The sequence below is a fragment of the Bufo gargarizans genome, chromosome 3 (assembly GCF_014858855.1).
Source record: "Bufo gargarizans isolate SCDJY-AF-19 chromosome 3, ASM1485885v1, whole genome shotgun sequence".
Taxonomy (NCBI): Eukaryota; Metazoa; Chordata; class Amphibia; order Anura; family Bufonidae; genus Bufo; species Bufo gargarizans.
Window position 1 is genome coordinate 589164304 of NC_058082.1, and position 72089 is coordinate 589236392.

The 72089-nt window shown below is 43.5% G+C and overlaps 1 protein-coding gene across 1 annotated transcript; it reads left to right on the forward strand.

Moving 5' to 3' along the window:
• The first annotated feature begins 14888 nt into the window (after positions 1-14888).
• On the forward strand, positions 14889-57193 carry KCNJ6 (potassium inwardly rectifying channel subfamily J member 6). Its single transcript, XM_044287650.1, has 2 exons — positions 14889-15780; positions 56868-57193. Exons 1-2 carry the CDS (start codon positions 14895-14897, stop codon positions 57191-57193), a joined length of 1212 nt encoding a protein of 403 aa, XP_044143585.1. The 5' UTR covers positions 14889-14894.
• Positions 57194-72089: the final 14896 nt, after the last annotated feature.

Consider the following 72089-nt stretch of genomic DNA (forward strand, 5'->3'; position numbering starts at 1 on the left):
ATCAATTTAATCTGAAATCATACTTACCTAATCCACTTGCTCGCGACGGGCCGAACGCCGCCATCTTGATTGAAGATCTTAGCCAAAATCCCGTGCGCGGCGACATATGACATCACAACTCTGGCCGGCATGAATATTTCATCGCGGCCTGCACAAGATTTTGCGTCAGACCTTTAATCAAGATGGCGGTGGGCAACCCGTCGTGAGCAAATAGATCCAGGTAAGTATCTTTTTTTTTTGCACAGAATTTTTACTATCAGATGCCGCGATCATGTATGAACGCAGCCTCTGAGGGGTACAATGACGGGTGCGGCGCTCCCCGTCATTGCACCCACTAATTACAAAGAAATGCGCTTTGTGACAACGTAATTCGCCACAGAGCGTTTTTTTGGGGGGGTAAAATTCGGCGAAGCTCCCTTTATACACCTAATTTGGAAATTCAGAGATATTCATTTGGCCAAAATAGAGGGGGGTTATGCAGAGCACCTCTGGATCTGGAGGACCTGCCCTGTCCAGTATTACACAGACAACCCATTGACTCAAATGGGAAACGTGTAATCCCCATTTTTTCCTGTGGGGGCACTGCAGGTAAACTGAAGACTTACTGCCAAGGTTTTGCCTCAGATGATATCTGTTGTCAAGGAACCCTTCGAATGACGAGGGATAAAAGTCTGGCTGCAGTTCCTCTTTCCACTTTTTTCGATCATATGGTGATGGTGTGACTGCCCCCTGGAGGTCAAAGGGATTGATTTTGGTTCCAGTCCATCCATCTCCTGGAGATAAGTAAGACTGCATGTCTGGCATCCACCCATCTCCCTCTTTCTATTTAAATAGCAGGTAATTCTGGCAAAGCCAAATATGCCTGAGAATGGGGGAGTCTTTCCTGACTGTGGTGGGCCAAACAATCATTTATCCAACAAATACCTGTATTCTCAGAAATAAGCCTATGACTTGAGAATGTAAGTATCCTGGGGGACTGGCCAGCCATCTAACGTGTATGGGGGCCTGCAGACCCTCCCCCGACAGCAGATGTTGGAGGAGTGTGGGGATTTGCTCTGGTAGACAGGTTAGCGGACGCAGTAAAGAGGCAAGGACCCAGGACGTAAATCAAACTTCAGTGTTTTATTCACACTCAACAAAAACATAACAGTCTTGTTGCTTGTTCACACACAGCAAAATAACACCGTGTTTACCTGGAATCCTAGGTGTCAGTTCACACCCGGCTGAATGCTCAGCCACAGAAAAGGTCACCGGCCTCTTTCAAGGCGGCCTACACGCCTGTTTGCAGCCTTCAGCACAGAGGCTCCACAGCTTCACTGTCAGATGGAGGCTTTTTATATCCCAGCCAAAACCCGGCCTGGATCGTGGGGAGAAGCCACCCATCCCTGCACTTTGGTTCCTCCCAGTAAGAGCCGGCCTGGATTGGCTTTACAGCCATACTAAATAACAAATAGTAGGGATCAACCGATTATTGGTTTTACCAATATTATCGGCTGATATTAAGGATTTTGAATGTTATAGGTATCGGCATCTATTTTGCCTATATACCGATAACGTATGGGGAACAAGGATCACGTTGCTGACATCGCTCTCCGTGTTCCCTCAGCAGCACAGGGGAGAAGGAAGCAGTGTCTCCCTCCCCCCTGTGCCGCTGCCACCAATGAGAGGAGGGAGGACAAGAGGAGGGGCTGTGGCCACTGCGCCACCAATGAAGATAACTCTCTCATTAAGATAACTCTCTCATTAAGATAACTCTCTCATTAATTCATATACAGGAGGCGGGAGCGGGCTGCAGAATCAAATAGCCGGCTCCCGACCTCTATGACAAGTAGCTGCGATCCGCGGCAGTTAACCCCTCAGGTGCCGCACCTGAGGGGTTAACTGCCGCGGATCGCAGCTAACGCTCATAGAGGTCGGGAGCCGGCTATGTGATTCTGCAGCCTCCTGTATATGAATTAATGAGAGAGTTATCTTCATTGGTGGCGCAGTGCGCCCCCCCCGAAACCCCAGTATTAAAACATTGGTGGTGCAGTGCGCCCCCCACCCAACCCCAGTATTAATCATTGGTGGTGCAGTGCGCCCCCCCAGTATTAATCATTGGTGGCAGTGGCCACAGGGTCCCCTCTCCCCCTCCTCCTCAGTGGAAGTTCCGATTGGAGCCCCAGCAGTGTAAGCCTGGGTCTCCGATCGGTTACCATGGCAGCCAGGACACTATTGAAGCCCTGGCTGCCATGGTAAGCTCCATGCTGCTGTGTGCACAAAGCACAGAGCAGCAGGGACAGTGTGAGGTCCTATTCAACCTGATAGATCTCTATTAGGGTGCATAGGACAAGGGTTCTAGTCCCTAAGGGGGCTACGAGTTAGTAAAAAAAAAAAAACACCAAAATATTAATTATAAATGAAAAAGATTTACAAAAAAAAATGCACATTAACAATAAACATATACATTTTCAGCAGATTCGTGTAGGATTTTTATATTTTTTTTCAAAAATGAAAATTCACAGAATATCGGTATAAATTATCGGCTATCGGCCTGAAAGTTCATAGATTATCGGTCGATCCCTAACAAATAGTGTCAGTCAGCACTGACACTTAAAATTACCGGTTCTTACCTCACGGAGGCCAGGAATCTTGGTGACACGTACCTTCCGTCAATGACGGCCCCCTGCGCCTTCCTACAGGAGATAAAGATCTATCAGTTGGATTTCAACACGCCTAATCCTTTTTTTTCTCTGAGATGTAAGCTTCTTCTGGTAGCAGTTTTCTGCTCTCTACACAGGACATTTGCAAGCTTAGCCAAGCCCAGCATGCATGTGTATAGGGAGGTCGGGAAGAGATAGCTGTTGGCCAAACAAGTTATGTTTTTGAAAAAAAATTGTAGTATGAAGCCACCCTAAGGGTACTTTCACATTAGCGACAGGGGAGTCCGGCAGACTGTTCCGGCGGGTGAACAGCCTGTCGGATCCGTCCTGCCGCTAGTTCACGTGTGCCCCCGGACTGGTGCTCCGTCCCCATGGACTATAATGTAGTTCACCCGCTGGACTATAATGTAGTTTTAGTCCGTCTGCCTCTCGTCGTGCGCTGCTGTGCTGCCGCCGGAACTCCGCCCCTGCACCCATTATAGTCAATGGGGACGGAGCGGCAGTCCAGGGGCACACGTGAACTAGCGGCAGGACGGATCCGACAGGATGTTCACCCGCTGGAACAGCCTGCTGGTCTCCCCTGCCACTAGTATGAAACTAGCCTTACCTAAGGCCCCTTTCACACGGGCGAGTATTCTGCGCGAGAGCAATGCGTGAGGTGAACGGCTCATTCATTTCTATGGGGCTGTGTACATGAGCGATGTTTTTCACGCATCACTTGTGAGTTGCGTGAAAATCACAGCATGTTCTATATTCTGCATTTTTCACGCAAGGCAGGCCCCATAGAAATAAATGGGGCTGCGTGAAAATCGCAAGCATCCGCAAACAAGTGCGGATGCGATCCGATTTTCACAGATAGTTGCTAAGAAGACGAGGGATGAGCGACCCGGGACCCCATTTACTTTATTAACATGGTTATAATGGAAAATAATAGCTTTCTTTAATACAGAGCCAAATGTCAATTGAGGGTTAAAAAATGATAAAAACATAGCTCACCTCATCCACTTGATCGCACAGTCGAGATCCTCTTCTTTGTTCTTCTTGAAGGACCTGCAAAAGGACCTTCGCTGACGTCATCACGCTCACCACGTGGTGAGCACGGTGACGTCAGTGCAGGTCCTTCTATCGTCATTCAGCAGGACCTGCGCTGATGTCACCGTGCTCATCACAGCATTCTGTATTAAAGAATGCTATTATTTTCCATTATAACCATGTTATAATAGAAAATAATAAAGTCTACAGAACACCAAACTCAAACCCGAACTTCAGTGAAGGAGTCTAGGTTCGGGTCTTGATACCAAACATTCCGTTTTTTATCACGCGCGTGCAAAGCGCACTGCACTCGCGCGGAAAAAAACTGAAGTACGCAACGATTTTCTCTGAACGCACCCGCATCCTATATGGCCTTCACCCTCGACATCCGTGTGAAAGAAGCCTATGGCTGGAAACAGGGCTAAAAGCCAAATTCAGCAGTTGGATTACCAGGGCATGACTTGTGACAAATAGTTACAGTTACTATAAAATCTGAGTTTTTAAAGATGAGCCGTCACCTCTTCTGTAATAATTTTAGAGTGCTGCTACTATAATACTGCTCCTATGTACAAGAATACAACTACTATAATACTGCCTGCTATATATAAGAATATAACTACGATAATACTACCTCCTATGTACAAGAATATAACTACTATAATACTACCTCCCATGTACAAGAATATAACTACTATAATACTGCTCCTATGTACAAGAATATAACTACTATAATACTACCTCCCATGTACAAGAATATAATTACTATAATACTGCTCCTATGTACAAGAATATAACTACTATAATACTGCTCCTATGTACAAGAATATAACTACTATAATACTGCCTCCTATGTACAAGAATATAACTACTATAATACTGCTCCTATGTACAAGAATATAACTACTATAATACTGCTCCTATGTACAAGAATCGAACTACTATAATACTGCCTTCTATGTACAAGAATATTACTACTATAATACTGCTCCTATGTACAAGGATATAACTACTATAATACTGCTCCTATGTACAAGAATATAACTACTATAATACTGCTCCTATGTACAAGAATATAACTACTATAATACTGCTCCTATGTACAAGAATCGAACTACTATAATACTGCCTTCTATGTACAAGAATATTACTACTATAATACTGCTCCTATGTACAAGAATATAACTACTATAATACTGCCTCCTATATATAAGAATATAACTACTATAATACTGCTCCTATGTACAAGAATATAACTACTATAATACTGCTCCTATGTACAAGAATATAATTACTATAATACTACTCCTATGTACAAGAATATAACTACTTATGCACTTTTCCAGCTGCGTCTGGTCACAAGTTGTATGACTCTCTACATGGCTATGTATCTTTCTCAAATAAAAAGAAATTTGATAAAGAATATAACTACTATAATACTGCCTCGTATGTACAAGAGTATGGCTACTATAATACTTCTGAATCCAAATGGAAGAAATTAATGTTGATTTGAGGTCTGATTTTGTAGGTAGATGACGGTGACCTACCGTCAGACCTTCTGTGCTTACTAAACAGAGCAAATTAGCGTAGCTCATCTCTTAAAGGAGCAGTGACCTGTTTTACCATGCACAGTTCTTTTAGATTTCATTTCTCGCCCTCGGCAGCTATTTTAGACAACCATTTCCAGCGAGTAACTAGTTTAGATTTCTCGTCTACCCCAGCCGTTTCCTCCTTTCCATTTCTCCGCAAGCAATAAGCCCCCGGCCCCCATCATGATTAACACCGCGTGTAGTGTGTGTGTCCAATCCTTTTACAGTTATTCTTATCTCTGTGCATGAAATTGACTATTGCTGGTTGCTGGGTTATGACACATTGTGCAGGTTCTGCAGAATACAAGGGATTATACGGATGCCGGTCACTTTTGTCCCCAGATACATATAGTGACAATGGAAATCTTATTGTAAACTGTTCCAGGTCTCCAGAAAATGAGTACGGTTACCTTGAATTTTTTTTAAAGGTGTTTTCCATTATTTAAATATTGTTGATGTATCCTCAGAATAGGTCATCAGGTTGATGGGGGGCTGAGTCCCGGCACCCCCGCCGATCAGCTGGTTGAAGGGGTGGAGAAACATCGGACCTTCTTCATTATAAACCAAGTAGAGCGCCGTACATTGTATAGTGGCTGTGCTTGGTATTGCAGCTCAATCTCATTCACTTGAATTGGACTGAGCTGCCGAACAGGCATGTGACCTGATGAATATGACATCACTGGTTTCAGCACTCGCCTGTGGCCCCCTTTCAACAGGTGATCGGCAAGGGTGCTGGGAGTCGGACCCTCACCAATCAGATATTGATGACCTATCTTGAGAAATGATCCAGCCATGTATAGGGCGTATAATGATCAAGGTCTTGCACTGAACTGCAACCCCTGCTTTCCCTCACAATGCATTTGCCTGCAGCCACCACTAGGTGATAGCATTGCATAGAGATTTTACACCTCCCATTGAGTTCAATCCGAGCAATATAAATCCATTTGCAGAGGGCTCCCCCTAGTGGAGGCTGTGGTGGCCTGCATTTTATCATCTGACAGTGTGAAGGCTAGTGGGGGATTTGGAGATCTGTATATCAAAAAGCATTTCTGACCCCTATTAAGATACAGTATATTTAGAAACCCCCTGTAGAGTCAGCATAACTCACCCCGTATGATTACACCGTGCCTGTTTTTCCACTGAGATCGGAATAATGCAGGATTTTAGCAGGAAAAGTGAGGAGATTCAAATTATTTGCACTTTCTGTTGCACGTGTCCCTAAGGACGCAGACGACGCACAAGACTTAGAAACTGCAATATCTGAGCTGAGAGAAATCATTTAGCACATTTAGGCATAACATTAGAGAGAGCGTGTCCCGGCAGAACGGCACAGGGGAGACTGATAGTATGATGGCGGTGTGAAATAGGCTGCGTGTACAAGCACTTATCCCGCTGTCAGATAGGAATAGCAGGGTCATCAAATGAAAAATCACAGTAAGGCCTCCTGCACACGAACGTAGGTGTCCCGTTGCCGTATTGCTGGACCGCATATGCGGATCCGAAATACACGGGCACCGTTCCGTTTGCATTCCGCATCTCTGATGCGGAACCCATTGACTTGAATGGGTCGCAAATCCAGAGATTTAGAACGGAAGCATGGAACACTACAAAAGCACTACACAGTGCTTCTGTGGGGTTCCGTTCCGTACTTCCGTTCCGCAAAAGATAGACTAGATCTTTTTTGCGGAACGGACGGATGCCGACCCATTCAAGTTGAATGGGTCTGGATCCGTCTCGGCGGCCGCAGGAGGTTGCCCGTGTATTGGGGACTGCAAATTGTGGTCCCCAATGCACGGAACAAATGCGTTTGTGTGCAGGAGGCCTAACAATCACAGAGCATCAGTATTAGGAGGATAGATAGATATGAGATAGATAGATAGATATGAGATAGATAGATATGAGATAGATAGATATGAGATAGATAGATAGAGAGATAGATAGATATGAGATAGATAGATAGATATGAGATAGATAGATAGATAGATAGATATGAGATAGATAGATAGATATGAGATAGATAGATAGATAGATAGATAGATATGAGATAGATAGATAGATAGATATGAGATAGATAGATAGAAAGAATAGTAGAAGAATGAGGCAGCACTCGAAAATTGGTGAAAGGGTGGTGGACCCGCTTTATTCACCCCAAACTGAATGTTTCAGCCCAACACAATGAGACCTTTTTCAAGCCTAGGCCACCAACCCACAGAGGGATTACTGTGTCTTATGGATAGATAGCAGGGGCGTAACTACTATAGCGGCAGACCATGCGACTGCTATGGGGCCCAGGGCAATAGGGGGCCCAGTCTTAGTTGGGATTATTTCCTCTTCTACTGGAGGTAAAAACTTGGTCAGGACTCTACCCTCTAAAGGAACAACTTTTAGCAAATGAGGCAGTGGAAAAATGTCCCAAGGGTCATTGAAAAAGGTTTAGGCAGAAACCCTTCTGTCCTATGTGGGGTGCCCGGTTTGATCCTTGCTATGGGGCCCTTACTTCTCTATGTCTGCCACTGATAGAATGGAACATCCAGAGAAACTGGTTGATTACTTGATTATTTCTGCTGTAACTGAAGCTGACATATTAGCCCCAGTTACATGGAGCATACAGCCCCCTGAGACATTTTAGCAAGGCTGTTCAAACTCACCACAGAGCTGATCTGGGTGTGCTGGGACCCAGCAGCTCACTGCCGGCGATCAGTTGATCACCAGGACTGGTGCAGGAAACAGCACTGCTGCTTCCTGATCTCTGTACACAGCTCTCATTGTACACAGCGATGGATATGGCAGTCTCTGCCTCTTCTATGGGGAGCCTGGCTGTGACAGCTGTCTCCCCGCTCCTGCCGCTGCACGATCTCTGCGCAGCTGCTAACTTGCAAGGACGTTCAGAAATGTTGGTGCAGAGTTAAATGCAGTCCATCTGCTCCTGTAATCTCTTCTAATAATGCAACATCATAAACGACCCTTGATATCTAACTGAATGCGCCATCATTTTCTCAGCACCTCCGTCTGTATATCATCAATTTGTCTTGTACGTCACGTTACGCCAATACTTGAGATCCGTAACTACCTCATAAGTCAAAGTTCACAATGAGTTGACAGCAGAAGGCGCAGTTTGTGTTGTATATTATAAATTGGCTGCAGGCGACAGCTTAGGCGGTTATCTGCCCCTTGTTGATGGAAGGACCTGGAGGTTTAGAGCTTTGCACTCAGTGTCGTTCAGCAGAGTCAATTACAATATCGGATTATTACCAGGTTATTAATCACCTGCCAGATGCTGATTACAGAGGCCTCACACGCTGTAATGTCATCAGGTGTAACCGCCTGCCCTGGGCTTCTGTAACATGGAAATATTAATGCCGCCAAATGGTGCTGGTCATACCTTACAAGGATGCACTAATGTGCGGTTATACAGTAGGGGTAAAGGGGTAGCGGCCTTGTGGTCACCACCACTCAATCTAAACTCTTCTGGGTGCCAGTTTACAAAATGGTGCCAAGTGTGTTATTATATAGGCACTGTTTGGCAGTATTGGGTACTGTGTAGTACTGTCTATAGTGTGATCTATAGCACTATTATATAGTCACTTTATGGCAGCATTATTATTTGGTTAGTATAGAGCATTTTATTTGCTCACATGTGGCAGTGTTATGTGTTTAGTGTATGTCGTATAGATTTAGACAGCACTCCGACAGCAGTTATGATGCTTAGTGAATTCTATTTCATATTATTTCAGCCGGGCACAGTGGTACACCAGAAGCAACGTTTCGGGCTAATATAAGCCCTTCATCAGTCAGAATCGTGACCACATGAAGGATGGCGCCGGCTGCATCCTTCATATGGTCACGATTCTGCCTGATCCGTCCGCACCGCAAAAAGTTCTATTTTTTTGCGGTGCGGAGGCACGGACAGAAACACCACAGAAGCACTCCGTAGTGGTTCCGTGGGGTTCCGATCCGTGCTTCCGTTCCGCATCTCCGTGATTGTGGACTAATTCAAGTGAATGGATCCGCATCCGTGATGCGGAGTGCAAATGGGCCGGTGCCCATGTATTGCGGACCTGCCGTGTGCGGGCCGCAATACGGCCACGGGCACACAACGTTCGTGTGCAAGAGGCCTAACACTGTTACGTACAGTCTGTGTTGCAGCACTGTATGGTACAGGTACAGTTATATGGTTTCTACGTATGTAGCGCTGTTATTTGATGACTTGTTATGCATTCACCGTATGGCAGTATTTTGCATGAACTGTTTAAGTTATCTGGCACTGTATACTGGCATTATTTATATGTGGTGTGTTACTATTATTTGGATAATACTATAGCCACTTTACTCTCTGTTTACAAGTGCAAAAGAATTTTAAAAAAATGGACTCACACCTACTTGGTCCTCTAGAGATCTTATTCTGGCCCTGATGTGCTGCATCATGTTGCATTATAGTCTACAACATTTTACATTTATTCCGAGGGATTCGGCTGCTGGGAATACACATTGTAGCCAATCAAAAGGGATTCTAATTCGATACAAAATCGCAGTTGAACTGTTTGTTAGTTTGTTACATAACAGGTGTTATCAGAACATCTTCCATCCGGCATCTAAATCTTCTGATAATCCAGCACAAAGCACAACATTGCATAATAATCTGTTACAATATTGCATATTGGACCAATGAAGAGACTCAGTGAGTGCAGCTCTGGAGTATAATAGAGGATGTAACTCAGGATCAGTACAGGATAAGTAATGTAATGTATGTACACAGTGACTGCACCAGCAGAATAGTGAGTGCAGCTCTGGAGTATAATACAGGATGTAACTCAGGATCAGTACAGGATAAGTAATGTATGTACACAGTGACTGCACCAGCAGAATAGTGAGTGCAGCTCTGGAGTATAATACAGGATGCAACTAGGGATCAGTACAGGATAAGTAATGTAACGTATGTACACAGTGACTGCACCAGCAGAATAGTGAGTGCAGCTCTGGAGTATAATACAGGATGTAACTAGGGATCAGTACAGAATAGTAATGTAATGTATGTATACAGTGACTGCACCAGCAGAATAGTGAGTGCAGCTCTGGAGTATAATACAGGATGTAACTCGGGATCAGTACAGGATAAGTAATGTAATGTATGTACACGGTGACTGCACCAGCAGAATAGTGAGCGCAGCTCTGGAGTATAATACAGGATGTAACTCAGGATCAGTACAGGATAAGTAATGTAATGTATGTACACGGTGACTGCACCAGCAGAATAGTGAGTGCAGCTCTGGAGTATAATAAAGGATGTAACTCAGGATCAGTACAGGATAAGTAATGTAATGTATGTACACAGTGTCTGCACCAGCAGAATAATGAGTGCAGCTCTGGAGTATAATAAAGGATGTAACTCAGGATCAGTACAGGATAAGTAATGTAATGTATGTACACAGTGACTCCACCAGCAGAATAGTGAGTGCAGCTCTGGAGTATAATGCAGGATGTAACTCAGGATCAGTACAGGATAAGTAATGTATGTGCACAGTGACTGCACCAGCAGAATAGTGAGTGCAGCTCTGGAGTATAATACAGGATGTAACTCAGGATCAGTACAGGATAAGTAATGTAATGTATGTACACGGTGACTGCACCAGCAGAATAGTGAGTGCAGCTCTGGAGTATAATAAAGGATGTAACTCAGGATCAGTACAGGATAAGTAATGTAATGTATGTACACAGTGTCTGCACCAGCAGAATAATGAGTGCAGCTCTGGAGTATAATAAAGGATGTAACTCAGGATCAGTACAGGATAAGTAATGTAATGTATGTACACAGTGACTCCACCAGCAGAATAGTGAGTGCAGCTCTGGAGTATAATACAGGATGTAACTCAGGATCAGTACAGGATAAGTAATGTAATGCATGTACACAGTGACTCCACCAGCAGAATAGTGAGTGCAGCTCTGGAGAATAATACAGGATGTAACTCAGGATCAGTACAGGATAAGTAATGTAATGTATGTACACAGTGACTCCACCAGCAGAATAGTGAGTGCAGCTCTGGAGTATAATGCAGGATGTAACTCAGGATCAGTACAGGATAAGTAATGTATGTGCACAGTGACTGCACCAGCAGAATAGTGAGTGCAGCTCTGGAGTGTAATACAGGATGTAACTCAGGATCAGTAAAGACAGGCAATGCAATGTATTTACACAAGTGAGCTATATCTATATGTAAGCTGTAAAATATTTAGGTGAACATATTCTCTACATTTTAGCTACAATCGAATGTAAAACAATATAGATTTGAGGCCTGTGAAAAGCTGGTAGAAAACCTGTTTTTTCACTATAATGGCTGCCATTAGAGGTTGGTATCTTAGAAAATGCAAAATCAAGTTACAGATGTAGCAGAGCTGAGTTACTAAACTGTTTATACCCCATGACGACTCATTAAGATCATGCTATTTACCTGCAATTCTGTGTACAGACGGCCATGACAGAGGGAAAACCCAACTCTAGCAGCTCACTGTTTTAAATGCTTATAAAAAATGTATCGTGCTTTCCTGCGTTAAACCATTAAACCTGTTATACGTGTCTCTAAAGTGACCCAATTCAAAGTGGCATTGCGGTTACATGTCTATTTCTTATCGCCGCTGCCCTTGAGCGTGAAAGGAAAAGCATCACAATTTTATGTTTAAGCAGAGACACGTAAATGAAGACTGGCATCCATTGCTGTGAATTGTTCTATATGATATTACATGTATACAGTATGTAACGCATTGAGATTGCTGATTTTCTACCCCTCCGCTGGTATGGACTTGTAGAAGCCACTCTGCTTTCCAAAGTATCATGGACGTAAAAACAAGAGGGATATGGCCCAATCAGTGCAGGTCCAACTGATCTGACCTGCACTAGAACAAAGTGCTAGCTATAGAGAAATGCATGGGTTGTAGAGGAGCTGTCCCTCTCCTGACATGTCTATTCTAGGAACTACTTGCATTCCCCATGTAATAATAATTCTGGAGCATCTGTTCTTATCTTGTATTCCAGTGTAGTATGCACGGTAGTGATTATTTGTGATATTTCAGACATCTACATGTATGTGGTGTCCTGTTCAGCGACACTGCCAATGTAATATTGTGCCTAACCGACATACCTGTGGGCCTATGGGGCCATCTTGTTATTAAATCACTGAACACATTGATGTTCTTGTACGATCTATTGGTGATTGTTGAAGGTTTTCTATCTCATCACCTTGGTAATAATATGCTCAGTATTGCAATTTATTTCCATTGTATATTTTGTAGACGTGGATCGCTATATTGGGGATAACGCCCTTTGCAATGTTCTCTGTATCAATATCCATCTTGCCTGTTTTTATTTAGAATAATCTATTTTTTATATTTAGCAATTAATAAGGATTGTTATAAAATAATTTTTACATTTGGAATCCCATAGCTTTGTATAAGCATCTGTTCTTACACCTCTATCTTGTGTAATTTCTCTACTTTTCCTACCAGAAGTTTATGAATGAATAGCCATCAGTCTGCAATTAAGGTCCAGATAGGTATTACCAGTTAAGGTGGTCTCCCTGCACAGTCCTGACCCTATCCAATTTGGCCCAAGGCAGCCAAGCTGGAGACAGAAAAGCTCATTGCGAAAGAGTAAAACTAACACAAAAATGTTCTTTGATTATATAAAGGGTAGAAAGGTTAAACTTGAAAGTGTTGGCCCTTTAACGAGTGATAAGGGAGGAGTTGTAGAGAGTGATGAGGAAAAAAAGCTAAATTTATTTAGGTATTCACTGAGGAAAATGAAATACATAGTGTCAAAGTAAACTCCCTAATAAATATGGCCTGTCTGAACCAGGAAGAAGTGCAGTAAAAAGATTAAAATAGACAAATCACCGGATCCAGATGGCATACACCCCCAGATTCTAAGAAACTTTAGTTAGGCTACTTTCACACTGGCATTTTGGCTTTCCGTTTGTGAGATCCGTTCAGGGCTCTCACAAGCGGTCCAAAACGGATACGTTTTGCCTTAATGCATTCTGAAAGGAAAAGGATCCGCTCAGAATGCATCAGTTTGCATCAGTTCAGTCTCCATTTCGCTGCAGCGTTTTGGTGTCCGTCTGACGAAACTGAGCCAAACGAATCTGTCCTGGCACACAATGTAAGTCAACGGGATGGATCAGTTTTCTATGACACAATCTGGCACAATATAAAACGGATCCGTCCTCCTTTTGACTTTCAATGGTATTCAAGACGGATCCGTCTTGGCTATGTTACAGATAATGCAAACTGATCTGTTCTGAACGGATGCAAATGTTTGTATTATCTGAACGGATCCGTCTGTGCAGATCCATGACGGATCCACACCAAAGGCGAATGTGAAAGTGACCTAATGTAACAGACAGACCCTTATTTCTTAATTTTTAAGGACTTTGTCATGACAATTCTGTTCCACAGGATTGACGCTTAGCAAACGTGGTGGCAATGTTCAAAAAGGGGTTAAAAACATCTGTTGTGTGTAAACTGTTTGAAGGTTTCCTAAGAGATGCTATTCTGGAGTATCTCAATGAAAATAAGTGTATAATGTCACATCAGCACGGGTTTATAAGGGAATGGTCCTGTCAAACTAATCTAAATCAATTTCCACTAGGTTATTATTTTTTTGCTTGCATCATATACAGTATATGTGTGTTGTGGTAGACACCTTCTGCTGCAACTTTTGTGTACTGTATTTGTTTTAGCTATCATTTTCTTACTAAAATAATACTGATGACCTTTTCTCTGTTATGACTGTTCACCCCGTATCTTATATTTCCCTTTGGATTGTTTCAACAGTATAGAGAAAGTACACACAAAAGGCTTTGTTTGCTAAAAGTGTATTCCTAGCAACCATACTATGTGACATGACTCATCTGAAAGCTGGATTGGCAGGGAGACGCAGCAATCAAGCCTCCGATTCCCTATATTTGTACCTTTACACATCAACCACCCTTTACCCACCATCAATCCAGGGTCGGGCCTTGTAGGCCCCCTGTCTACCCTTATCCTTGGATAACCTTCCAGGTTTGCCTAGTGCCAGCACTGATGCTTGTCAAGACTTGGGTCCAGTCCAGAAAAGTGTCCATAGTTTATGCTTTGAGGTCTTATCTTACAGTAAATCTCCTTTGATCTGGTATGTACAGGAACTTCTGACCTTTAGGAATATCACAAGACACAGTTCTCAGAGGAATATAAGAAGACCGGATAGAAAGGACCAACCTGTCGAATCTCTTTCATAACCACTAAAGGGTATATGCATCTTCTACGTCCTCTAACATGTTATTGAGACAGCCCACTGGTTCTTGGGGGTCCTAGCACTTAGTCTCCTAGCAATGGCATCTTCTGTATCATCTTCCAGAGTAATAGATTCTCTATGTAACCATTCTCCATTCAGGTCAAGAAATGAGCATCCCCCTATATTACTCCCTTAGAAGGTACATGAAAATGGGTCTTCTAAACTCGGTCACTGCTTTCAGGTTTTTGGATAACTAACCTATGTTTCGTTTCTTTCCAAATTGTTGACTTTCACAAAACAATCTTTTTAGCATTTTAATATTTTTGTTTTTCCTTTTCATGTTGTCAGATTCCAAGCCTCAAATAAGTCCTGATGGAGCAAGACGTGGAGAGTCCCATCTCGATACAGCAACCAAAGCTCCCAAAACAAGCCAGGGAGGACCTCAAACAAAAGTGCACAAAACGGAAGATCCAGAGATATGTACGCAAGGATGGCAAGTGCAATGTTCACCATGGGAATGTTCGAGAGACCTACCGCTATCTGACTGATATCTTCACCACTCTGGTAGATCTCAAATGGAGGTTCAACCTGTTTATATTTGTCTTGGTTTACACAGTAACATGGCTGTTTTTTGGAATGATATGGTGGCTTATAGCATACATTCGAGGAGATCTGGACCATTTACAAGACAAAGACTGGAATCCATGTGTGGATAATCTTAATGGATTTGTTTCAGCTTTTTTATTCTCAATCGAGACAGAGACAACGATTGGCTATGGACACAGGGTCATTACGGACAAGTGTCCAGAAGGTATCATACTTCTACTAGTACAGTCCGTTTTAGGTTCAATTGTCAATGCCTTTATGGTTGGCTGCATGTTTGTCAAAATATCCCAACCCAAAAAAAGGGCTGAGACTTTGGTCTTTTCAACCAATGCTGTTATATCCATGAGAGATGGAAAACTGTGTCTGATGTTCCGGGTGGGAGATCTCAGGAACTCACATATTGTAGAGGCATCAATAAGAGCGAAATTGATCAAATCCAAACAGACGAAGGAGGGGGAGTTCATACCACTGAACCAGACGGACCTAAATGTTGGGTATGACACTGGAGATGATCGACTATTTTTGGTTTCTCCTTTAATTATAAGCCATGAAATCAATCAGCACAGCCCTTTTTGGGAGATTTCAAAAGCTCAGTTACCAAAAGGAGATCTCGAGATCGTGGTCATCTTGGAAGGCATGGTTGAAGCTACAGGTAATTTCAATAGTCGTTTATTAATTTTCATTTAGACTTGTCTAAGGTTGTGATCTATAAAGTGTATCTGGTTACTTGCTTGACATTTCAGACTTAGTGGTGGGTCCAAGATCTCCAAGCTAGACTTCAAGCTCTATACAAGCTCCATTCAGGTGTTCCTATGGCTGGACTGAAACCCTTGTGCCAAAATTACTAACCACTGATGATGTCTATATACATAAGGCCTCTTTCACACGGGCGTCATGTTTTTGACCCGGATAAGATGCGGGTGCGTCGTGGGAAAATGCTAAATTTTTCCAGTGAGTGCAAAACATTGGAATGCGTTTTGCACGCGCATGAGAAAAATCGCCATGTTTGGTACCCAGAAGTTCGGGTTTGGGTTAGGTGTTGTGTAGATTGTATTAGTTTATCTTATAACATGGTTATAAGGGAAAATAATAGCATTCTGAATACAGAATGCATAGTACAATAGGGCTGGAGGGGTTAAAAAAAATTATTTAACTCACCTTAATCCACTTGCTCGCGCAGCCCGGCTTCTCTTCTGTCTTCTTCTTTGAGGAATAGGACCTTTGATGATGTCACTGCGCTCATCACATGGTCCATCACATGATCTTTTACCATGGTGATGGATCATGTGACGGACCATGTGATGAGCGTACTGACGTCACCACAGGTCCTTTTCCTGTGCACAGCAAAGATGAAAACAGACGATAAGCCGGGCTGCGCGAACAACTGGATTAAGGTGAGTTAAATTATTTTTTTATACCCCTCCAGCCCTATTGTACTATGCATTCTGTATTCAGAATGCTATTATTTTCCCTTATAACCATGTTATAAGGGAAAATAATAATGATCGGGTCTCCATCCCGATCGTCTCCTAGTAACCGTGCGTGAAAATCTCACCGCATCTGCACTTTATTCACTTCTATGGGGCCTGCGTTGCGTGGAAAACGCACAAAGAGGAGCATGCTGCGATTTTCACGCAACGCACAAGTGATGTGTGAAAATCACCGCTCATGTGCACAGCCCCATAGAAATGAATGGGTCCGGATTCAGTGCGGGTGCAATGCGTTCACCTCACGCATTGCACCCGCGTGGAAATCTCGCCCGTGTGAAAGGGGCCTAACAGTAAAGTTGAACAAAGCTGCCAATATCAGCGGTACAGTACAACTTCCCGACAGGAGAACATTTAGTGATCAGCTTATTGACAAGTAAGGGATGTCCAAAGTCAAGAACCCCTTTAAAAAGTAGAAGAACATAATATCTGTGATAAGTAACTTTTTATTTAAGGCTACTTTAACACCGGATCCATCTGGTATCTGCACAGACGGATCCGCACCTATAATGCATAAGCTTGTATCGTTCAGAACGGATCCGTTTGCATTATTCTTTTTTTCTGCTCTGGATGCGGACACCAAAACGCTGCCTGGTGATGCGGAGCCAAACGGATCCGTCCTGACTTACATTGAAAGTCAATGGGGGACAAATCCGTTTTCAATTGCACCATATTGTGTCAGTGAAAACTGATCCGTCCCCATTGACTTACATTGTAAGTCTGGACTGATCCGTTTGGCTCCGCATCACCAGGCAGACACCAAAACGCTGCAAGCAGCGTTTTGGTGTCCGCATCCAGAGCAGAATGGAGGCGGAACGGAGCCAAACTGATGCATTCTGAGCGGATCCTTATCCATTTAGAATGCATTGGGGCTAAACTGATCCGTTTTGAACTGTTTGTGACATCCCTGAAACGGAATTCAAAACACCAGTGTGAAAGTCGCCTAAAACAGCTTATATTTCAGGTTGAATAGTTCTTGCTAGGGATGAGCGAATCGACTTTGGATGAAACATCCAAAGTCGATTCACATAAAACCTTGTTCTAATACTGTTACAGGGCAGGAGCTCCCTACAGTATTAGAATGTATTGGCTCCGATGAAACAAAGTTATTGCTTCGCGAATTCTTGTGAAACTTCGCGCAATAACTTCATAAATTAATTTGTACTGTAAAAAAAACATTTCCCGAACTCTGGTTTGGTTCCAAGGTTCCTAGTCACTAAAATCTAGACATTTATGTCCCGCACCCTGGGAACTCTCCCACAAGGACCACCGTAAATCAGTCCTAGTATAGATCACAACACACATATATAGAAGTCCCACCAAAATCAGTCCTAGTATAGATCACAACACACATATATAGAAGTCCCACATAGCCGTATTATGTAATACTACCCTATAGCATACAGTGTAATAATATAGACAAATGTTCTACCATCCTGGCAGTTGTGGATACCAGACGACCAGTACGAGCACATCCTAATATTCCAAATCAGCCGAGAAAACACACTGCACCTACCTCTGTACCAGAACTAGAGAAAATGAGTCCAGCCAGTCTGCAGATTTATGACTGCGAGATTTAGTACTATGTTAATGAATCTGAAAACATAATTTGGACTTGTTCCAGAGTAAAGCTGTTTAACCGTCATTTTGTGTTCTGGAGATACTGTATCAAGGAACAATTTCCCTCAGTCACCCACCACCTTGTGGTCTTGCATGGTATTACACTTTGGAATAACCAAGTTCTTCTGTGACAGAAATAATATATTACTCTTTGCAATTTTTATTTCACTTATTATTATTATTATTTGGAATTTTTATCATGGGAAGCTTTCCAGATGAGAGTCCTAGAATCATTTAAAGGGGTTATCCAATCCTATAAAAGGCCCCCCCAATATGTCAGGCCCCCCACACTGAATATACTTATCCCGCGCCGCTCCTGGTCCCCGCACCGCCGCTGCTGCTTCTCCCTGTGCTCAGATGAAAACATCAGGTGTCGGGGGAAAGCAGCCAATGGCAGGCAGGGACGGGGACAAGCCTCCCTAGCATTGCGGGTGACCCCATCCCCGCCTGCCATTGGCTGCTCCCCCCCTACATCGGATGTTTTCATCCAAGCATGGGGAGAAGCAGCAGCGGCGGTGCGGAGACCAGGAGCGGAGCAGTGAGCCAGGGGAGTATATTCAGTGTGGGGGGCCCGGCATATTGGGGGGCTTTTTATAGGATAGGATAACCCCTTTAATAATGAATTTTAGAAAAGTTGCTTTTGCAGAGTATATGTTGGGGCAGGGTCACATTAATACTGGGTGGCATCTCCCCTTGCTGCCATACGCTCTAGAGGCTGGGTATCCTGTGGCATGCCTCAAGGCGGGTTGTCTGTCTCATGCTCCTCAGACGTGCGGTAGGAACCTCGGTGGGCCAAGTTCAGGATATATTACTCGCCGTAAACATCTGCTCAGCCTCGTATGTTTATTTTATGAATAGGTAATGTCGTCTGCCCAGGAGTCTCTCGCTTTTGTCTGAACGCCAGTGTCAGACACTGTAAAGAGAGGGCACAGGTGCTTCGAAGTGGGAGGTTGGAGAACATCAATTCACGAGGACAACCTGTGCTTTATAGGGCGCCGGCGGCACAGGTCGTAAAAGAGGGAAGGTCCATGAGCCGCAGGTGCTGGAGATGAGCATTTTACATTAGACCTAGTCATGCAACGTGGAGACTGGGCGATGGCAGTGTCCCTATACAGCACATACAGGTCTTTCTAAAAAAAATTCGCATATTGTGATAAAGTTCATTATTTTCTGTAATGTACTGATAAACATTAGACTTTCATATATTTTAGATTCATTACACACAACTGAAGTAGTTCAAGCCTTTTATTGTTTTAATATTGATGATTTTGGCATACAGCTCATGAAAACCCAAAAATTCCTATCTAAAAAAATTAGCATATTTCATCCGACCAATAAAAGAAAAGTGTTTTTAATACAAAAAGTCAACTTTCAAATAATGATGTTCAGTTTTGCACTCAATACTTGGTGGGGAATCCTTTTGCAGAAATCACTGCTTCAATGCATGGAGGCAATCAGCCTGTGGCACTGCTGAGGTGTTATGGAGGCCCAGGAGGCTTCGATAGCGGCCTTAAGCTCATCCAGAGTGTTGGGTCTTGCGTCTCTCAACTTTCTCTTCCCAATATCCCACAGATTCTCTATGGGGTTCAGGCCAGGAGAGTTGGCAGGCCAATTGAGCCCAGTAATACCATGGTCAGTAAACCATTTACCAGTGGTTTTGGCACTGTGAGCAGGTGCCAGGTCGTGCTGAAAAATGAAATCTTCATCTCCATAAAGCTTTTCAGCAGATGGAAGCATGAAGTGCTCCAAAATCTCCTGATAGCGGCTGCATTGACCCTGCCCTTGATAAAACACAGTGGACCAACACCAGCAGCTGACATGGCACCCCAGGACCATCACTGACTGTGGGGACTTGACACTGGACTTCAGGCATTTTGGCATTTCCCTCTCCCCAGTCTTCCTCCAGACTCTGGCACCTTGATTTCCGAATGACATGCAACAGTCCAGTGCTGCTTCTCTGTAGCCCAGGTCAGGCGCTTCTGCCGCTGTTTCTGGTTCAAAAGTGGCTTGACCTGGGGAATGCGGCACCTGTAGCCCATTTCCTGCACACGCCTGTACACGGGGGCTCTGGATGTTTCTACTCCAGACTCAGTCCACTGCTTCCGCAGGTCCCCCAAGGTCTGGAATCGGTCCTTCTCCACAATCTTCCTCAGGGTCCGGTCACCTCTTCTCGTTGTGCAGCGTTTTCTGCCACACTTTTTCCTTCCCACAGACTTCCCACTGAGGTGCCTTGATACAGCACTCTGGGAACAGCCTATTCGTTCAGAAGTTTCTTTCTGTGTCTTACCCTCTTGCTTGAGGGTGTCAATGATGGCCTTCTGGACAGCAGTCAGGTCGGCAGTCTTACCCATGATTGCGGTTTGGAGTAATGAACCAGGCTGGGAGTTTTTAAAAGCCTCAGGAATCTTTTGCAGGTGTTTAGAGTTAATTAGTTGATTCAGATGATTAGGTTAATAGCTCGTTTAGAGAACCTTTTCATGATATGCTAATTTTTTTAGATAAGAATTTTGGGTTTTCATGAGCTGTATGCCAAAATCATCAATATTAAAACTAGGGGTGCACCGAAATTCCGGCGGGCCTAATCCATTTCGGCCGATATTGGTACATATCGGCAGAAAATAGCGGGGAGGGACTGGGAGGAGGAGCTGGGGGCCGGTGCGTTCACTGTGCTCCGGCCCCCAGCTCCAGTAGTTATAAAATGTGTACAATTAATAAGGATTCTATTCACGAGGCCCCCTCTGCAGTACAACATTCAATATAGCCACATCCTACTCACAGGGCTGTTATCTTAATGCTGGCCGGCCGGGCAGCGTCACGACTGACGTCATGTGCCCAGCCTACTTTCTGAATGAAGGAGGCGGCGCAGGCATGTGACGTCAGTCGTGACGCTGCCGCTCGTCTGCCCGGCCGGCCAGCATTAAGATAACAGCCCTGTGAGTAGGATGTGGCTATATTGAATGTTCTACTGCAGAGGGGGCCTCGTGAATAGAATCCTTATTAATTGTACACATTTTATAACTAGTCTGTACTGGAGCGGCAATGGGGGGGGGGGTCTGTGGATGGCACTGTTATGGGGTGGGTGGGGGTCTGTGGATGGCACTGTTATGGGGTGGGTGGGGGTCTGTGGATGGCACTGTTATGAGGTGGGGGGGTCTGTGGATGGCACTGTTATGGGGTGGGGGGTCTGTGGATGGCACTGTTATGGGGTGGGTGGGGGTCTGTGGATGGCACTGTTATGAGGTGGGGGGGGTCTGTGGATGGCACTGTTATGAGGTGGGGGGTCTGTGGATGGCACTGTTATGAGGTGGGGGGGTCTGTGGATGGCACTGTTATGAGGTGGGGGGTCTGTGGATGGCACTGTTATGGGGTGGGGGGTCTGTGGATGGCACTGTTATGGGGTGGGGGGTCTATGGATGGCACTGTTATGGGGTGGGTGGGGGTCTGTGGATGGCACTGTTATGAGGTGGGGGGGTCTGTGGATGGCACTGTTATAAATATCATTAAAAAAAAGTATTTTAAAAGTATTTGGGCAAAAAGGCAGTTTCGGTTTCGGTTTTCGGTCAAGGGCATCCTGAATTTTCGGTTTCGGACCAGAATTGTCATTTCGGTGCACCCCTAATTTTAAAACAATAAAAGGCTTGAACTACTTCAGTTGTGTGTAATGAATCTAAAATATATGAAAGTCTAATGTTTATCAGTACATTACAGAAAATAATGAACTTTATCACAATATGCAATTTTTTTTAGAAGGACCTGTATAACTTACCAAAATAAAAGCATATGATCAGTTCAATTTCCCACTGCCCCATGTTACACTCACAGGGGCACAGGAAGCTGAGATACAGGGAGCTGCCGGGCACGATACCGTAAAGCTCTTTAGCCATACTTGCCAACTAAACTTGGGAAAGAGACTTTCTGGGTAAGCAGACAAATCCTCAGGGTGCCCCATGTCCTCTTTAAAAATATACCCAATCCCCTCCTCATATTTGCAGTCCTCTATGCCAGGGCACTGCCACAGACCGTGGTCTGGTGCTGAACCCACCTCAGGACATTCTCTGTGGCAGTGCCTACGATGTGAGTATCAGAGTTTGGTCTTGTCTGGGGTCTGTATATTTTTTTAGGGAGTCTAGAGTCTAGTCTAGGGCCTGTATTTGTTTAGAGGGTCTGGTCTGGAGCCTGCAGTTCTACAAGGCATCTAGCATGGGGTATTTGTTTAGAGGGTCTGGTGTGGGCTTTGTATTGGTTTAGGTTGTCTGGTCTGCGGTCTGTATAGGTGTCTGGTCTGGGGTTTGTGTTTCAGGTGACTGGGTTTTGCGGTGGCCCCAATGCTACGCTGGGTCCCCTGGACACCTTTGAGCTGTGACCACATGTTGCTGGAGGAGATGGTAAGGGCTGGGCATAAAACAGCACATATTTCAGAATGCATGCAGATTAATATTGTGCAAGCACCTTTTAAAAGGTCCTTTCGTGACCTAGGACAATCTAAGAATACATCTCATCAGTCAGCATTTTCCTTAATTCTGAGCCTGCTGCACTTCCTCCAGATCTATAAAGATGGGGCTTTGACTTTCTGGCAGGTTTCCACGCTGCTACACAGTCACCATCTGTACGCCAGTAATGGCAAGAGCACGACTGAATCTCCCAGCCAGAAAGCCTGTCAAAGGAGTATTATAATATAAAGTGAAATACAAACGTGACCCTAAAATAATAAGCCGAGATGAATATAAATGGTCCCGAATCCGACCTGCTCTATGGTCATATTGTAGCAGTAACGATACTAATAACACAGCCAGTAATCTGAGTTCAGGAGCTCAGCATACATCATTTATGTACACAACTCCTTACCTGATATGACATATGGTGGCCTTGCAGGTGCCAGCAGGAGCGCCACAGGCTTCCCCGCGGTGGATTATGCTGCCAATATAGAGAAGTGTCTGATAACGAGATACCTAGTCTCATAATCTAATGTTATAAGGAAACTAATATGTACATCCAGGCTCCATCCGTCCTGCTCTCTGGTGTCCTGGAGATACCTTCAGCATGGACTTCACTGTACTGAGGTTATATTGATGATGTTCTCCACAGTAAAATTGCAGCAGCATCATTAAAGCTTGTTACTTCACTGCAGCGAGGGGAGGTTTTTGTTTTTCATTAAAGGAGTTCTCCGGAAAAAAAAAAAAAAAAAAAAACTTAATTATTACTTTAGTATAAATATATTCCCAAATACATTTCATTAGCTATAATGAGTCATTTTGTCTAGGGAGCAAACAGAAGAAATAAAATGGCCGCCGTCCTATTAGTACACACAAAACCTGTCCTAGTCACACAGGAGGACAAGTTACTTCTCCACAATGAGCCATAGAGCTGCCTCATCCTCCTCTCTGCTCTGCCTGTCAGGGATTATGATCCTGAATACAGATGATAAGATCTTCATCTGTATCTCTGTAGAAGGAGACATGAAGTACAGAGAGGACGGACAGGACAGACTGTGGTGATGGAGGCTGCATACAAGTGCTGCTGCTCATTATCTACACCCCCACCTCCTCTCTGTACTCCATGTCTCCTGATGAACTCCATTCCTACAGAGATTCATCTGAAGATCATATCAGCTGTATTTTGGATCCCTGACAAGTAAGGGAGGAAGATGACGCAGCTCTTTAACTTGTCCTCCTGTATAATTAGGACAGGTTTTGTGTGGACCAGTAGGATGGCGGCCATTTTATTTTTCCTAACGATTGCTTCCCAGACAAAACGAGCCATTATAACTAATGAAAGGTATTTGATAATATATTTATAATGAAGTAATATTTAAGAGTATTTTCATTTTCTTAATTCCGGGAGAACCCCTTTAAATACTGGCACAAGTCAAGAGTTATAGCGGAAAACGGTCCCACATAGTCATTTTTTTTTTTGTTTGTTTTTTTATATTTTTTTTATTCACTTAGCGCCCACATATTCCACAGGGCTTGACATTGAGTAACATAAAAATAAATGTATTGATATGCCCATAAGAGATTACACTCTACAGGAGAGAGGACCCTGCACGTAAGAGCTTACACTCTACAGGAGAGAGGACCCTGTTCATAAGAGATTACACTCTACAGGAGAAGAAGTCCCTGTTCATAAGAGATTACACTCTACAGGAGAGAGGACCCTGCCCATAAGAGCTTACACTCTACAGGAGAGAGGACCCTGCCCATTAGAGCTTACATTCTATAGGAAAGGTCTATGCCCATTAGAGCTTACTCTCTACAGGAGAGAGGACCTTGTCTAAAAGAGCTTAACTCTACAGGAGAGAGTTTTTTTGCCCACAAGAGCCTACACTGCACAGGAGAGAGGTCCCTGTTCATAACAGCTTACACTCTACTAGAGCAGTTACAATGATATGCTACATATTTTTATACAATAGTTAGCCCCAGATTGAAGATGTCCTTCAGACCGTTTCAGACTTTGGCTCACCATTAGAGCTTACACTCTAGAGGAAAGGTCTATGCCCATAACAGCTTACACTGTACAGGAGAGAGGTCCCTGTTCATAACAGCTTACACTGTACAGGAGAGAGAACCTTGTCCATAACAGCTTACACTCTACAGGAGAGAGGACCCTGCCCATTAGAGCTTACACTCTACAGAAAAGGTCTATGCCCATAGTAGCTTACTATCTGCAGGAGAGAGGACCTTGTCCATAACAGCTTACACTCCACAGGAGAGAGGACCTTGTCCATAACAGCTTACACTCTACAGGAGAGAGGTTATTGCCCACAAGAGCCTACACTCTACAGGAGAGAGGACCCTGTTCATAAGAGATTACACTCTACAGGAGAAGAAGTCCCTGTTCATAAGAGATTACACTCTACAGGAGAGAGGACCCTGCCCATTAGAGCTTACACTCTACAGAAAAGTTCTATGCCCATAGTAGCTTACTCTCTACAGGAGAGAGGATCTTGTCCATAACAGCTTACACTCTACAGGAGAGAGGACCCTGCTCATTAGAGCTTACACTCTACAGAAAAGGTCTATGCCCATAGTAGCTTACTATCTGCAGGAGAGAGGACCTTTTCCATAACAGCTTACACTCCACAGGAGAGAGGACCTTGTCCATAGCAGCTTACACTCTACAGGAGAGAGGTTATTGCCCACAAGAGCCTACACTGTACAGGAGAGAGGTCCCTGTTCATAAGAGCTTATACTCTACTAGAGCAGTTACAATGATATGCTACAACATATTTTTATACAGTAGTTAGCCCCAGATTTGAAGAAGTCCTTCAGACCGTTTCAGACTTTGGCTCACCAGGGCAAATGATTTTGAGGGCCACCCTCCATTTATAGAGGACATATGTCCATTGTACACACAGGACATATCATCAATAAGATCTAACTGATTATTTATGGCAAGTGATTGGCTCCAAAGTCACCTCCAAATAGTACAATACGATTTCTGCTGGACCCTTGGGCACCATTATTGCATCACTGCATGAACTCAGTAGAGAATTGCTGTGATGCCAAATATGCAAAATGTTGTATTTTGTTTGTTTTTTGTCCTTCAACCTTCAGTCCAGCCCAATAAAATACGAGTCCCTTCCATAATAAGGGTGCAACCTCCTCTCTCATGTCCTATTAGGGCATGTTGAGGTAATTGTGCCCACCGTCCCAGTCAGGTTTCTCACTGTCGCCCCCCTGCCGTGTAGAATATACTGGACTAGGTCCCGAGTGGAGAAGTGTCTGACAACTACTCTGAGCAGATATTTGGTTTATGATGGTGGCCCTATCAGCAGTTCTGCATGGTTAGAACTGCTGACAGACTCCTTTTAATTCTATTGCCATTGAAACAACAGTCATTTATTAGGCTACTTTCGCATTAGCGTTTTTTTGCCGATCCGTCATGGATCTGCAAAAACGCTTCCGTTACAATTATACAAACGCATGCATCCGTCGCATTACGTCTTCTATAGCATGACGGATCCGTCAGGAACACCATTGAAAGTCAATAGGGGAAGGATCCGTTTTCTTTTGTGTCAGAGAAAACGGATCCGTCCCCATTGATTAACATTGTGTGTCAGGATGGATCCATTTTGCTCCGCACCACATCGCAGACAGAAAAATGCTGCTTGCAGCGTATTTTTGTCCGCGACGGGAGCGCAACCAAGCGGAACGGAATGCATTTTAGTGTATTCTGTTTCGTTCAGTTTTCTCCTCATTGACAATGAATGGGGACAAAACTGAAGCGTTTTCCTCCGCTATTGAGATCCTATTACGGATCTCAATAGCGGAATTGAAAACGCTAATGGAAAAGTAGCCTTATTTATGTAGATGATACTGGTCCATGTATATGACAAAGAAAGCCACAAACCTCAGTTATTTATAAGCACTCTCTTTCTCTGGTGCCCCAAGATGGTGATTTTCCCTGTGGTTTGCGGAGATCGGCTCAGGTGAAGCAATAACATTTTGCGGACACTTAATTGCTAGACAGCAGCTCTACCCTTTCGATTTCATGTTATAGTCAAGGACTATAAATTATGTCCAAACCACTCACCGTTCCGATGCTTCAAATAAAGCTATTGTCAAGATCTCTGCTTGCCGTGAATGAATCATTCTTGCTTCCAGCCAGGTGCATGTGTCTGATTGACTCCATAACATGAGAGAGCCCTGACACACGGTAACAAGCTCTGCAGTTGTATATTTATTTAAACATGATCAGGACAGGTGTTCAGCCTGTGGATGCAAACAAGAATCTTTTGATTCATTAACAGCAAACAGATATCTTGAAAACAGGGCTGTCCTATCCTTAGCATCATAGGTCATCACTATCAGATCAGTGCTAGTCCAACTCCCAGCACCACTGCCGATCAGCTGATTAGAGGGGCCTCGGCACTACAATGAGTGCTGCACAGCGCCATACATTTGGTAGTGGCTGTGGCGGGTATTGCAGCTCCAAAGAGGCATAGTCACTACCAAATGTATGGCTCTGTGCCTGGTAAAGAATGAAGGGAGCACAGCACTCGCTGGAGGGTTGCTGTTTATTCAGTCGGCTGATCGGTGGAGATTCCCAAGACTAGCCATAGACATGAGATATCTGCCAACCAGCAGCTCCCTTTCCTTTCTCCAAACGCTCATTCAGGTGGGCCTATCCAAGAGGGAATAACGGGCAAAATATTCACGCATCACACTGACATCCTGTTGATATGGATGGTCAGCCTGCAATGCTGCCGTTCTCCTGCGGAGGTGCTATAGGAGAATTTAACATCTGCAGCTGGATTCCCCTACAGATTTGTAGTTGATCAAGACAAGTTCAAGATGCATACTAATTGCAGGAGTTTCCTTCACAGTGTCCTGATATCACTACAGCCTTAGGGCCCTTGCACTTGACTGTATGCCCTCCGAGACATGCGGGCCATATGTCCCGAAGCGGCATTGATTGTTCACACGGGAGCGCACAGCATCATAGATTACAATGATGCTGTGCACATCGGGCCGCCCACGGGGCTATTGTCCCGCACTCATACGATCTTAAAGGGGTTGTCCGGGTTCAGAGCTGAACCCGGACATACCCTTATTTTCACCCATGCTCCGATGCGCTCCCTTGCCCTGCACTAAATCGCGCAGGGAAAGGTCTCTTTTGTTTTCAATAACACACTGCTGGGCAGAAACTTCCGCCTGGCAGTGTGTTCGGTGACGTCACTAGCTCTGATGGGCGGGCTTTAGCGCTGCCCTAAACGTTTTACTGGCTAGGGCAGCACTAAATCCCGCCCATCAGTGCCAGTGACGTCACCGGGCTTCCTGGCAGCCCCATGGAGAGCCCCGGTGCGTCACTGGATCTCCAAAAAATGCCTTTGCCCTGCGCGATTTTGCGCAGGGCAAAGGAGAGCATTGGAGCATGAACTGCTCCGATGCTCCTGTCAGGGGGGCTGCCGCGGTGAAAATGTAGGTATGTCCAGGTTCAGCTCTGAACCCGGACAACCCTTTTAAGAGTGCGGGACAATAGCCCCGTGAGCGGCCCGATGGGCACAGCATCATTGTAATCTATGATGCTGTGCGCTCCCGTGCGCACGATCAATGCCGCTCCGGGACGTATGGAGGGCATACGGTCGTGTGCAAGGGCCCTTAGGCTACTTTCACCCTAAAGTTTTTTGCGGATCCGTCATGGATCTGCAAAAATGCTTCCATTACAATAACACAACCGCATGCATCTGTCATGAACGGATCTGGTTGTATCATGTCTTCTATAGCCATGACGGATCCATCATGAACACCATTGAAAATCAATGGGGGACGGATCCGTTTTCTATTGTGTCAGAGAAAACGGATCCGTCCCCATTGGCTTGCATTGTGTGTCAGGACGGATCCATCTTGCTCCGCACAACATCGCGGACAGAAAAACGCTGCTTGCAGCGTTATTCTGTCCGCGATGGGAGAGCAACCCAACGCAACGGAATGCATTTTGGTGCATTCCGTTTCGTTCAGTTCAGTTTTGTCCCTATTGACAATGAATGGGGACAAAACTGAAGCGTTTTCCTCCGCTATTGAGATCCTATGACAGATCTCAGTAGCGGAATTGAAAACGCTGATGTGAAAGTAGCCTTACTTCTGCTCTAGTGACCTCCAAGGACAGTGCACACAAGGAAACATCCCGAAACACCGCGTGTGATTGTAGTTATCCTTTCAAAGCCTTTTGGGAATGTTTGAAGCAGAAGGAAAAGCTTTCCGGCCACGTTTCTTGAATCTGAGGTGGAGAATCATCACACTTTTCTATGCACGCTACAGAGCCTTAAAAATGTATGTCACCAGATGGTTGCTTCATGGAGCGGGTGACGGTTATATAGCTAATATGGTTAAAAAAAAAAAAACATCTTGTATTTCCATAAATGTAACTACAAACCGGATTCCAAAAAAGTTGGGACACTAAACAAATTGTGAATAAAAACTGAATGCAATGATGTGGAGATGGCAAATGTCAATATTTTATTTGTAATAGAACGTAGATGACAGATCAAACGTTTAATCCGAGTAAATGCATCATTTTAAAGGAAAAATACGTTGATTCACATTTTCATGGTGTCAACAAATCCCCAAAAAGTTGGGACAAGTAGCAATAAGAGGCTGGAAAAAGTAAATTTGAGCATAACGAAGAGCTAGAAGACCAATTAACACTAATTAGGTCGAAATCCTCACTGGCGGTTCTACACCAGGAAAACCAGTATAAAATTTTGATGCATTGGTACCACACTCCTGACCTCCTTCATAGAATGAATCCGGTAGTTCCGAGTGTATGCTGGAGGTGTGGGTTACATAGGGGTACACTGCCTCATATCTATTGGGACTGTCCCAAGATACGCCCCTACTGGATTGGAGTGGGCACCCTTCTAAGTGATATTTTTGCGGTGGATATCCAGCCTGACCCTATGTCCTTCCTGCTCAATGTGGTACCTCGTCAAATTAAAAAACACACACTTAAGTTGCTACTAATGATACTTACAGCAGCCCGTTGTCTAATCTCTCGATGTTGGAAAAGCTCCGAACCGCCCAGGGTTTCTGATTTGTACGCTAGGGTGACGGAAGTCCGAACCCTGGAATACTCTACGGCTATGTTTCAGGACAAAATTGCTCTCTTCAATGCCATATGGGATCCCTGGGACGTTTACTGGGCTACGAGACCTCCTAAGAGAGCTACTGAGATTAGGGTATCTTCCCCCCCCCCCCCCTTTTTGTGTCTTTGTTCTTGTCGTTACCCTTGTCCTGTTATTATTCAGTGGTCCTATAATGGACTAATTAAAGATAGACGCAGTATTTTTTTTTTTTTTTCATCTGTGCGCTTTATTGATATGTTAATGATTGACATTCCTCTTTAACTTGTGGAATATTACTGAATGTTATTACTGCCTAGGTTACTGTGAATTTGGTGCTTCGTATGTTGTGCCTCATGTCTTGTACTAATGTGCATAGATCTGTTGTGAATATGCTTTGTCATTTCTTCATTCTTTAATAAATATACAATTATAAAAAAATAAAAAAAAACACTAATTAGGTCAATTGGCAACATGATTGGGTATAAAAAGAGCTTCTCAGAGCGGCAGTGTCTCTCAGAAGCCAAGATGGGTAGAGGATCACCAATTCCCACAATGTTGCGCAGAAAGATAGTGGAGCAATATCAGAAAGGTGTTACCCTGCGAAAAATTGCAAAGACTTTGCATCTATCATCATCAACTGTGCATAACATCATCCGAAGATTCAGAGAATCTGGAACAATCTCTGTGCGTAAGGGTCAAGGCCGTAAAACCATACTGGATGCCCGTGATCTCCGGGCCCTTAAACGACACTGCACCACAAACAGGAATGCTACTGTAAAGGAAATCACAGAATGGGCTCAGGAATACTTCCAGAAACCATTGTCAGTGACACAATCCACCGTGCCATCCGCCGTTGCCAGCTGAAACTCTACAGTGCAAAGAAGAAGCCATTTCTAAGCAAGATCCACAAGCTCAGGCGTTTTCACTGGGCCAGGGATCATTTAAAATGGAGTGTGGCAAAATGGAAGACTGTTCTGTGGTCAGACGAGTCACGATTCGAAGTTCTTTTTGGAAATCTGGGACGCCATGTCATCCGGACCAAAGAGGACAAGGACAACCCAAGTTGTTATCAACGCTCAGTTCAGAAGCCTGCATCTCTGATGGTATGGGGTTGCATGAGTGCGTGTGGCATGGGCAGCTTGCATGTCTGGAAAGGCACCATCAATGCAGAAAAATATATTCAGGTTCTAGAACAACATCTGCTCCCATCCAGACGTCATCTCTTTCAGGGAAGACCCTGCATTTTTCAACAAGATAATGCCAGACCACATTCTGCATCAATCCCAACATCATGGCTGCGTAGGAGAAGGATCCGGGTACTGACATGGCCAGTCTGCAGTCCAGACCCTTCACCTATAGAGAACATTTGGCGCATCATAAAGAGGAAGGTGCAACAAAGAAGGCCCAAGACGATTGAACAGTTAGAGGCCTGTATTAGACAAGAATGGGAGAGCATTCCTATTTCTAAACTTGAGAAACTGGTCTCCTCGGTCCCCAGACGTCTGTTGAGTGTTGTAAGAAGAAGGGGAGATGCCACACAGTGGTCAAAATGGCCTTGTCCCAACTTTTTTGGGATTTGTTGACACCACGAAATTCTGATTCAACATATTTTTCCCTTAAAATGATAAATTTTCTCAGTTTAAACTTTTGTTCCGTGATTTATGTTCTATTCTGAATAAAATATTAGAAGTTGGCACCTCCACATCATTGCATTCAGTTTTTATTCACGATTTGTATAGTGTGCCAACTTTTTGGGAATCCGGTTTGTAGTAAAATGGAAGCGGTGCTTGTAAGGCTGAATTCACATCACCATTTAGCTTTCCGTTCTTCTGATCCGTCAGAAGAAGAGAGAAAAAAACAGGCACCTGTAAAAAAAAAAAATGGATCCTTTTGCATCAGTTAGCATCCATTTGAGCCATTCCCATCTGAGATCCGTTTTAAGGGCTCATTCAGATGGCCGTATGCTGTCCGTAAATATGCTTATCTGTTTTTTTTGCGGAATAGATGCGGACCCATTCACTTCTATGGGACCTTTTCTTCTGTTCAACGGCTCAGAAAAACAAATAAAACATGTCCTATACTTGTCAGTGAAAATCAGGATGTGGCCCCATTGAAGTCTATGGGTCCACAAAAATGCAGAATGCAATCCATTTTTTTCCGGACACCCTGAATTGTCCAAAAAAAACAAACAAAAAAAAAAACTGATCCTAATTTTTGCAGACAGCATAGACGGGGGGGAGAAAGTCCTACATTTCCATCTAAAAAACGAATCTCAGACGGAAATGGCTAAAAACGGATGCCAACTGATACAACAGGATCCTGTAAAAAAAAAAAATCAGATCCTACGCCTAAGGGCTCATGCACACAAACGTATTTTTGTTCTGTGTCCGTTCTGGCTTTTTTTGCAGACCGTATGCGGAGCCATTTATTTTAATGGGTCTGCAAAGAAAAAGGAAGTTACTCCGTGTGCATTCTGTTTCCATATGTCCGCTCCGCCAAAAAAAAAAATAGAACGTCCTATTATTGTCCCCATTATGGACAATTATAGGACTGCACACAGAATGCAAATGCAAAATATGGAATGCACACAGACGTCATCCGTATTTTTTGCGGATTCGTATTTTGCAGACCACGGTCGGGTGCATGAGCCTTAACTGATGCAACAAGGTCAGTTTTTTTTACAAGACCATTTTTTTATTTTGTTCTCAGAAGAATGGAAAGCTAAACGGTGATATGAACTCAGCCTATAAAACGAGTCCTATTTAAAGGGGTATTCCCATCATAATGATCACTGTTGAATCTGTTAATCATTTGACAGTGATCATTTTTGTAAATATATTTGATTGATTAACCAATTCCCACCCTTTAGGAGAAAATTCATCTCCACTTATCTCATTGTTGTCATTCGGTCTCCCCTGGTTACAGCCACCGCTCTTCTCCAGAATCCCTGTGGCCGCACTTGTGCAGAAGACGCCTTCTTTTCTCCCGGCCGGGCTGCTCGCTGTCCTGAACGTGCACGCCGCCGCGCATGCGCCATGGTGACTTCTTCCTGGCCAGAATAGTACAGAGCCGCAAACGCACACGCCAGCTCTGTACTATACTGGCCAGGGATAAGTCACCGTGGCGCGCGCGCATTCAGTCCAGCGCACGGCCCGGCGCTTTATTGACAGAATGTATTACTGTGTCCGAGAATTAGAATAGTATTATGTCTGACGGAAATACAGGGTGAGGACAAGTCTGGACGCGGTAACTGGTGTCATTTGTAGAAAGTGTGTGACAGTATCAATTGGGAGGGGGCGGCTGCATTATTAGGTGGTGGAATAGTTTTTGGACACCATTTGTAAATCCGCCATATTGAATACAGCTCAGGTTTTTCCAGTGGGAAAGGGATCATGTGATATATCATTCTTGGCTAGAATTACCTGTTCGGGTCATCATTTCCTAAAGTGCTTCACATGACGTGTTCCATGTGTCCACCGGTCTGCGCGCATTTCATCCAGTCTTTGTGAACACACTGAAGAACCGCAGGTGATACTTCTTTACAGCATTGTAGGACTCGCAGTGCTCAATATGGCTTACCGGAAATGGCGAATACTACAGTGCTGTGAAGAAATGTCACAGAATGACATTTTGTGATACATAATAGAATTTTCAGACACAAAATTATATTTAGGTAGATCAAATACAATTGTGTCACCCTAAATCCATTTAAAATTTGTGACACATGATAATGATAACAGTTGGTAAAGGGCGCGGCTCGGCGCGCTAGTGAACGGACGCAGGACACGCTGCTCCTCCAACAAACATCCCAAGCTTTTACCATCCGGGGCTTTCAAAACCTCATTTTACAAAAGAAACACCGGCACAGCAGCCGAGGAAGGGTCTGGCCGCTTTTCACCAACTATGGAAGCGACCCTGGCGCATACCTGGGTCGCAGCCTACCACTCGGCCAAAGCCCCGACCTCAAGTACTGGCGGTACCCCGCACGCTTGTCGGCTGCCTGAAACCGGAACAGTCCAGACCCGAAAGTTCAGCTGGAAGAAGGAGCTGAGGAGAGGAGCCCAGAGACGAGTCACAGGAGGTAGCGGGAGGAGAAGGCCGGGACGGCCCACAGCTGCCGACATAGAAGCAGGTCAGCTCAGTCTGGGCAGGCAGGGGGAACCAGAGCACACGGAACACTGCACCATATGCACAACCACCATATTCGCCCCCACCGTTATAATACAACTAGGTGGGCAGAGCACTTGAGAGCGCATTATACCTCGGACCAAAGCGCTGGTGACGGAGCACAGGGAAGGACCCCCTGAAGAGACACCTCTGGGGCTATCACATATAATAAGAGTAGAGGGTGAGACTCCCAGCCAGACCACAAGGCTGAAAACTAAGCCACCCCACAGATCCCATAGCCATATAGATTCTGGCTACAATTCAGCTAAGGACACCCACCTGCACACGTATACACGGCAGGTCTATTATAGACTCTCACATCTGAACCCCCAACAAGGAGCATTGCTCCAATTTTTCTAGCTGGATTCCACAAAGCTGTCTTCTACCTCACTCTCCTCATCTGACCCCTACTACATACAAAGGCCTCATGCACACGACGTTATGTTTTTTGCGGTCAGCAAACCACAGATCCGCAAAAAACGGAAGCCGCCGGTGTGCCTTCTGCAATTTGCAGAACGGGCGGCCCATTGTAGAAATGCCTATTCTTGTCTGCAAAATGGACAAGAATAGGACATGTTATATTTTTTTGCGGGGCCACGGAATGGAGCAACGGATGCGGACAACACACGGAGTGCTGTCCGCATCTTTTGCGGCCCAATTGAAGTGAATGGGTCCGCATCCGAGCGGAAAAAAACGCAGCTCGGATGCTGACCGAAACAACGGCCGTGTGCATGAGGCCTAAACAAAACACTGTGGCAACACCCAAAACAATACCGCCAAAAGACGCCCATGCATCAGACTCAGAACAGGCAAGTGATGATGGCGGTGAATATTCTGAAAATAACAAACCAATCTCTAGGGCATTTCTTACCCACTTACTAACCTCCTCCCTAGCCCCCATTGCTAAAGACATATCTGAAATCAAGCAAGTCCTTCAACACCTGGATCGATACGCTTGAACAAACTCAGACGTTTGTCATAAGCCACTCAGCGGCAGTCGCCTCAAACCTCCAAATACAAGAGGCGCATATCAACAAGTTATATGCCACTATGGAAGATTTAGAAAACCGCAACAGACGCAATAACTTGAGAGTGAGAGGAATACCAGAATCCGTCGAAGCCACAGACATCACAAACACCTTAACAGACATATTCTCAGGACTACTTGAATACTCTGAAAAATAGTCACTAATCATTGAAAGAGCACACAGAGCTCTGAGACCAAAACCCAAACCTACTGAACCCCCCAGAGATATCGTCTGCAAACTACTGGACTTTCGCTTAAAAGAACAAATCCTCCAGAATGCAAGATCTTCAGATTCCCTCTCCCATAATAAACAGCCAAATAACAATAATCCAAGACCTAGCACCATCTACACTGGCAAAAAGAAGATTACTCAAGCCACTTACAGATGCACTCCGCCAGAAACAATTAATGGTTCGCTGGCTATTCCCATTTGGCATCTCCATCTCGGCCAATGGAAAACGCTATACAGCTCGCACGTCAGAAGAAGTAGCAGCAGTGGCGACAGAGCTAGACATCCCACTGGACCAGCCACCAATACTAGAAATGGCACATTCGACTATCGACATACCCACTCTACCCGTGCCATGGGAAACAGTCGAAAGGCCCAAGAACCAAAGAACCAAGAAGAGGTCCCAAAGAAGTTCGACTTCACAAAGATGTCTGGACCCAGTGTGAGCTGCAAAAACACATCTCCTTAAAGACTGCTACTTTTATGTTGAGTATCATATTTAACTTTCTTTTACAGGTTCTTACTAGTTAATGTTACTCAAAAAAGGTATGACTGACAGTACCCCCTTTACTATGTCACAAACACCAAACAATGTTTAAATTTTTATGTTTTTAGGCACCATATGCATAAATCCACTACCGACCGTTCAAACAATGGTACATACCTCATCTCTATATTTGACTACCCAATTTTTGCCCTTCCTACCACATAAGTCCCCTCGCCCGAGACCACATCCTTAGCACAACCTATTGATTACTACATTCACAGATAAACACTGACATACAAGACATAACCTTTGTCTCATACAATGTAAGAGGCTTTAATTCACCCGTTAAAAGATCTCAGATCTTGGCATATCTTAAAAAACTAAAAGCAGACATCTTGCTATTACAAGAAACACGCCTAATCCAATCCAAGTCCCCCAATTTCCAAAAATCCTTCTATAAATCGATGGTATCATTCATACTCAATAGCTCTTAATAAATATGTACCCTTCCAACACCAAGATACTCTCGCTGATGACCAGGGTCGTTATATTTTTATTTAAGGTATAATAGCCAACACATTAGTAACTATAGGAAACCTATATGCTCCGAACAAGAATCAAGACACCTGGATTGCACGCACCATGAGAGAATGCAAAGCATTTATTGAAGGAACTTTCCTTTTAGGAGAAGACCTTAATACAGCTTTACATCCACATATGGACACGTCCACCGGACTCTCAATGCTGTCTAAGAAGGCGCTCAACAGGATACATAAAACATTACATTCTAGTAGATACTTGGAGAAATATCTGACAGAAAGAGATTACACTCACTTTTCCCCGTGCAACATTCATACGGACGCATAGATTACCTATTCCTTCCTCTCCCATCACTTCTGACTATTAGAGAAATAAACATAATACCCCGTGTGCATTCAGACCACTCAATTCTATTATTACGCACTTCACTCGGTGGCATCACAAAATCCTCGATGACTTGGAGACTGAATGAATCCATCCTCTCTAACCAACAATATAAAAGCCGCATAGAAAACGCCTTAACAGATTACTTCTATAGGAATATTGATGAAACACTACCCTTTACTACAATTTGGGAAGCCAATAAAGCAGTTATTAGAGGAGAATTTATCTCAATAGCCTCACACCTCAATAAATCTAGGCAAGAAACGATAAAGAAACTATATCGTGAGATTCAACAACTTCAGCTCACGCACAAATCAACTAACTCTAGAGACACCCTTCGAACACTAGTGACCAAACGACAGCAATTGAGAGACATATTAAACGTACAATCAGCTAATATCTACATGTCATGGTAAAACAGACTTTTCATACATGGTGACAAAGTATCCAAATTAATGACGTCCCACATAAAGAAGCGCAAAGCACGCACGTATATACTCTCAACAAAACACCATTCAGGCTCCGTAATACGAATGCCAAAGGTATATCCGACGCAGTCTGTCATTATTACAAATCTCTATACCAACTAAGAGCACAGGACACTAATGATCAAACAACGAGGAGACGGCAGGATATCAAAGACTTCCTCTCCCGTGACTGTCGGAGGACCAACAAAGAGAGATAAACAAGCTTATTAAAAGGACTCATTCTCCCAACATTAATTTACCTGTTCCAGATGCTACCGATTAAGATACCCAAGACATATTTTACAAAAGCCAGATCCCTATTCTCAAACTACATCTGAAAAAATAAACAACCCAGACTAAGCTTTTCGATACTAACACTACCCAAACAGCTAGGTGGCCTGGGGGTAACAGATCTATCCTTGTACCATAAGGCAGCAGTACTTTCTAGGATAATTCACTGGGCTAGACCTACAACAGACAAACTAAATGTAGCACTAGAGTAACTTTCCTCCCCGATACCCCTGAAGACATTGCCGGTAGCACCTACTGACTACTTAGACACACTAACCTTTAAGAACGTCCTAACTCAAAAAGTAGAACACATATGGAAAGTACAGGCATCGCATCTCCTACCGGCCCACTCCCCGCTCCGCTAGCTACAGTGAGAGACTCCCGAAACTGTACACTGCACCACGACACCTGGATTTCCCAGGCCGTTTACACTCCACAGACATACCACTAGAAAACATTATGGAAAATGGAACAGTGAAGTCTCTAGCCGACATAAATAATTTAACAAAAGAGAAACCACTAAACTTCCTAGAATATAACAGACTCAAAATGGCACTTCACTCCTATATATCACATGGACAATTAGACAGACAACTGACACAACTAGAAACCCTGATGGCACAACGCAACACACCGGTCAAGGTATTATCGAAACTTTACAATCTTCTCCTAACTCTATTGGTCCCGCCAAAACGAGCCTACATAGGCCTCTGGGAAAGAGACTTAGGAATTAATCTATCACCCATCGCAATCTCAAACATCTACAAAAGTTCCCATGGACCATCTTCCTGTATAAGAATACAAGAAAATTCTTACAAGATACTGTCCAGATAATATTTAACCCCAGTTAAAACTAATACTTGGTATTCATCTATTCCTGACACTTGTTGGAGATGTAATTCAGAAAGAGGGACATACTTACACATTTGGTGGTCCTGCTCGAAACTAACAGCGTTCTGGAACTCCGTCTTGGAGATTACCAAGAACATCTGTTCATTGAAAACGATACCTTTGCCTACCTTGATATTCTTAGGTTGGAATGAAGAGAAACAAAATGTGCAAAGTAAATCCCTCCTTCCATTCCTACCGGCAGCCGCTAAACTCCTAATCCCCCTGTTGTGGAGAACGACAACTTGCCCCACAATACCCCAATGGTTGCATAAAGTGAACCAAATATACAGTATTGAAGAGATTGTCGCCTTAACTCAACATACCCAGAGTAGATTCACAACACTTTGGGTACCATGGGTTACCTATCGCAATTCAATCTCTTTCCTTAACCACATGTCAGAAGAAATTGACCCACAAACAGTTACCAACAGAGATATATGAGACGAAATAACCAACAGTGACAACCCTCTCACTTTCTGCACCACCGTGCCTATTAGACAGTGGGTTGTACCATACCGCCTTTCCAACACAATGCCTTGTATTGTTTTTCACTTGAATACTTGTTAAAACATAATAAAAATAATAAAAATAAAAAAAGGAGATAACTGTTAATAGGGAGCAGGTTACAAATATTTCTGTGTCAGTGAAGCTAATTGTCTTATACAGTAGTGTATCCTTGCACCCAGTGGCGGATCAAGAGCCTGGTCTCGGGAGGGGCACTTCCAGATTATTTTCTGTCCGCCGCCACAAAACAATGGTACTTATAGAACAGACTACACAGTGTAGCGGTATACTGTATATTGTGAGGCACAGTGTAGAGGTATACTGTATATTGTGTGGCACAGTGTAGCGGTATACTGTATATTGTGTGGCACAGTGTAGAGGTATACTGTATATTGTGGGGCACAGTGTAGCGGTATACTGTATATTGTGAGGCACAGTGTAGAGGTATACTGTATATTGTGTGGCACAGTGTAGCGGTATACTGTATATTGTGTGGCACAGTGTAGAGGTATACTGTATATTGTGAGGCACAGTGTAGAGGTATACTGTATATTGTGTGGCACAGTGTAGCGGTATACTGTATATTGTGTGGCACAGTGTAGAGGTATACTGTATATTGTGGGGCACAGTGTAGAGGTATACTGTATATTGTGAGGCACAGTATAGAGGTATACTGTATATTGTGTGGCACAGTGTAGAGGTATACTGTATATTGTGGGGCACAGTGTAGAGGTATACTGTACATTGTGGGGCACAGTGTATAGGTATACTGTATATTGTGAGGCACAGTATAGAGGTATACTGTATATTGTGGGGCACAGTGTAGAGGTATACTGTATATTGTGGGGCACAGTGTAGAGGTATACTGTATATTGAGGCACAGTATAGAGGTATACTGTATATTGTGTGGCACAGTGTAGAGGTATACTGTATATTGTGGGGCACAGTGTAGAGGTATACTGTACATTGTGGGGCACAGTGTAGGCTATATGTGTATAACATAAACATATTTCACATGAACACTTACAGTTACTTGGCTTGACCCTTGGGGATCTCGGACGCCACTTCAACACTTTGGCCGGGTGCTCGGCGGAGCTGATGTTGTGTTTTATCCTAATGAGAAAGATTTCATGATAAGCATTTGGAGAAGGGACAGAGGGATAGCAGAGCAGAGAGAGGCTGGTGCTGCTACTAGGGGGTCATACAATGGGGGAGTAATAAAGCCCACCATAATGCCCCCCCATAGAAATAATTCTCCTTATAATGTGACAGTGCAAAAGATACCCCCTTGTAATGCCCCCAGTTGAGCTTATGTCCCCATAGTGCCCCCATAATGTGCCAGTATAAATACCTCTATATAGTGCCCCCAGTAAATGCCCCCATAGTGCTCCACACCCTCCTTCCTCCTAGTGCCCCCCATAATGTACCAGTATAAAATGCTCCAGTAGAAGCCATCAGTGTCCACCATAATTTGCAAGTATAAAATACCCCTTCTTAGTGCCCCCCGTAGATGACCCCATAGTACTCCTCTCCCCCCTTCCCCATTATAAAATTGTACTGTACAGAGCCCTCCATATAAAATACCCCTTCTTTGTGGCCTCAGTCGATGCCCCTATAGTGCCCCCAATCATGTGCCAGTATTAACAGCCCCCCCATGTGCCAGTATTAATAACAGCCCCCCATGTGCCAGTATTAAAAACAGCCCCCCCATGTGCCAGTATTAAAAACAGGCCCCCCCTGTGCCAGTATTAACAGCCCCCCCGTGCCAGTATTAACAGCCCCCCCGTGCCAGTATTAACAGCCCCCCCGTGCCAGTATTAACAGCCCCCCCCCGTGCCAGTATTAACAGCCCCCCCCCGTGCCAGTATTAACAGCCCCCCCCCCGTGCCAGTATTAACAGCCCCCCCCGTGCCAGTATTAACAGCCCCCCCCCCGTGCCAGTATTAACAGCCCCCCCCCCCGTGCCAGTATTAACAGCCCCCCCCCCCGTGCCAGTATTAACAGCCCCCCCCCCCCGTGCCAGTATTAACAGCCCCCCCCCCCGTGCCAGTATTAACAGCCCCCCCCGTACTAGTATTAACAGCCCCCCCGTGCCAGTATTAACAGCCCCCCCGTGCCAGTATTAACAGCCCCCCCCGTGCCAGTATTAACAGCCCCCCCTGTGCCAGTATTAACAGCCCCCCCCGTGCCAGTATTAACAGCCCCCCCCTGTGCCAGTATTAGCAGCCCCCCCTTCCCGTATTAACAGCCCCCCCCTTCCTGCCAGTAAAAGTATTGTATATATTTAAAAAAAAAAACAAACACATACTTACCTACATGTCAGCGATGCGATGCAGGCCTCTTCCGGCCTGTGTCCCGCGCTGTATGGCTCAGGCGGCGCGATGACTTCATCGCGCTGCCTGCGCCGGCCTCTGATAGGCTGCAGGTACTAGGCCGGCAGCCTATCAGAGGAAGGGAAAGGGACACACCTCTCCCTCCCCTGCCGCAGCACAGGCATCTGTATCGCTGTCCTGAGGACAGCGATACAGATGACTGGAGATGAGCGCTTCCACAATGGAAGCGCTCATCTCCCTGTGCCCCGCCGCCACCGCCGCCAGCTCGGGGGGGGGGGCAATTGCCCCGTTGCCCCCCCGCCCTGGATCCGCCACTGCTTGCACCAAATAATACCAACATACAAAGACCAAAAGATACCAGCATACAGGGACCAAATAATACAAACCTATAACAAATAATATTAACAGATAACCAATAATACCAGCATACAAGAAACAAATAATACGTGTAGAGATGACCGAATTTCATGTTATGAAAGGGCCCAAATAACACCAGCATACAGGGCCCAAATAACACCAGCATACAGGGCCCAAATAACACCAGCATACAGGGCCCAAATAACACCAGCATACAGGGCCCAAATAACACCAGCATATAGGGCCCAAATAACACCAGCATACAGGGCCCAAATAACACCAGCATATAGGGCCCAAATAACACCAGCATACAGGGCCCAAATAACACCAGCATACAGTGCCCAAATAACACCAGCATACAGGGCCCAAATAATACCAGCATACAGGGCCCAAATAACACCAGCATACAGTGCCCAAATAATATCAGCATACAACAAATAACACCAGCATACAGTGTCCAAATAATACCAGCATACAGGGCCCAAATAACACCAGCATACAGTGCCCAAATAATATCAGCATACAACAAATAACACCAGCATACAGAGCCCAAATAACACCAGCATACAGAGCCCAAATAACACCAGCATACAGTGCCCAAATAATATCAGCATACAACAAATAACACCAGCATACAGAGCCCAAATAACACCAGCATACAGAGCCCAAATAACACCAGCATACAGGGCCCAAATAACACCAGCATACAGAGCCCAAATAACACCAGCATACAGGGGCCAAATAACACCAGCATACAGGGCCCAAATAACACCAGCATACAGGGTCCAAATAACACCAGCATACAGGGTCCAAATAACACCAGCATACAGGGTCCAAATAACACCAGCATACAGGGTCCAAATAACACCAGCATACAGGGCCCAAATAACACCAGCATACAGAGCCCAAATAACACCAGCATACAGAGCCCAAATAACACCAGCATACAGAGCCCAAATAACACCAGCATACAGGGCCCAAATAACACCAGCATACAGGGCCCAAATAACACCAGCATACAGAGCTTAAATAACACCAGCATACAGGGCCCAAATAATATCAGCATACAAAAAATAACACCAGCATACAGAGCCCAAATAACACCAGCATACAGAGCCCAAATAACACCAGCATACAGTGCCCAAATAACACCAGCATACAGGGCCCAAATAACACCAGCATACAGTGCCCAAATAATATCAGCATACAACAAATAACACCAGCATACAGTGTCCAAATAACACCAGCATACAGGGCCCAAATAACACCAGCATACAGGGCCCAAATAACACCAGCATACAGGGCCCAAATAACACCAGCATACAGAGCCCAAATAATATCAGCATACAACAAATAACACCAGCATACAGAGCCCAAATAACACCAGCATACAGGGCCCAAATAACACCAGCATACAGGGCCCAAATAACACCAGCATACAGGGCCCAAATAATATCAGCATACAACAAATAACACCAGCATACAGAGCCCAAATAACACCAGCATACAGAGCCCAAATAACACCAGCATACAGAGCCCAAATAACACCAGCATACAGAGCCCAAATAACACCAGCATACAGGGCCCAAATAACACCAGCATACAGAGCTTAAATAACACCAGCATACAGGGCCCAAATAACACCAGCATACAGGGCCCAAATAACACCAGCATACAGGGCCCAAATAACACCAGCATACAGGGCCCAAATAACACCAGCATACAGGGCCCAAATAACACCAGCATACAGAGCCCAAATAACACCAGCATACAGAGCCCAAATAACACCAGCATACAGGGCCCAAATAACACCAGCATACAGGGCCCAAATAACACCAGCATACAGGGCCCAAATAACACCAGCATACAGGGCCCAAATAACACCAGCATACAGGGCCCAAATAACACCAGCATACAGGGCCCAAATAACACCAGCATACAGGGCCCAAATAACACCAGCATACAGTGCCCAAATAACACCAGCATACAGTGCCCAAATAACACCAGCATACAGTGCCCAAATAACACCAGCATACAGGGCCCAAATAACACCAGCATACAGGGTCCAAATAACACCAGCATACAGAGCCCAAATAACACCAGCATACAGGGTCCAAATAACACCAGCATACAGGGCCCAAATAACACCAGCATACAGGGCCCAAATAACACCAGCATACAGAGCCCAAATAACACCAGCATACAGGGCCCAAATAACACCAGCATACAGGGCCCAAATAACACCAGCATACAGAGCCCAAATAACACCAGCATACAGAGCCCAAATAACACCAGCATACAGGGCCCAAATAACACCAGCATACAGGGCCCAAATAACACCAGCATACAGAGCCCAAATAACACCAGCATACAGGGCCCAAATAACACCAGCATACAGGGCCCAAATAACACCAGCATACAGGGCCCAAATAACACCAGCATACAGGGCCCAAATAACACCAGCATACAGGGCCCAAATAACACCAGCATACAGGGCCCAAATAACACCAGCATACAGGGCCCAAATAACACCAGCATACAGTGCCCAAATAACACCAGCATACAGAGCCCAAATAACACCAGCATACAGGGCCCAAATAACACCAGCATACAGGGCCCAAATAACACCAGCATACAGGGCCCAAATAACACCAGCATACAGGGCCCAAATAACACCAGCATACAGGGCCCAAATAACACCAGCATACAGGGCCCAAATAACACCAGCATACAGGCCCAAATAACACCAGCATACAGGGCCCAAATAACACCAGCATACAGGGCCCAAATAACACCAGCATACAGGGCCCAAATAACACCAGCATACAGGGCCCAAATAACACCAGCATACAGGGCCCAAATAACACCAGCATACAGGGCCCAAATAACACCAGCATACAGGGCCCAAATAACACCAGCATACAGAGCCCAAATAACACCAGCATACAGGGCCCAAATAACACCAGCATACAGGGCCCAAATAACACCAGCATACAGGGCCCAAATAACACCAGCATACAGGGCCCAAATAACACCAGCATACAGAGCCCAAATAACACCAGCATACAGGGCCCAAATAACACCAGCATACAGGGCCCAAATAACACCAGCATACAGGGCCCAAATAACACCAGCATACAGGAAACAAATAATATCAGCATATAACAAATAATACCAGCAGACATGGACCAAATAGTACCAACTGTAAGGCTGGGTTCAGACCTGAGCGTTTTACAGCGCGTTCCTACACGCTGTAAAACGCTCAACAGGCAAGAACCAATGCTTCCCTAATGGGAATGGTTCTCACCTGAGCGTTTTACAGCGCGTACGATCGCGCTGTAAAACGCCCGACGCCCCAAGAAGTACAGGAGCTTCTTTGGGGCTTCTTGTCGCGCGTTCCCGTACATAGACTTCAGCGGGAACGCGCGACAATGGGCGTTCGGTTGTCTCTGTATGCCTGATTGCAAACGCCTGTACAATCGCGCATACAGAGCGTACGTTCAGTACGCTCAGGTCTGAACCCAGCCTAAGGCATTGCTCTCTCTCAGGGGTTGGCAATGACAGAATTCTCATCAAACAGGAGGTTTTCCAGCTGAAACAGAGCTTTATTTGTCACACAGCACATCACACTTCCAAGTTTGACCATGAAGTCACAGCTTCACCTCACGTGTTACATCAACACAAAACAATAAACGTTTGCCCGGCTAGGCGCTCACTATACAGAGGTCTCCCTAACTCACCTCTAGGTCAGTGTTCACACTGTGGTATTCGGCTTCGGTCAGACAGCCTCCTAGCTGTGATCAGTGCAACCCACCAGTCTTCTGGTGGAAGCAGCGAAATACCTTGGGGGGGGAGATATGGTCCAGCAGTCCTCCTGACCGTGAGACACCTCTCTTCTTCAGGCGTCACTTGGTCCCCCCCAAACTCAGGCTTCCTCAGCCTTGTGGCCGCCCAGCCCTCCTGGCTGGAGCCACACAGGCCCTCTGCAGGCTTCCTCTTCAATTTCCTCTCCCACTCTGAGGATTGCTTTATCCCCAAGTGATTATCGCACCTGGCCTCACCTCAGGCCCGGTAATCGTGGGGAGAACACAGCAAATCATACCTCTCCTCTAATAGGTTTCCCGCACCATTCTAGGAGACACATATCTTCCCCCTTCACAACGTACAGGGTGTCAGGATCTTGCCCGATTCCCCAGGTCGCAGTACCTGATCGGACCGGGATCAGGTCCCAGCGGTCAATCGGGACAAGTACTGACACTACACACACTATCGACTTTGATCACCCTGCTTCCTACAATCTACCAGATTGCACGGGAGACCAAATTGTTGCCGGTTCCTTCTAACAACTAATAAACTTCTGAGATTTGTATTTTATAGCAAACAGGTAGCTGAAAATTAGGAACTTTAATTGCCTTAAAAAATATTGCCCGTGCTAGGTTAAATAATTGGTTTTAATAAAAATTTAAAGATGTAAAAAAACAGAAGCATACAAATATACACAGAACAGTTTTAAAAAAAAAAAGGATGAAAGAAAACTGACGCCTGCTTTACTCACACGGAGACTTGCAGCTATCAGGTCCTGAGGCAAGACGGAAAGACACGGAGCCTCATTCAATCAGATTGGCCTCAAAATGGGGAACCCGGTACAATCTGCTCTGTCCAATTTATAAGAATTGGTCCAGGCAGTCTGTAAACCCACCTTAGGGTGTGACATATGGGTTGGCTGTGACTTTTATGACCGGTCAGTCACGCTGAAATCTGGTCTAAAATGGATTTCTGCCCATAACTCTACACAGGAGACTGCCCGCCCGATAATTGTGGGCTCATTTTTCAGCTCTCAGTTTTGGTGTCAAAGGGGCACCAAACACATCAGAAGAACTGATTTCCTGAGCCAGGATTTAACATAAGTGGGTGGTTTTTGGTATGTGTGGCACCGTCACCTCCTGACCGTTAAAATGGCGTACCTCAATAATCTCAATTGAGCTGTATTTTCGAGTTATGACCGGTGTAAGATTTTGGGATTTTCCCAATGACAGCGAGGCATGGAGAGCAGCTTGCCCCCATGCTCCAGAAGCGTGCCCCTTTCATAAAGTAATAAACCCCTTTGAAGCTGTCCACTATACAGGCATGTTTATATAAAGTGTCCTGATCGTTGTCACCTCTGGGTCAGGGTCTAAGAAGTTTATGGCGGTGGTCTGGTTTTGGATGTGGGGGAAGAGGGAGAGAAGGGACAGTTATTTGTTTGAATAAGGGGAACTCGGAGTCCCCAGAACACAGGCCAAGCACTCCTGCACGGTGTGCCACACAGGGAACAAACAATACCAACATACAGAGAACAAACAATACCATCATGCAGAGACCAAATAATATCTCCATATAAAAAGCCATCTATGGACAGTGCATACAGTGTCAAAATAGTACCGCTTTACAATTACTATTAAGATTTGTGGTATTTGCAACCCTTGGGATGTCTATATGCCCCTACAGCAGGGGTGGCTGATGTTCCCATTCCAAGAGGTGTACCCCTAAGGTAGGTGCTGGTCACTGTGCTTGATAAGAACTACTTAATATGGCACAAGATGGAGGTACAGGGCCCAGATATTGTTGATGGCGGTATATAACTCTGATATTTTGTGACAGACCCTAAGGCGCTATGGATTCAGCTCCTATTTTTGCCATAGTTATTACAGAAGGACACGAGGCCGCTGTTCATTTGACATATTTCATAGTAACGCCAAAGGCTTGTTCTGCTTATACCCGCAATACTGAGCGTCTCCATCAGTGATGTCATACATTCTAGAATTTTCTATGAAGATGATACAAAGTAACATCGTTTTCCTCACACGTGTCAGTGATAACATGTAATTAGCCTCATACAGGAGAGGAGTTCACACACGTCCATCTTTTTCCCGCAATCACCGAACATTTCTCCTTATTCGTTTACATTTCCGAGAATTCTTCCAAGTGTTTATACAGCGCAGGCGTAACTCCAAGCTCCTGAGCCCCAACATAAAATGTGTAATGGCCCCCAGCTGTTGTCTTCTTATGTGGCAGAATAAACTGAGACACCAGGGCCCCAGTGTGAACGCCACATCGCCACCCCTGAATGATAGTGATTGACAGCAGCCAGCTGGAGAGGATGGAATCATCATTCCTATAAGGCTGGATTCACACACACAATTTTACAGAGTTTTTTCGTCCCTTTTCGTGTTTTTATAAGATTTTTTTATTTTTTAAAATGCTGCGGCCATACTTGCTTAATGCAAATAAGATGTTCTTGGTTTTTGTATTTTTTTTTGCAATTTTTGTTGTTTTGTGGGGGGTTTTAGCTTTAGTTATGGCATTTTTTTCACAGCATTTTTTCCCATAGAATTCTCTATAGGACTTACAAACAGCAGGGAAAAAAAGTATGTAAAAATAGGGATTGTTTGATCTCAGAGTTTTCTGGCATATCACTAGCGTATACCACGAATATCTCCAGAACAGGCCCCCGAAAATGAAGAACAGTGCACACCATGCTCGCCATTCATTTTTATAGGGGTTCTAAAAACAACCAGGCGAGCTCACTCAGCTATTTTTGGACGTTCCATAAAAATTTATGGAGGATGGCTGCACATGCGAGGCTGCTTATGTGGATAAGGGCTCGTGCACACGAACGTATTTTCTTTCCGTGTCCGTTCCATTTTTGTTGCGGACCGTATGCGAAACTATTCATTTTAATGGGTCCGCAAAAAAAAAGGAAGTTACTCCGTGTGCATTCTGTTCTCTTATGTCAGTATTTCCGTTCTGCAAAAAAATAGAACATGTCCTATTATTGTCCGCATTACAGACAAGGAGAGGACTGTTCTATTAGGGGCCAGCTGTTCCGTTCCGCAAAATACGGAATACACAGGGAAGTCATCCGTATTTTGCACGGACCGCAAAATACATACGGTCGTGTGCATGAGCCCTAACACTAACATAATGTTGTTCAATGCATTCCAGACCTCTAAGGGTTACATAACATCACAAATCAATATAATGCTATGTGACCCCGTCAGTACTGGAAGGGCAGGACGGGTGCTGCTGCATACCCACGCTGCGAGTCCTGATTGTGGAACTCACTCGTCTTAAAGGGGCCTAAAGAAGTAACTGGTGGTAGCGTTTGTGACCAAAAACGTGGCTGTTATCTGCCACAAACAGCGCCACACCCGTCTTATAGGTTGTATGTGGTATTGCAGCTCCAAAGCAGTGAATTGGGTTGAGATGCAATACAACACACAACGTGTGAGTAAGTGTGGCGCTGTTTTGGGAAGAAAGGCACCACTTTTTTTTAGTCCTATACAAACTCTGAAACATGACCACTACATTTCATCCTGCTGCATGCTGTTGGAGATTTTCCAGTCTAATGGAAGAAGCATAAATAAATGTCTATATAATGCTATCATCCAGTAACTGCTATACCATGCTCCGTTCCGCAATCGGCCTCACTTCGGATCGGTAAGTTCTTCTAATAAGCTCTCACAAGATCTGACGGGTCCGCAATATAATAGCGAATGTGCCTATTATATCAAATCCAGAAGGTGAACGCTTTGTGGGCAGCGCTTGGATAAAAACGACTTCCCCCTCATCCCAAGATGGAGCAGGAGCAACGAGGGAGCGCATCGATCGCCACAGCAAATTATGAGGTTGAAAAGACGTCAAAACATGCTCATGGTGAGACGCGGTAATCAATGATCATTAGTGAGGGTCGTCATCGATCTGACCTGACTGAAAAGGGAACAACATTTCATTTCAGGAACCAGACGTTTTCATACTTAAACATTTTCCATGAATATATTTAACCAATCTGAGAAGAGATGGCTGATGGGCCAGTGGGATATTCCTGCCAAATGCCAACCTCCAAGACCCCCATCTGGTGTGTATCTGCTGATCACAGGCAGACGTATGCTCAATATTTTCTGCTTGTGCTATAGGTTATTAGGACGTTCCCTTTGTGCCCTTGTAACTCCCCCCCCCTGAACATCACTAAAATGGGGCATTTATACTAAAAATGGTCCAGAAGCAGAGTAGGAGCCTTCCGCTCGTTATAGAAATGTGCACTCTGTACCTTAATACAGCAACAAGGATATTGCTAAACAATACCAAATACGTTTTCCATACAATATAGCCAGTTGATGCCCAAATAATAATGCCATAACAATGTCTTTATACCACCACCATACAGTATTCATTATAGCGCCCCTAAACAATACTGCCATTCAAAGGCCAAATAACATTACCTCTATCTAAATAACAGTGAATAGGTCGATTGTTCAGGTGGTCTAGGGCTGCAAAGGAACAAATGGTAAGGTCCTTGATGGTCTACTCTAGCATATCAGAAAAGCCCCTAGTGGTCTAGAGTAATGAAGGAATAAATGTTACGATTTTTGATGGTCTAGAATAGTGAAGGAATTAATGGTGAAAGTCTGTAGCGGTCTATAGTAGTGAAGAGATGTATGGTAAAGTCCCCGATAGTTTAGCGTAGCAAAGGTATTACTGGTAAAGTCCTTGATGGTCCAGGGTAGCAAAAATAAAACCTGAGTAGTGAAGTGATTAATCAGAAAGACCCTGGTGGTCTAGGATAATGAAGGAATTATTAGTATAGTCCCTAATGGTGTAGAGTAGTGAAGGGATTAATGGTAAAGTTCCTGGTAGTCTAGAGTAGTGAAGAGATTATTGGCATAGTCCTTCATGGTCTAGCAAAGCAAAGCAATTACTGGTAAAGTTCTCGATGATCTAGGATAGAAACAAATGATGGTCTAGAGTACAAGTGATAAATAGTAAAGTCCCTGGTGGTCAAGAATAATGAAGGAACAATTGGTAAAGTCCTTGGTGGTCTAGAGTAGCGAAGGAATTATTGGTAAAGTCATTGGCAATCTAGAGTAATGAAGGAATAAGGAATTTATAGCAAAGTCCCTGGTGGCCTAGGAGAAGTGATGGGATTAATGGTAAAGTTCTTGGTGGTCTAGAGCATAAAATGAATAAATTGTAAAGTCCCTTTAGTTCTACGGTAGTAAAGAAGTGAATGTTACAGTGCTTGATGGTTTATAGTTGTGAAATGATTAATGGTAAAGTCCTTGGCAGTCTAGGGTAGTGAGGAAATTAATGGTAAATTCCCTGGGGGTCTCGGAAAGTGGAGGGCTTGTTTCCTCCTTTAAGCTCCAGCCAACTCTTGCTGTAACAGAAAGCTGAACATGATCAGCCTGTCTCGAGATTATCCCATTCAGCTTCCCCTTCCTTGCTTGCACCTGTCATATAGATCAGTGTAGAGCAGGAGACAGAGGACTGTGCCCGGAAAGCACTATGCAGAGAGGACTTGAAGGCCCCAAGGAAATGGTGGCCCGGCCAATTGCCCATTTTGCCACCTTCTAAAACTGACCTTTTGGCACTGATGTAGCATCTCAAATAATTAAAAAGCCTGTACCATGGGGACAACATGAAGATGATCTAAAGAAGCCCTAAATTATTCAGAATTTGTCTTTACTCTTCCTGATGATGCAGACGACTAATGTATAATCACAAAACTGTAGGACAAGCACGGCAAGTGAATTAACCATTGTATTAGAGAATTAGTATTTATGCAACAACCTTATGAAGCTTCTCTTTAAGTGTATGTATCTTAGAGGTATTACCCTGTGGGATCTTTGGAGAGAGGTCCCAGCCCTGGTTAGTCCCATTTACGTTGCAGGTCTCCCCTCTCGAAAGAAACTGCATTATTATCAAACGGGGGGAGGATTGGCCAAAGAGTCACAAAATAGGGTGGTGGGAGAAAGAAACACCAGGCCCTTCTCCACTTTTGGTCAATATAACATTGACCATTAGTGTTCTTGGATAATGCTAAGGGAGAACAGGATGATATTTGGGGTTTAGAGCAACATGAAGTTGTGTGATCAGATGGCAGGTCTGTGGGAGGTAAGACAAGCTGTTTGTCCGTGGGTTTTGTGTCTGCAGTTTGCATCGCTCTAGCTTTATGCTCCGTCTAAAAAAAATATAAAATCAGCTTGGAAATGTTATTTTACAAGAGCTTACAAATGGAACAGGTTGTACTAAAATGCCTGACTGCAACTAAAAACCGACTGCAGCATTCTGGCTGGAGAGGCCACCATCTACTGTGTGAGCCAGATGCTATGGGGTAATAATGCAGAATGGGATAATACATAGAATAAACCCTGGACTATGGCAACGCGGGACTTCCTCAACTGGTGATGCTTTAATCTTGTCAAGACAAAGCACTGGCCACCCAACCAGAAAACTCATATGTCCCTTAACCTGTTCTGGAGCCTTCATGGTCATAAGGGGATTGCCAAATGTCTTTATCTAAAAGGAACCTATTATGGTGACATCTAGTACAAGTGTAAGATGGGCAAGTGGCGTAATGTGTGATGTGTAGCTCAGCCCTGCAGGTGTAGGACAGAGGTGCACCTACATGTGGTCTGTTGAGCAGAGATCATTGAGTTCTTCTGGCAGCTACCCTAATTTTAGGGCTGTTGCTTTTGCAACTAAACACTCATAGCACCAGTCCATTTCTCACTCATTTTGGCTATAACTCCTATGTCTTCTGAGAGTACAACACTAGGCGCCACTACTGGTGGTGAGCCAGTGCCCCACTACAACAACAGCAAATCTTGGCAGTAAGGGCTATTCTTAATATATCTCGCCACACCACATGTGAGAAAGGTGGCATGCTTGTGCATTCTCCTAATGGTCCAGGCCAATCACTATGTAGCCACCCACCAATCATGGCATCTGACACTAGACTTCCTCAGCTCCATATCTGTTGGGCACAGCCAAACTCTTTGCATCCGAAAGCCACCATGCTATATAATAGAATTCTCTCCAAAACACTATTACTGTCTTGAGGACCTAAACAACACAGCCATGTGACCTAAAGGTCCCACTGCATGTACTACAATGCAACATAATCTACAGGGTGGGCCATTTATATGGATACACCTTAATAAAATGGGAATGGTTGGTGATATTAACTTTCTGTTTGTGGCAAATTAGTATATGTGAGGGGGGGGAAACTTTTCAAGATGGGTGGTGACCATGGTGGCCATTTTGAAGTCAGGCATTTTGAATCCAACTTTTGTTTTTTCAATAGGAAGAGAGTCATGTGACACATCATACTTATTGGGAATTTCACAAGAAAAACAATGGTGTGCTTGGTTTTAATGTAACTTTATTCTTTCATGAGTTATTTACAAGTTGCTGACCACTTATAAAATGTGTTCAATGTGCTGCCCATTGTGTTGGATTGTCAATGCAACCGTCTTCTCCCACTCTTCACACACTGATAGCAACACCGCAGGAGAAATGCTAGCACAGGCTTCCAGTATCCGTAGTTTCAGGTGCTGCACATCTCGTATCTTCACAGCATGCTCCTCTTTGTGCGTTTTTCACGTAACGCAGGCCCCATAGAAATGAATAGGGTTGCTTGAAAATCGCAAGCATCCGCAAGCAAGTGTGGTTGCGGTGCAATTTTCACACACGGTTGCTAGGTGACGATCGGGATGGGGACCCGATCATTATTATTTTATAATAGCATTCTTAATACAGAATGCATAGTAAAATAGGGCTGGGGGGGTTAAAAAAAAAACAAATATTTTAACTCACCTTAATCCACTTGTACTCGCAGCCGGCATCTCTTCTGTCTTCTTTCTTCAGGACCTGGGTAAAGGACCTGTGGTGACGTCACTACGCTCATCACATGATCCATCACCATGGTGATGGATCATGTGAATGACCATGTGATGAACGTAGTGACGTCATCAAAGGTCCTTTTCCTCACAGATGAAGACAGAAGAGATGCCGGCTGCGCGAACAAGTGGATTAAGGTGAGTTAAATTATTTTGTATTTTTTTTTAACCCCTCCAGCCCTATTGTACTATGCATTCTGTATTCAGAATGCTATTATTTTCCCTTATAACCATGGTGTAAGGCAAAATAATACAATCTACACAACCTTAAACCCAAACCTGAACTTCTGTGAAGAAGTTCGGGTCTGGGTACCACAGTCGTTTTTTTTCATGCACGTGCAAAACACGTTGCACCCGCGCAATAAAAACTGAACAACGGAACGCAATGGCTGTCAAAACTGACTGCAATTGCGTACCTACTCGTGCGGGTTTGCCGCAATGCACTGTGACGCATCCGGACCTAATCCGGACACGCTCATCTGCAAGAGGCCTAAGTATTCATTAAAGTGAGTGCCCTTGGCTGTTGTTTCTGTGCCCCCTATTCATTTTAAATCAAAGTAACATAAAAAGTGAGTGAAAATAGACAACCCCTTTAACCCCTTAAGGACCAGGCTCATTTTCACCTTAAGGACCAGGCCATTTTTTGCAAATCTGACCAGTGTCACTTTAAGTGCTCATAACTTTAAAACGCTTCGACTTACCCAGGCCGTTCTGAGATTGTTTTTTCGTCACATATTGTACTTCATGACACTGCTAAAATTGGGTCAAAAAAGTTAATTTTTTTGCATAAAAAAATACATTTTTTACCCAAAATTTTGAAAAATTAGCAAATTTCAAAGTTTCAGTTTCTCTACTTCTGTAATACATAGTAATACCCCCAAAAATTGTGATGACTTTACATTCCCCATATGTCTACTTCATGTTTGTAGCATTTTGGGAATGATATTTTATTTTTTGGGGATGTTACAAGGCTTAGAAGTTTAGAAGCAAATTTTGAAATTTTTTAGAAATCTTCAAAATCCCACTTTTTATGGACCAGTTCAGGTTTGAAGTCATATTGTGAGGCTTAGATAATAGAAACCTCCCAAAAATGACCCCATTCTAGAAACTACACCCCTCAAGGTATTCAAAACTGTTTTTTCAAACTTTATTAACCCTTTAGGTCTTCCACAAGAGTTAATGGCAGATGGAGAAACAATTTTGAAATTTCTATTTTTTGGAAAATTTTCCAATATAATCAATTTTTTCCAGGAGTAAAACAAGGGTTAACTGCCAAACAACACTCAAAATGGGTTGCCCTGATTCTGTAGTTTGCAGAAACACCCCATATGTGGTCGTAAACTACTGTTTGGCCGAACGTTAGCACATAGAAGGAGGGGAACACCATATGGGTTTTGGAAGGCAAATTTTGCAGGACTGGTTTTGTTTATACCATGTCCCATTTGAAGCCCCCTGTTGCACCCCTAGAATAGAAATTTCAAAAAAGTGACTCCATCTAAGAAAGTACACCCCTCAAGGTATTCAAAACTGGGTTTACAAACTTTGTTAACCTTTTAGGTGTTCCACAAGAGTTAATGGCAGATGGAGAAACAATTTTGAAATTTCTATTTTTTTGAAAATTTTCCAATATAAATTTTTTTTTCCAGGAGTAAAACAAGGGTTAACTGCCAAACAACACTCAAAATGGGTTGCCCTGATTCTGTAGTTTGCAAAAACACCCCATATGTGGTCGTAAACTACTGTTTGGCCGAACGGGAGCACATAGAAGGAGGGGAACACCATATGGGTTTTGGAAGGCAGATTTTGCAGGACTGGTTTTGTTTATACCATGTCCCATTTGAAGCCCCCTGTTGCACCCCTAGAATAGAAATTTCAAAAAAGTGACTCCATCTAAGAAAGTACACCCCTCAAGGTATTCAAAACTGGGTTTACAAACTTTGTTAACCCTTTAGGTGTTCCACAAGAGTTAATGGCAGATGGAGAAACAATTTTGAAATTTATATTTTTTGGAAAATTTTCCAATATAATCAGTTTTTTCCAGGAGTAAAACAAGGGTTAACTGCCAAACAACACTCAAAATGGGTTGCCCTGATTCTGTAGTTTGCAGAAACACCCCATATGTGGTGGTAAACTACTATTTGGCTAAACGGCAGGACATAGAAGAAGGGGAACGTCATATGGTTTTTGGAAGGCAGATTTTGCTGGACTGGTTTATTTACACCATGTACCCTTTCAAGCCCCCTGATGCCCCCCTAGAGTAGAATGCGGGGGGGGGGCAAGTGGCAGGGGGGGTCTGGGGTCTGAAAGTTGAAACAAAAAAGTTTGGAATAAATGTGCTTTTTTTTTTTTTTTTTTCTAACTTTTCCCTTCTATCCCTGCCTAAAGGTGCCTCTCCCTCACTGACCCTAACCTACCTGGGTGGCGATGGGTGCAGGAGGGTGATGGATGCCGATTTAGGGGGACACAGGAGCTGGTGCTGGACGATGCTGCACGGTCAGGGTGCTGGACAGGAAGAGGAGGGGAGAGAGGAGCGCAGGAAGTTTGAATCTCGCGCCTCTCTCCCCTGCACCAATCAGCACCCTGGACAGCGGCGTTCAGCACCAGGGCCAGCACCGCCTCCTCAAATCCTCGGACTGCGATTGGTGGTGTAAAATTACGCCACCGATCGCAGTCTTTTTCCGGTTCATCGGGTCACAGGACACCCGAATGGACCGGAAACGCAGAAAACCGCAGGTCTGAATTGACCTGCGGTTTTCTGCGATCGCCGATACGGGGGGGTCCAATGACCCCCCCCTGCGTTGTTACGGGATGCCGGCTGAATGATTTCAGCCGAAATCCCGTTTCGATTAACCCCCGCGGCGCCGGAATTCAGATTTTAAGTCAGGACGTACCGGTACGTCCTCGGTCCTTAAGGACTCGGGAAATAGGGCGTACCGGTACGTCCTCGGTCCTTAAGGGGTTAAGGAAAATTGACTGTATGATATTACGCATGTCTATATTACATATATTGTCAACAGTTAACAATCACCTATCAGCAGAATCAACCCTATTAAACTAGGCATACTGCCAGGTAGGGTTGATGTTGCCGAATAAAATGATACCTGTGTTATGAAAATCTACATAATTATTTATGCTTATGAGAGCTTCAGTGCACTGAGGAGTGGGGCCAGTACTAGGAACATGAGGAGCTCAGGTGCACCGAGCCCCACCCCTTTCAGGAATGCTGCAATACTTTTGACAAGTGTCATTTTAATCAGCAGGATCAACCCTACCAGGCAGTAGAGTTGATCCAGCTCACAAATGCTTTTTAATATAGTTGGTTTGTCAGGTCATTAGTTCAAAAAGTGACAAGTAGTTTTCTTGGCCCCAAATGTGCCTAAAACAGTTGTCATTGCGCTTCCTCCACTCTTCTTTGTAGGTCATACAAATCTCTCATCAAGTGATAGCATAGACGCTCATGTGAAGAAAAAAAATCTTTGCTTCATCCTGATGGCATGATAGTCAAATAAAATAAAATGTTAGATTTTAAAAATATATTTTTACATATATTTCCACCATTCTTCCATGTTTTTTTTTTTCATTGATATTGATATTTATCTTTTTTTTTTTTTTAAATGGCAACCCCTCTGTGTATGTTTTGTAAAATCCTTATATTTTTATGTAACCCCATAGGTATGACCTGTCAAGCCCGAAGCTCTTATGTCACATCGGAGATCCTGTGGGGCCATCGATTCACGCCAGTCCTCACCCTAGAGGACGGGTTTTACGAAGTGGACTACAACAGCTTTCACGACACCTATGAGACCAACACGCCGACCTGCAGCGCCAAAGACCTGGCCGAGATTATCAGCAGGGCGGAAATGCCACTGAGCTGGTCCGTGTCCAGCAAACTCAACCAGCATCCGGAATTGGTCAACGAAAACGGAGAGAAGAACCCAGAGGATCAGCCAGAAAGGAACGGAGATGTGGCCAACATAGAAAACGAGTCAAAGGTTTAAAGCCATTATATCTGGGGTCTCTGATATTTAAGGTCTACACACCCCAGGTGTGATTATACTTCGACACATAGAGGAGAGCTTGGTTACCCCAATCTCTGGTCAGGACAACCTTCACAGGTCCAGTTACAAGGAATTGTTAAATCCAATGCACATGCTCTTGATTATGGGGCTTGTAAACAAGCCAAGTGATGCCAGATATTGCTGGTTCTCAACTTCCTCGGGATGATGTGGGATCCTACATCCCACAGAAAACAAAAACATTAGCTTACGGCCAGGAAAAAAAAATTCTATCCGCTCATAGGTACACTGTACATATGCCTTATATATGATTACAAATTGTTAATAAACCCAGCATGTACAAAGGAATGACTTCATGTACATAGATGCGTCATTAATGTAGGCTCCGAATTCTAGGAATAAGATGATGCAAAAAAAAAAAAAGTTACTTCTTCCTTCTAATTTTTACATCACAGAAAAATATTTTTTCTTTCCCCATGTACATCTGATAGAATATAGAGAATTTCCATGTATTCTTCACTTTACCAGACTGGCAGCTACATCAAGTACCTCAATATGTCTTCACCTATGAAATTGAATAAAGCCATAGACCAGGTGACCTAAAAGGGACAACAGAGGGACCTTGGGTGCCAAATAAACTGTGACGCTGGTTTTATAGTGGTTTACAACCAGTATTATCCAACCAAGCTTCCTCTGGGCTTCCCAGGATTGATGGGTCCATGTTCTGGAACCCTTATTTTCAAGGGAGAATTTAATAAAAACATGAAGTATCCAAAGAACCGTCTTGGTCCATGTAGATTGCCCCATATTTTGTTAAAAAAATAAAATAAAAATGTTTTTGTTTTATATGAGCAGAGGGGTAAATAATATTATGTAGGATAAGGATGGAATACCAAATTGAAATTATATTCAAAACTGTGTCTCTCAAGACGTCCATCCACTGGTCAAGTGATGAGTCTTGACATTTCTGGGATGCAATGCAAAAACTAAAATAGGGACTTCCTTGCACCATGTCCCTTTGTTCCTTGTACCATGTAGCAAAGGGTCCTTTGAGACACCTAAAAGGGTTGTTCCAAGATGTAAACTTATTCCTTATCCACAGGGGATCCCGAAATCCCTGAATGAATGGAGCACATGTGCACTGCCTCTCCATTCATTCTCTAGTACTCAGGTACTGTAAATAGGGAATACGTTTAAATCTTAGGACAACCCCTTAAAGTACCAGGTCCCAAGTGCAACTGCTACTTCTACACCCCTTATAGTTACATCAGTCCATGCTGCAGGTATAGAATGTAATTATGAGACCAATCTAACATTAGGAATCCATAGACTTTGACTCTATCTAAATATGGATTCTAGAGCATCCAAGAGTCGCGTGACTAAAAAAATTACCTTTTACTCTATAACGTTCTGAATTTTAATTGAGTTCTTAAGACATTTTTATCATGTAGGCATTACAGAATTGGATTAATCTCCTGGGTTAATTGAATTGTTGAGAATTTATTAGGACCTACATTAGACAAATGTTGAATCAGTCTTGCTCCAGGGTCTTGTGGGTTTCTTCAGATTTGGAACCCACAATGTGGAAGCATAAAATATCAAGTAATGAGAGAGCAATAAACGTTAGTATCTTAAAGGCGTTTTCCAGGATTTTACATTAATAGGCCTATGTATGTGTGATCAGTGGCGTCTGACCTCCAGGTTGAGCACAACAAGGGGGCGTTGCTGCACTATGGCACTGCAGCACCTGACATAGTGAGATGCACACATCTGCAGCTGTGTCTACTACTGCATCCCAGCCCAACCAAATGAACGGGACTGAGCTGCAGTACTAGATACCATGACATAGACCCATGTGTCCACACTTCTGTTTATTGGTGGTTTCCCATTAATGGTAGCCTCTCTGAATATACATTGATGACCTAACCTAACAAGAGGGCATCAACATAAAATGTTATTTTTTTATGGCCGCCATGGGCAGGTTTGGTGGTTTTTCTAATCCTGGAAAACCCTGTTAAGGATGATACAAGAGAAGGCCGAAGGTTCCACTAGAAGGACCTTCTCATGTCCACTTTTAGGAATGAAGGGTAGTTACGAAACGCTATAGTTGATGGAAGGGGTGAGAGAGTTTGTTCAGAAGAAGAGGAGAGGCAGAGGATAGTGGAGAGACCAAGCAATGGAGGAAAATATGAATAGGGTTAAGCTTTCCTGAACCAACTTGCCATTGAATACGCCACAGACTGTAGGCCTGTACCAAAGGTGGAAAAGTCAACCATCAGCAAAAGAGAAATAGGAGTTTGGTTGACCTGAGGTATAATGAGGCTGTATAGCAGTTTTATATATTAGATATAGAAAGCCATAAGCTTACAGGTTTACAGCCTCCAAGCTCAGGCCACCACACATTGCTTTTAGGCCATATTAAATACATATTTATATTACAGGAACACAATAGCTTATGGTACCAAAGCGCATGCGTACATAAATCCCTGTACATAGATCTCCATTAACGGGATGATTGAGTGTTATGAATGATCAAAAACACTCTACACTCTGGGGTTACAATACCCAAAGGATGTCCATACCACAACAAGATATCTTCATTGTCTTGGCATTCCCATAACTGTCATAGAAGAAAGTCACAAGACCAGAATGGGACCCAAAAGTTGAGGGCCTCATCCAAGACCAGATACCCAGTGCAGATCTTGAGGTCATGGTTTCACACCTGGGTAGGGTTTGACTTGGGTGCCATACATTGGATGAAAACATTGCAAGCCTAGTGGGTGTATTTATTTATTTATTAAACCCACTTATATAACGCTGACATATTCCACAGTGCTTTACATTATCATCCTTTGCTCGCCCCATTGGGGCTCACAATCTAGATTCCCTATGAGTATGTCTATGGAGTGTGGGAGGAAACCCACACAAACATGGAGAACATACAAACTCCTTGTAATATTGTCCTTGCGTGGATTTAAACCTAGGACCCCAGCACTGCAAGTTACCCACACTAACTGCTTGTAGGAGCATCTATAAATCTAGCATTCCATAGAAGTAAGTTATTAGAAACTTACATTGTAATGTAACATTAGTATTGACCCCATTGGTTTCATGGCCCATTTTGAGTCGTGCAAGGGGCTGTCTCATCAAGATAAGCCCTTTCATGCCCCATCATGGTGGGGTCCCCCACGTGCAATAGAGAAGTCTAGTAGGAATGTCTCCAACTCAGCTGCCCCGTGTATTACATGGACTCCTATTAATTTCAATGTCCAGTATGTACAATATATAGCTAAACAATGCCACCTCTGATGGGGTTTCCAGAACCTGGATTGGCTGATCGCTGGGGCAGCTGTTTTTACATTTAGTATATTGGTATTCTATGCTGTGTGGTTGGGTTACTTTCCTTTAACGACTTTACTGCATAATTTCCTTTGGATTATTGCTTTACAATGGGCCTGACCACTTAATTATACATGCTACTGGTATTCATTAGGAGGTAATTACTGTATCCCCTGGTGCATGCTGACCATACCGGTGGTTGCAGATCTGTCTCCCACCATTTCGCTCCATTCAATAGTCATGACATCCCATTCAATGTATGACTGACAGTTCTGCTGCTTAAAGTCTACGTGCAGCTATTCGGTCAAGACATTTTTTGTAAGAACTATACATATCCTATAAAAGGTCTGACCATGTGTTATGGTAATTTTCTCCTAGGCTGTGGTCTCCATTGAAAGAATTGAAGAATGGAAACCCTAAGATAAGGAGTTTGCACTGGTAGCTCCTGGGTTGTATGGGGGTTGTCATATAGGCATTCCTTGCTAATTGTGGAGGGAGAGTTTTTTTTTTTTTTAAGTGGGGACCAAAGGTAAAAAGACTGTGAAACGGGAGTAAACCCTATACAAGAGCGGAAGGGGAGAAGCATGCAGGTGGGTGACTAGGTGACCAAGCACTGTCTATCGTCTCCATGAAACTTGAATATAATTGCAGCTTATCGGGTTACTGTAGAAACATCAGCTCTGGGGCACAAACTTCTGCTCTAACAAGTGGAGTTCTGTGCAAACAAAGAACAGTAATGTTCATGAGCGCAAAAAGCCAGTGGATTCATATTGCGTAACCAAATATAACACTGATCTAGGGTGGTTCATGCCAATATAAGGGCTAATACAAACTTCTAGAGAAGAGTGAAAATTTTAATATTCACCCGGTATATTATTCGCAAATTGGCAAATATTCAATAAGTTATATTAAAAAAAACAAAAAAACATTTTATGCACCTTCACATTTCCATGTATTTGCAAGTCAACTACTCGACTTCCTGCTTGGGTGAGCACTAATTGAGTAGATGACGTAACATGCACTGAAGTGGTCAAAGGAAGTTGTTCTCCATTCAGCACAGACTTGTTTTAGACCCATACTACTCACAGAACAGGAAACATAAGGAGATAACACTTAAAGGAGATGTCCAAGGTTAGAGAAATATGGCTTCTTTTTTCTATAACAGTACCAGACACAACCCAGGGATAGCTGTGCAGCTGTTTTTGGAATAAAGCAGCCATGTTTCTCTAAAAGAACATCTATAAACTCACCCCCAACCAAGACATTAACGTATGAACATCCGTAATCCACCGCGACTCACTGGCTCAGACTTTACTACATTATCTTTAATAGATTTTAGCTTATGTCCCCATGGGGCGGCTGTAACATAATTACCTGAATTTCCATATTAGATTTATAACTGAAAATATGAAATACTGGAGCCTTAAAAAATAATAAATCTGCCTTGTCTGGTCTTGAAGAATATTTTTTATTTGTACATTTTAATGGAAAATATATCTCAGGAAAGATCCTGCGTGCATTCGGATATATTGCACTGTGATAACTCCCCTCCTCCATTAATTTCACATCTATACACATTTTCCTGTGTGTGTGTTTATAAGCTGGACTAAGAGTTTACAGAAATGGAGCTAGTACTGGGTGTTACTAATCTACGCCTAACTGTTGACTATGGGAAAACATAGGCAAAGATTTGCCGAAAACTTTAATCATGTAGTTGAGATGAGAGGTCTATATAAGGCTCTGTTCACACTGGTGTAAAATTTTTATAATTCTGTTCCATCAAAGTAGCAAAAAAAAAAAATTAAGTGTCTGATCCTTCATATGACGGGTACCAAAGACACCTGGATCTCATTGACGTATAACTGAGTCCATCATCTTGATGTTAAGAATGGCGCCGCATGCTGCTACATTCTTCCTTTCAAATAGGACAAGATCTCCAAAAGTGTGGACAGATCCTAAAATTTATCTTTGCTTCGACGTTGTCGGGAGGCAGGACTTCTGACAAAAACTATTTAAAAACCTTCTTTACCATGTGATCACATGGGTTGATGAGGAACTTTGTGGAGGTCATGTGGAACTACTGGTTTTAGCTAAAGCGTTTATGTGCTGGGGTGGCCTTTGGGTTCTGTGTACATTTGGCCCAAGTCCTACTGGTACCATTTCAATGCCTCTTACGTGACTCTTATTGGCAACTCCGTTGGCTCTCAAAATTTTCGTGCTGGCCCTTATGTCAGAATCAGAATGGCTGATATGGGCTACACCACTGGTTCTGCTAATTTTATGCTAATAAATGACCTTCCTCTCAGTCTATCCAAATAAAAAATAAAAAATCTGGTCAGTCAGTGGACAGGCCTAGAGGGGTAGCTTCTGAGGACCCTATGTCCTGAACAGGCCTCATCCAATGCCTTCTTACAACATAGGTTCCTCTTAGGTAATGGTCTTGGGTGGAAGAGGAGCTAGTGAGAAAAGTTACCTACTCTGGACAGCAGTTTTAGAGTTCAGAAGGTTGTCAGGTACTTTCCTCCATTTTAAGTAGAAGAGATAGGATTCTCTCCTTATTTCAAATGGAATCTTCACCCAACTTCAGAGACTGTCGAATCCAGAATTTTTGTAAATTTCATCATTGTCCCGAATTAGGTCGGTCAGATTCTAACTATGATGAGTATGGTTGGATGTTTCTACAACGAGCCAGGTGTCAGAACAGATCAGAAGAGAGGACGAGTGTCATTGTCGCCCCTAGCAACCTTCCAGTGACTTCCTTTCTCCGGTAGAGCTGAACTGTGAACGGTTGCTATGGGCAACAAAGTCACCGAGACTGAACTATGCAGCTCAATACTTTAGTAGTAGTCACATAAACTGGAGGATTTAGCCACAAATTTGGGTGTATTTTATAGATTTAAGGTATATTTAGATATATATTTATCCAGCCTCTATTTTTATCCCAAAAATATTAACCACCACTAGATTTGATAACCATCACGTGAGGTAAATACGGCAATGCTGCCATTTGTATTACTTTACTGTAGTTTACACGATTACTGAGGGGATGATAGTCTATGTTTTCTATTCCGAATAAGCCAAGGAATTGTACAGTTGCTCTGATTTATAATGTACAGTTATCATTTACACAAGAAAGTTCCATATTTTCATTGTAAAAAATAAATAAAAAGATTCCGAGGGACGCACGTACCATAGGAAACAATGGGAATCATTGATTGATATAATGCATCGAAACAAAAATGGCTGCTCAAAAACTGGAATAATACCTATATATATATATATGAATTTATTTTCCTGCATGAGGATCAGTCACGATATCTTGCTCTTGTATGCGTCTGTATAACGAATCATCACTGATCCTGCTACCATACGGTTGTAATTGTCCGACACTGGGATATGGGTGGTGATGGTGGTGGCAGCCATCTTGTGGCTTGAAGCAATACTGAGGAGAATAGAGTAGGCCGGAGACATCATCTACATACAGCAGAGGCCTCCATTTGGTGAGCTGAGCCATTGAACAAGATGAAACAACCTCTCTGGTCGTTGCGGATGGGCGACAATGCCAAGTTTTGACGTAAAAGGTGATGCCATGGCTAAAGTAACGTCAACCATTTTGTGACTCTGTCCTGCCTTCTGCTTTCCATGTGGAATAATATTGGAACCACTAGCACCTGGCCCTGCCACAGATTTAGGCATTAGGGCCCAGAGCTTCAGGTTATACCTATGACTTTATGCACACAATTGTTTGGAATTTTGATAGGAATTTTTAAACAATCCTGGCTTCTTCTGGACTAAAATTGGGTGGAGTTTATGTAAACGGTGCCCATAAGCGGGTGGGGTTAGGTAGACCCAGGGGTGTGGCTTAGATGTCCTGAATTTACCAACAAAGATTTGCTAAATATGCTCACATAGTATAATTACTACTACTTGAAAGTGATGTACACCTTTGGGGCAATTTTTTTTTCTGATTGCATTTTACTCATTTTGGGCTAAAAATCTTTTTTCAATTGGTCTTTATTTTTAAAAAAAATATTGAGCCCTTCTGTCACAAAGGGTTAACTGTTTTTCTAGCTGTGTGAATCTTACTTTTCACTTTCACTCTGTGCCAGTCATAAAATAACTCTTATTTCTAAATAAGTAAAAAGTCATAAAAACTTATTTTAGCCACATTCTTATCAGTAAGATAAGAATTGAGCCATGAGGTCAGTGATCAGAGATAAGTAAGTGGTTATAAGTCCAGAGATCAGAGATAAGGAGCGGTCACCTGATGAAACATAGTGGAAATTCAGAGCCTGCTATACTAGAGAAACTCTAGGCTGCACAAAGACGGGGGTTCAAAATTCTTAATAAAGACCAGTTGAAAAAAAAAATTTTAGCTCAAAATGAGTACAATGCAATAATTAAAAAATGCCCCAAAGGTGTATATAGCCTTTTTGCTAACTGTTGGGGTCTCTGGATGACTTTACTTCCTGTCTGGTTGGCTACAACCTCAGTACATGCAGCTCTGTGTACTTATGCTCTGGAACAGACTGTTTCCAGATGCTGCACAGTCTTGTTTTAGATCCATCTTAATCAGAAAGTAATAGAACTTTCTCATCATCATTTTGATGTGTCAGGGTTAAGAAAACAAGCGAGGCAAGGGGGTAAATGTACTAGAAAAATTGCATACTTATGTACTATGTTCCAAAATGGAGGCCTAGGGGAGACATTGAATTGCAAAATAGACTTTACCATATCAGATTCTAGTGATTCCAATGTTTCTGACATCAGGGGTGGTCGCAGAATGTCTAAACGAGGCATAAAAAGCCCCACTTCCAATTAAGTACATAACATGGCAACAAAATGGCTGCCTCGCTTGGTGTAGATGATGAGTCCCATGACTTGGTCAATAAGAAGGTAAAAAGTTTTCTCATTGTGATATGACGTAAAATGACATCAGATCCGGGGTTCTTAATGCTTGCAATAAAATATAGACTTGTTGCATGCTCCGCCATCGCTCACCCGAACCCCAGAAATCTGTGCCGACTTGTACTTGTTCTTCTCTCTTGCCAAAAGATATTGGATACAATACTCAAGAGCAATAGTCTAAGGAGACACCAATAAGGAGGCGTCATTCAGGAGGAACTAGGACAAGACATGTTATGCGGCTTCTCGACCATTCTTTTATATTCATGTATAAATCCAGCTTCCAAGTTTTAAAAATCATTGAAATATTAAAGGAGACACAAACATTTTACATGGCTTTATATCAATGAAAAATAAAAGTTCTTTTTGTGATGAACTATTTGTATCTGTTTTTTTTATCTTGGGGTTAAATTTATTTTTTTGCTGTAGTGATCAGAATTCTCAGCAAATGTATTCCAATGTGATAGATGGATGGATAGACAGACAGATAGTCCAGGGGTATTCCTTCTGCACCACTAGTATCCAATACAATGTCCCCATATGGGAACCAAAGACAATCCAGTAAAACTTGTCCTGCAGGAGCTCATACAGCTGCCTCATGCAAAAAACAATAAGGTACACCAAAAGGAAACAAAATGAAACATTTCATCTGGTTATAAAGGCCAAAAATAGCTCATTCCCTAAGGGGTTAAACATCGGATTTGCTTTTTGTTGTTTTATCCCACTGCTAAATGACGTAGACATTATTCATATAGTCATATCGCTAAGACATAATTAATCAGAGGACAAATTGCAGAACAATGAGAACAGAAAGCAGCACATATATTACACAGCATAAATCTGTAAACTCAATAAACTGCAAAACTGTCAAACCAAAGTAATGTGTTATAGCTAAAGTGTACTGGTACAGCACTCCAAGTCTGCCGTAGAGGTACATGATGAAATCAAGGGTTAAACATCGAAAAGGAGCATCATTGTTTGTGGCTGCTTTGCTATCCCAGGGTCTGGACACCTTCCAATTACTAACGGGATGATCAATTCTAAGGTGTAGGAAAACATTTAAAACATAAAACATCAGGGCAGCCATCAATGACCTCAAGCTGACGAGATGTTGGGTGATGTAACAAAACATTGTTGAAAAAGATTTGTGTTTCTGGAGTATAATGCAGGATGTAACTCAGGATCAGTAATGTATGTACACAGTGACTGCACCAGCAGAATAGTGAGTGCAGCTCTGGAGTATAATACAGGATGTAACTCAGGATCAGTACAGGATAAGTAATGTAATGTATGTACACAGTGACTACACCAGCAGAATAGTGAGTGCAGCTCTGGAGTATAATACAGGATGTAACTCAGGGTCAGTACAGGATAAGTAATGTAATGTATGTACACAGTGACTGCACCAGCAGAATAGTGAGTGCAGCTCTAGAGTATAATAAAGGATGTAACTCAGGATCAGTACAGGATAAGTAATGTATGTGCACAGTGACTGCACCAGCAGAATAGTGAGTGCAGCTCTGGAGTATAATACAGGATGTAACTCAGGATCAGTAATGTATGTACACAGTGACTGCACCAGCAGAATAGTGAGTGCAGCTCTGGAGTATAATACAGGATGTAACTCAGGATCAGTACAGGATAAGTAATGTAATGTATGTACACAGTGACTACACCAGCAGAATAGTGAGTGCAGCTCTGGAGTATAATACAGGATGTAACTCAGGGTCAGTACAGGATAAGTAATGTAATGTATGTACACAGTGACTGCACCAGCAGAATAGTGAGTGCAGCTCTAGAGTATAATAAAGGATGTAACTCAGGATCAGTACAGGATAAGTAATGTAATGTATGTACACAGTGACTACACCAGCAGAATAGTGAGTGCAGCTCTGGAGTATAATACAGGATGTAACTCAGGATCAGTACAGGATAAGTAAGGTATGTACACAGTGACTGCACCAGCAGAATAGTGAGTGCAGCTCTAGAGTATAATAAAGGATGTAACTCAGGATCAGTACAGGATAAGTAATGTAATGTATGTACACAGTGACTACACCAGCAGAATAGTGAGTGCAGCTCTGGAGTATAATACAGGATGTAACTCAGGATCAGTACAGGATAAGTAATGTATGTACACAGTGACTGCACCAGCAGAATAGTGAGTGCAGCTCTGGAGTATAATACAGGATGTAACTCGGGATCAGTAATGTATGTACACAGTGACTACACCAGCAGAATAGTGAGTGCAGCTCTGGAGTATAATACAGGATGTAACTCAGGATCAGTACAGGATAAGTAATGTATGTGCACAGTGACTGCACCAGCAGAATAGTGAGTGCAGCTCTGGAGTATAATACAGGATGTAACTCGGGATCAGTAATGTATGTACACAGTGACTACACCAGCAGAATAGTGAGTGCAACTCTGGAGTATAATGCAGGATGTAACTCGGGATCAGTAATGTATGTACACAGTGACTACACCAGCAGAATAGTGAGTGCAGCTCTGGAGTATAATACAGGATGTAACTCGGGATCAGTAATGTATGTACACAGTGACTACACCAGCAGAATAGTGAGTGCAGCTCTGGAGTATAATACAGGATGTAACTCAGGATCAGTACAGGATAAGTAATGTATGTGCACAGTGACTGCACCAGCAGAATAGTGAGTGCAGCTCTGGAGTATAATACAGGATGTAACTCAGGATCAGTAATGTATGTACACAGTGACTACACCAGCAGAATAGTGAGTGCAGCTCTGGAGTATAATACAGGATGTAACTCAGGATCAGTACAGGATAAGTAATGTATGTGCACAGTGACTGCACCAGCAGAATAGTGAGTGCAGCTCTGGAGTATAATACAGGATGTAACTCGGGATCAGTAATGTATGTACACAGTGACTACACCAGCAGAATAGTGAGTGCAGCTCTGGAGTATAATACAGGATGTAACTCAGGATCAGTACAGGATAAGTAATGTATCTACACAGTGACTGCACCAGCAGAATAGTGAGTGCAGCTCTGGAGTATAATACAGGATGTAACTCAGGATCAGTACAGGATAAGTAATGTATGTGCACAGTGACTGCACCAGCAGAATAGTGAGTGCAGTTCTGGAGTATAATACAGGATGTAACTCAGGATCAGCACAGGATAAGTAATGTATGTACACAGTGACTGCACCAGCAGAATAGTGAGTGCAGCTCTGGAGTATAATACAGGATGGAACTCAGGATCGGTACAGGATAAGTAATGTAATGTATGTACACAGTGACTCCACCAGCAGAATAGTGAGTGCAGCTCTGGAGTATAATACAGGATGGAACTCAGGATCGGTACAGGATAAGTAATGTAATGTATGTACACAGTGACTCCACCAGCAGAATAGTGAGTGCAGCTCTGGAGTATAATACAGGATGTAACTCAGGATCAGTACAGGATATGTAATATATGTACACAGTGACTGCACCAGCAGAATAGTGAGCGCAGCTCTGGAGTATAATACAGGATGGAACTCAGGATCAGTACAGGATAAGTAATGTAACGTATGTACACAGTGACTGCACCAGCAGAATAGTGAGTGCAGCTCTGGAGTATAATACAGGATGTAACTCAGGATCAGTACAGGATAAGTAATGTAATGTATGTACACAGTGACTGCACCAGCAGAATAGTGAGTGCAGCTCTGGAGTATAATATACGATGTAAGTATGTAAGGATCAGTACAGGATAAGTAATGTAATGTATGTACACAGTGACTCCACCAGCAGAATAGTGAGTGCAGCTCTGGAGTATAATACAGGATGTAACTCAGGATCGGTACAGGATAAGTAATGTAATGTATGTACACAGTGACTGAACCAGCAGAATAGTGAGTGCAGCTCTGGAGAATAATACAGGATGTAACTCGGGATCAGTACAGGATAAGTAATGTAATGTATGTACACAGTGACTCCACCAGCAGAATAGTGAGTGCAGCTCTGGAGTATAATACAGGATGTAACTCAGGATCGGTACAGGATAAAGCCTCATTCGGACTTGTGCTGTATGTGGTCTCCATGCCCCATACCAACTGCAGGGTCCACCTCTGTGGAACATCGGGACATTACACCTGCATGGGCTAGAGCTCTGCCTATTTTTCTAGGTGGATTCTTCAGCCATCAAGTGTTATTTGGGGCCTGACTGATTTCTCAGTCGTGCGGATATTGTCAGTACACATTTTACTCTGCATCTAATTGCCGCCTTTTCCTCCTTGCACATTAATCTACTTGTTACATAACGGCTCCGGCGCTCTGCCTGCGCACGTTAGCTCCACAGCTCGTCTTACAGCCGGGGGAAACTGTAACTTGTGTTGCTTAGTGACTAGAAACAAATTAACTCTGTGAGGCGGATTTACAGTTTTCAGAAAAAGTAAATGAACCCTTTGGAATTTTTGGGATTTCTGCAATGATTACTAAAACAATGTGATCTGATTTTAACATATATCATGTTAGAACACACAAACCGTTCTATAATTCACGTCTTTAACTGAGCACATAAAGAAAACATCCACGATGCAGGAAAAAGTAAGTGAACCCTTACATTTAATAACCTGTAGATCTCACGTTAGTAGCAATCACCACCACCAGTTTCCTGTAAGTTTTTGTGTGGATTTTGGACCATTCCTCCCTGCAAATGTGTTTCAGTTCATTAATATTTCTAGTATGCACAGCCTTCTTCAGGTCACATCATGTTATCTCCATAGGGTTAAGTAATGTATGTACACAGTGACTCCACCAGCAGAATAGTGAGTGCAGCTCTGGAGTATAATACAGGATGTAACTCAGGATCAGTACAGGATAAGTAATGTAATGTATGTACACAGTGACTCCACCAGCAGAATAGTGAGTGCAGCTCTGGAGTATAATACAGGATGTAACTCAGGATCAGTACAGGATAAGTAATGTAATGTATGTACACAGTGACTGCACCAGCAGAATAGTGAGTGCAGCTCTGGAGTATAATACAGGATGTAGCTCAGGATCAGTACAGGATAGTAATGTAATATATGTACACAGTGACTGCACCAGCAGAATAGTGAGTGCAGCTCTGGAGTATAATACAGGATGTAACTCAGGATCAGTACAGGATAAGTAATGTATGTACACAGTGACTCCACCAGCAGAATAGTGAGTGCAGCTCTGGGGTATAATACAGCATGTAACTCAGGATCGGTACAGGATAAGTAATGTATGTACACAGTGACTCCACCAGCAGAATAGTGAGTGCAGCTCTGGAGTATAATACAGGATGTGCAACTTTAAGAAATATTTGTGACCCCAGTTACAGTGAAGCAACAACAGGACAGAGTTTAAGAAATGGTGTTGGTGGTGGTACCGAGTGGTATAGTGTGGCCTACAATGTCGCTTACTGTTTTGTATGTGTCACGGTGCTCCTACCTGAATAAGCTGGACCCCAGGGGTTGTCTTCAGAAGCAGCAAGTAAGGGGGGTAGTTAACCTGGGGATGAAGAATAAATTGAGTCCAGACCTTGTGATGAAGTTTAATAACAGCTTTACTTGGCATAAATGTTTCTCCAAAATAGGAAATGCACAGTGTTTGGACCTGGAATAAATACACATGATGACATGAGGTTAACCAATAAAGACAGTAGCGAGGTGCAAAGGTGGTAATGCCTCTCTGGGGCTTTACATTCCCACTTACTTAAAACCAAGCCGTCCTCGGCTTGTGCTTAGGAGGTGCTCTAAAGGTACCAAGGAAAAGTTAAAGTGCTGCATGAGAATATAAACTACTTTTTGTTACTACGGACATACAGTTAGGTCCATATATATTTGGACACTGACACAAATTTGGTTTTTATTACCAATTTACTAAAACATATTATAGTTATATAATGAGTGATCACAGCGCCACATATCCCAGCCACAGGAAGCAGATAACTAGACCGCTGAAGAAGATCCATTTCGGACCGAAACATCCGGTCAACACGGTTATTAAAAGTGGCTACTGTATTGTACGATGTAACTGGATCATGATTCATATATGATGATGTCACACTTGTCACACTAATAAATTATATAAATTGCAAATGAAGAACCTGTGTGCCGCAATCTTCTCTGATTACGACTACTAAGTCCTTGCTGGCACCAGCAAAACAAAGAGTGCGGAGCTCCACTCCTACAACATAGTTATATAATGGACTTGGACATAAAGGCCAAACTTTTAGCTTTCATTTGAGGGTTTATCCACATTGAAATTGGATGAAGGGTTTAGGAGTTTCAGCCCCTTTACATGTGGCACCCTGTTTTTAAAGGGACCAAAAGTAATTAGACAATTGACTCAAAGACTGTTTCATGGGCAGGTGTGGGCGATTCCTTGATTATTTCATTCTCAATTAAGCACATAAAAGGCCTGCAGTTGATTTGAGGTGTGGTGCTTGCATTTTAAAGATTTTGCTGAGAAGTAAACATGAGGTCAAAGGAGCTCTCCATGCAGGTGAAACAAGCCATCCTTCATCTGAGAAAAACAGAAAAAAACCATCCGAGAAATTGCTACACTATTAGGAGTGGCAAAATCTACAGTTTGGTACATCCTGAGAAAAAAAGAAAGCACTGGTGACCTCAACAATG

Excerpts from the sequence above, each read along its gene's own strand:
- KCNJ6 (XM_044287650.1), top strand. The coding sequence starts at position 14,895 with ATGGAGCAAGACGTGGAGAGTCCCATCTCGATACAGCAACCAAAGCTC. Across the intron at positions 15,781-56,867 it reads AGGCATGGTTGAAGCTACAG|GTATGACCTGTCAAGCCCGA; the intron begins GTAATTTCAATA and ends GTAACCCCATAG.